The sequence below is a fragment of the Berghia stephanieae genome, chromosome 7 (assembly GCF_034508935.2).
Source record: "Berghia stephanieae isolate SIO BIC M18660-M18661 chromosome 7, UCSD_Bste_1.3, whole genome shotgun sequence".
NCBI lineage: Eukaryota > Metazoa > Mollusca > Gastropoda > Nudibranchia > Aeolidiidae > Berghia > Berghia stephanieae.
In genome coordinates this window covers 6,927,657-6,992,656 of record NC_088366.1, presented here as the reverse complement: position 1 = coordinate 6,992,656, position 65,000 = coordinate 6,927,657, and the positions used below count along the sequence as shown (strand labels likewise).

The 65,000-nt window shown below is 35.2% G+C and overlaps 1 protein-coding gene across 1 annotated transcript; it reads right to left on the bottom strand.

Moving 5' to 3' along the window:
• Positions 1-30,940: 30,940 nt before the first annotated feature.
• LOC144976434 (uncharacterized) lies at positions 30,941-57,881 on the bottom strand. The gene is made up of 4 exons (XM_078920724.1): positions 57,696-57,881; positions 46,164-46,211; positions 32,286-32,630; positions 30,941-30,949 (listed from the first exon to the last, which is right to left on the bottom strand). The coding sequence occupies exons 1-4, from the start codon at positions 57,831-57,833 to the stop codon at positions 30,941-30,943; spliced, it is 540 nt and encodes a 179-aa protein (XP_078776850.1). The 5' UTR covers positions 57,834-57,881.
• Between the last annotated feature and the right edge of the window lie 7,119 nt (positions 57,882-65,000).

The following is a 65,000-nucleotide window of genomic DNA, read 5'->3' as shown; positions in this document are numbered from 1 at the left end:
GCTTACCAAATTTTGATATTGTGAGCCGGAAGACATCATCCCAAATTTCTTTATTTTACAGGCCCTGTTTAAATTGTATTTAGGTCTTATGACAGTTCAGTTAATTTCTACGTTCTAAAACGAACCGATAACGGATAGCAAAAGTGGTTATGATGATAGCAAAAGTGATGAAATTGATGACAACAGTGATAATACTGGTATCAAAAATGGCAAGAGTATTGATATTGGTATTCATGGTGGAAACAGTATTGATATTGTTATTGTTGGGGCAACAGTGAGGTATTAGTATTAATCACGTAAACAGTGTTGGTAATGTTATTGATGATGGCAAGAGTGTTGATATCGGTATTTATGACGTTAACAGTGTTGATTTTGTTATTGAAGATGGCAAAAGTGATGATTTTGGTATTGATTAATGTAACAGTGTTGGTATTGATATTGGTATTGATGGTGTCAATAGCGGTGATGTTGGAATTGATGGTGGTAACAGTGTTAGTGTTGGTATTGATGGTGGCAACATGATAGTGGTATTGATGATGGCAATAGTCTTAATATTGTTTTCAATGAATACAAAATTATTGATATAGTTTTCTAAAAAACATAGCTTTTGATATTGAGTATTAAATTTTGGGGGAACTATAGATAGTAGTGTCGTTGATATTAAGCATAACATACATGAATGACTACAATTGAAGGATACTTACTCTCTGTAGTCATAGATCGACAGGAGAGAGAAACAAAAAAGAAAGATTAAACCTTTCAGTTAATATAGTTGCAATATTTTCTTTGTTTCAGTTGTATAGCAGTAACCGTTGAACTCACTTTACAAAGAGTCCCAAGTCATCCGCCTCACTTAACAAGTTGGACGAGACATGACGCCAGTTAGGGGATATCACAAAATACAGAAATCGCAGTTTGGTGAGAGATAGTGAGTAAATTTCCCAAGACCTCAACTATGCGCTGAACGGGATTCGAACCCAGGACCTTTCAACCCGAAAGCGAGTGGAATACCACAAGACCACATAGTAGCACAAATCGTATCAATTACATGTTTGTTTTAAAACTGTGTTTCTCATTCTATTCAATTAAATTTAACGTGTTCATCCCATATATTCATATATTCCTTAGGTATGTTCACTTATGGAATTTATATCAAAGATGACTCTACTCAGGATTCCCACACCCACATTCCTGACTCCGTTAGCGAAGTCCATTGAATTTAGCCGAGCAGTGTGTGTGTGTCGTGACCCAATAGGTTAAAGGTCACGATACGACACAGTGTAGGAATACTTTTAAAATAATCTTCAGGACATGGTAATAATTAAGCGTTAAAAGTGGTTATGATTAGTGTCAGATAATAATTTAACGTAAAATTATGTTTTAGATACAAGCATTTTATTCCTAAAACGTATAAAAATAACACATTATTTCGCCATAGTAAGCCAAACGTACCGAAAGTGACGGTGAGCGGGTTTGTTGTCATTTATGAATTTTGTTTTCACATTGATTTAACTGATTTTCCTCGAGGATTTTAAAATGATTTTACAATTTATGTTAGTACTGCTATTGTAAAATTTTATAGAGACTAATATATGGCGTTTAAAATGAATTATAAATAAATGCCTTGTTATCAAATGCAAGGGAAATTATGATGAATCCAACAAGTGTCGAGTATCTAGACTGCCTAAAGATGAGAGTTAGAGACAGAGATGGATAGTTGTTCTTCCTTCTCGTAAAGTTTTATAATTAATCCTTTGTTATTTTTTTGTATGCGAGAGGCATTACCCTAAAAATGCTTCCATGATAAATTTACCCAGAGGACATACAAAAACCGTAGATCCACCGTCTGTTTTTGATGTTCCTGTTTCTTGTTTGCTGACACTAAAGGCAAAACCACGTCAGCCAAAAGTAGAAGACAAACAATTAGACCATTTTTTAAAGCGAGACAAAATCACATCCTTTCCTGGCTTTTCACCATATAAAGAATTGCACAACAATATAAAAACATATTGATATCTCGTTCAGAGGACACCTTTGCATGCGTTTTCGTGACACACCAGTTCAAAAAGAGTTACATCACAATTACAGTGCATAAAATATTAACTTTGTGTTCTCCTTTGACTCTCATTCCTTACAAAAAATGGATTGAATATACCACCAGGAAAGATATTATACTCAAACAATGGTTTCGCGAATTATTCGCAACTCTTTGCTGCAGTAATGCTATATTTAATCATAATCACAATGTAGATTGTACTTCAAAAAGTTGTAAATACTCTTCAAACCCTTGTTGACGATGAAGCTGATTTAAATGGATTAAATCAAAGAGAGTAAAATTGGTGACCAGACAACTTGAACTTTAATTTCATAAGGCCTTTTCCATGTCGGATTACTGTTTCGCTATTGAATCATTTCCAAATTGTAAATATGAACAGCTTCTCTCTATCTTTCTCTCTATCTCTCTCTCTCTATCTATCTATCTATCTATCTATCAATCTATAAATCGATCAATCTATCTAAATATATTTCTATCTATCTATCGATTTATCTATCTATCTATATATCTATCTATCTATCCATCTATTCATCTCTTTTTCTCTTTGCTTACCAAATTTTAATATTGTAGGCCATGAGACATCATTCTAAAGTTCCTTTTTTACAAGCCATGTTTAACTCTCTCTCTCTCTCTCTCTCTCTCTCTCTTTCTTTCTTTCTTTCTTTCTCTCTCTCCCTCTCTCTCTCTCTGTTTCTCTGTCTATCATTCTATCTATCGATCTATGTATCGATCTATCTATCTATCTCTATCTCTCTTCGCTTAGTAAATTTTGATATTGTGAGCCATGAGACATCTATCTAAGGTTCATTTCTATTTAACAGGCCCTATTTAATTTGTCTTTTTTTTGTCTTTTTACAATTAACTTATCTCTCACCCTCTAAACCCATCCCGTAACGGATAACAAAATTGGTAATTATGACGACAAACGTGTTGATAATGCTGACAAAAGGGATTATATTGGTATTGATGACGGTAAAAGCCTTGATATTAAAGACAACATGGATGATATTGGTATTGAAGATGGCAACAGTATTGATATTGGTAGTGATGACGGTATTATTGATGATGTTGGCACTGATGATGGCAATAGTGTTGATATTGGTATCGATGACGGTTACAGTGTTGATATTGGCATTGATTGTGGAAAGTGTTAAAATTGGTTTTGATGGAAACAAGATATTTGATATAGACATCAATAAATGTAACAGTTTTACTATTGATATTGAGTATTGAATTTTGGGCCAAGTAGAGACAGTAGTATCGGGTGTTTTAAAGCGTAAAATAAATGAAACACTAAAAAAGATTGATACTTACTAACTGTTAGTCACAAATGGGTAGGAGAAAGAAACAAGTAAAGATTAGACATTTCAGTGAATATAGTTATAATATTTTTCTTTGGATCAATTGTATAAGAACACAACTTGATATTTTTTATCGCACAATATACACTAAACGTCCTCAAAGCGCTTTACAGGGTATCCCCAGTCATCAGGTTAACTGAAAAAGCAGGACGAGACATGGCGCCAGTTAGGGGATATTACAATAATTTCCAGATACTCGTTTTAAACCTGAGTTCGGTCAGAGAATGTGAGTAAAGATTCATTCCCAAGGACCCAACTGTGCGCTGATTGAAGGTCGATCCCAGGACCTTCCGACCTGAGAGCGAGTGCCATACCACAACATCATATAGCCGCACAAACGATATCATTTAGACGTTTAATTGTCATAAAACCAGTGTATTTCGCATTCTATTTAATTAAATTAACATGTTTATCTCATCTTCTCCTAAATTGCTTAGGTTTGTCCACTGACGGAAGTTGAGCCTCTCTCTCTCTCTCTCTCTCTCTCTCTCTATCTCTCGCTCTCTCCTTCTCTGTCTCTCTGTCCCTATTGATCTATCTATCTCTTTATATCTTTGCTTAGCAAATTTTGATATTGTAAGCCGTCGGACATCTAACCAAGGTTCCTTTCTATTTTACAAGCCCTATTTAATTAGTCTTCTTTGTCTTATGACATTTATCTTATCTCTTACCCTCTAAAACCAACCCGTACCGGATAGCAATATTGGTAATGATGACGACAAACGTGTTGATATTTCTGACAAAAGGGATTATATTGGTATTGATGACGGTAAAAGTGTTGATATTGAAGACAACAGGAATGATATTGGTATTGAAGATGGCAACAGTATTGATATTGTTATTGATAACGGTAATATTGATGATGTTGGCACTGATGATGCCAAGAGTGTTGATTTTGGTATGGATGACGGTAACAGTGTTGATATTGGTATTGATTTTGGAAAGTATTAAAATTGGTTTCGATGGAAACAGGATATTTGTTATAGACAACAATAAATGCAACAGCATTAATATTGATATTGAGTATTAATTTTGGGCCAATTGTAGATAGCAGTATGGGTGTTATTAAGCGGAAAGTAAATGAAACACTATAAAAGATTGATACTTACCCACTGTTAGTCACACATGGGTAGGAGAAAGAAGCAAACAAAGATTAGACATTTTAGTGAAATAGTTAAAATATTTTTCTATGGATCAATTGGATGAAAAAAAAAGAACTTGATCTTTTCTTTCGTTCAATATGCACTAAACGTGCTCAATGCCCTTTACATGGTATTCCCAGTCATCGGGTTAACTGAAGAAGCAGGACGAGCAATGGCGTCAGTTAGGGGATATACAATATTTTCAGACAGACAAATCTGTTAACGGCCAGATACTCATTTTAAACCTGAGTTCAATAACAGAATGTGGGTAAAGATTATTTCCCAAGGACTCAACTGTACTCTAATCCCAAGACATTCCTACTTGAAAGCGAGTGTCATACCACAGACCACATAGCCGCACAAATCATAAAACCGTTGAGATTCACATTCTATTAAATTAAATTAACATGTTCTTCCTATCTTCTCCTAGATTCCTTAGGTTTGCCCACTTACGGAATTTGAGCCACAGACTCTCTCTCTCTCTCTCTCTCTCTCTCTTTCTTTCTCTCTCTGTCTCTCTCTCACTCTCACTCTCTCTCTCTTTCTCTCTCTCTGTCTCTCTCACTCTCACTCTTTCTTTCTCTCTCTCTCTCTCTCTCTCTCTCTCTCTTTCTCTCTCAATTTATCTACTTATCTATATATCTATCCAGTTATCGATCTATCTATCTATCTATTCATATATCGCTTTGCTTACCAAGTTTTGATTTTGTGAGCAATCTAAGGTTCTTTTTTATTTTACAGTTCCTGTTAAATTTGTCTTTTTTGTCCTATGACAATTCAGTTATCTTTTACTCTACTAAACAAATAAAACCAGTAACGGAAAGCAATATTTGTAATGATGATGGCAGAAGTGTTGATATTGTTGACAACAGGGATGATATTGGTATTGATGATGGTTAGAGTCTCGATATTCGTAATGATGACTGTAACATTATTGATATTGGTATTGATGGAGACATCAATATTGTCATTGGTATTGATGGTGGCTACTGTGCTGATGTTGATATTGATTATGGCAAGTGTTAGTATTGATTTCGATGGAAATATAAATTGATATATGTAATAAAAAATACAACTGCATTGCTATTATTATTGAGTATTGAACTTTGGGGTAACGATAGATGGTAGTACCGGTGTTATTAAGCGATAAAAAATGAAACACTATAATTGATTAATACCTTTGTCTTATGACAATTCAGGTATCTTCTACGATCTAAAACCAACCCTTAACGTTAGCAAAATTGGTAATGATGATTGCAAAACTTATGAAATTGATGACAACATTGATACTATTGGAATTCAATATGGCAACAGTGTTGATTTTGGTTTGATGACGGTAGTTTAGATGATACTGGTATTGATGGTGGCAACAGTGTTGATATTGAATTTGATGGTGGCAACAGTGTTGCTATTGTTACTAATCAGGGTAATATTGATGGTACTGTTATTGATGATCGCAAGAGCGTTGATATTGGTATATATGACGGTAACACTGTTGATATTGTTATTGAAGATGACAAAAGTGATGATTTTGGTATTTGTAACTGTAATAATACTAATATTGGTATTGTTGGTGGCAGCAGTGTTGATATTGAATTTGATGGTGGCAACAGTGTTGATAGTGGTATTGATGATGCAATGGTGTTAATATTGTTTTCAAGGGAAACAATGCTATTGATATAGAAAATAATTTTTTTTAAAACCCCGTAAGCTATTGATATTAAGTCTTGAATGTTGGGGTAAATTTAAATAGTAGTGTCGGTGTTATTAAGAGTACAATAAATGAATCTCTATGATTGATTGATACTTCAAAACTATTAGTCACACATGGATAGGAGAAAGAAACAACAAAGATTTGACATTTCAGTAAATACAGTGAAAGTATTTTTATTTGTATCAATTTATATAAAAACACAAAAATTTGATCCTTTGATAGCGCAATATACACTAAATATGCTCAAAGCGCTTTACAAGGTGCCCCCAGTCGTCATCAGCTTTACTGAACAAGTAGGACGAGACATGGCGCCAGTGAGGGCATGTTATAATATTTTCAGGAACAGAAAAATCTTTTAACGGCCAAATAGTCATTTTCCACCTGAGTTTGGTGAGAGAATGTGAATAAACATTCTTTGCTAAGGACTTAACAATGCGCTGAAATAGGCTCGAACTCAGGAGATGAATGTTATACCACAAGACCATATAACTGGACAAATCGTATTAATCACACGTTTAATTGTGTTAAAACCGTTGTGTCTCTCATTCTATTAAATTAAATTAACATGTTAATCCCAGCTTCTCCTAAATTCCTTAGATGAGTTCACATACGGAAGTTAAGCCACATACTCTATCTATCCATCTATCTATCTATCTATCTAGCTATCTATCTATCTATCTATCTATCTATCTATCTATCTATCTATCTATCTATCTATCTATCTATCTATCTATCTATCTATCTATTGTTCTATCTATAAATCAATCAATCTCTCTATCTATCTATTTATCTATCTATCTCTCCATCTTTCTGTCTTTATTTCTCTGTGCTTACAAAATTTTGATATTGTGAGCCGGGAGACATCATCCCAAATTTCTTTATTTATTTTACAGGCCCTGTTTAAATTTTCTTTTGGTCTTATGACAGTTCAGGTATATTCTACGTTCTAAAACGAACCCGTAACTGATAGTAAAATTGGTAATGATGATAGCAAAAGTGATGAAATTGATGACAACAGTGATAATATTGGTATTAAAAATGGCAACAGTGTTGATATTGGTTTGATGACTGTAATGTTGATGATGTTAGTATCAATGATGGCAAGAGTATTGATATTGGTCTTCGTGGTGGAAACAGTATTGATATTGTTATTGTTGGGGCAACAGTGAGGTATTAGTATTAATCACGTAAACAGTGTTGGTAATGTTATTGATGATGGCAAGAGTATTGATATCGGTATTTATGACGTTAACAGTGTTGATTTTGTTATTGAAGATGGTAACAGTGATGATTTTGGTATTGATTAATGTAACAGTGTTGGTATTGATATTGGTATTGATGGTGTCAATAGCGGTGATGTTGGAATTGATGGTGGCAACAGTGTTGGTGTTGGAATTGATGGTGGCAACGATGTTGATGTTGGTATTGATGGTGACAACATGATAGTGGTATTGATGATGGCAATAGTCTTAATATTGTTTTCAATGAAAACAAAATTATTGATATAGAAAAGAATAAAAAACATAGCTTTTGATATTGAGTATTGAATTTTGGGGGAACTATAGATAGTAGTGTCGTTGATATTAGGCATAACATACATGAATTACTACAATTGAATGATACTTACTCTCTGTAGTCATAGATCGACAGGAGAGAGAAACAAAAAAGAAAGATTAAACCTTTCAGTAAATATAGTTGCAAGATTTTCTTTGTTTCAATTGTATAAAAATACAAAACTCGAACTTTTGTATAGCACTAACCGTTGAACTCACTTTACAAGGAGTTCCAAGTCCTCCGCCTCACTTAACAAGTTGGACGAGACATGACGCCAGTTAGGGGATATCACAAAATATAGAAAACGCTGTTCGGTGAGAGAAAGTGAGTAAATTTCCCAAGAACTCAACTATTCGCTGAACGGGGTTCGAACCCAGGACCTTTCGATCCGAAAGCGAGTGGCATACCACAAGACTACATAGCCGCGCAAATCGTATTAATTACATGTTTGTTCTAAAACTGTTGTGTTTCTCATTCTATTAAATTCCCAACTATTCATATATTCCTTAGGTATGTTCACTTATGGAATGTGACCGCCAACTCTCTCTCTCTCTCTCTCTATCTCTCTCTCTCTCTCTATCTCTATCTCTCTCTTATAACAAGGATGACTCTAGTCAGGATTCCCACACCCACATTCCTGACTCCGTTAGCGAAGTCCATTGAATTTAGCCGAGCAGTGTGTGTGTCGTGACCCAGTAGGTGAAAGGTCACGACACGACACAGTATAGGAATACTTTAAAATAATCTTCAGCACATGGTAATAATTAAGCGTTCTTAGTGTTTATGATTAGTTTCAGATAACAATTTAATGTAAAAGGATCTTTTAGATACAAACATTTTATTCCTAAAACGTATAAAAGTAACAAAATTATTTTGCCATAGTAAGCCGTAATTACCGGAAGTGACGGTGAGCGGGTTTGTTGTCATTTATGAATTTTGTTTTCACATTGATTTAACTGATTTTCCTCGAGGATTTTAAATTGATTTTACAATTTATGTGAGTACTGACAGAGATGGATAGTTGCTCTGCCTCCTCGTAAAGTTTTGTTATTAATCCTTCGTAATTTTTTGTATGCGAGAGGCAATGGCCTAAAAATGCTTCTATGATAAATTTACCCGGAGGACATACAAAAACCGTAGATCCACCGTCTATTTTTCATGTTCTTATTTCTTGTTTGCTGACACCAATGGCAAACTACTTCAACCGAAAGTAGAAGACAAATAATTAGACCATTTTTAAAGCGAGACAAAATCACATCCTTTCCTGGCTTTTCACCAGATAAAGAATGGCACAACAATATAAGAACATTTGATATCTCATTCAGAGGACACTTTTGTATGCGTTTTCATGACAGACCAGTTTAAAAAGAGTTACATCTCAATTACAGTGCACAACAAATCAAGTTTGTGTTCTCCTTTGACTCTCATTGCTTACAAAAAATGGATTGAATTTACCACAAGTAAAGATATCAAACTCAAACAATAGTTTAGCGAGTTATTCGCAATTCTTTGCTGCTGTTAATGCTATATTTAATCATAATCTCAACGTAGATTGTACTTCTAAAAATTGTAAATACTCTTCAAACCCTTGTTGACGGTGAAGCTGATTTCAAAGACGATAAATCAAAGAGATTAAAATTGGTGACCAGACAACTTCAACTTTAATTTCATAAGACCTTTTCCATGTCAGATTACTGTTTCGCTATTGAATCATTTCTGAATTGTAAATATGAACAGCTTCGTGATCTTTTGGTTCTTTTCAGTAAACGTAAAGTTCAATGTATCGTATCTGTAACTGGAGTGGAACAAGTTTTAGAGCAGACATTTCTGAAAGTAAATGATCAGCAATAGCATTAATTTTTTTTATTATTGATGAAGTAAAGATACGCCCCAATGTTGCTTATTCAAGTGGTTAACTCAATGGTTTTGCCAAAAATAATCCTGATCTTAAAGCAACCTCAATGCTTTGCATCATGTTGAAATGATTGCACTGTGGTCCCAGTTTTATGGTTTCTGCAACGCCTGTCGCAAAATTGACCGCATCATATCAATTTTCTCTTGTAAATAAAGTGGCTGCTCAGGTTGATAATGTAGTGGAATTGTTGTTGGGTCAATTACTGGTCAAGTACTACCACAAGATCAATCAACAATACTGCAAGCATTTCACAAGAATTTCTGACAGTAGAGCAGTTCATCTTTGGTTTTTGCTTTATGATACAGTCCATCTCTTGAAATTCATTTGAAATAATTGAATTACTGGAGCATGACAACAAATGTTTTAGAAATGTGACCTCGTTTTCAAATATCAAAAGTTTATAGTCATTAGAAAAAGAAAATATTCTAAAAATCACACCCATCACAACATTTCTCAATATGCCCATCCAAGCTATAATTATAAAATGTCAAACATGTTCTAAAGTATTTAAAGAGAAGGTTGATGGTGGTCTGAACCAGCAAGGTCATGATGGAACGGTAACTTTTATTCAACAAATGTTGAATTGACGGAATGTCATAGATGTTTGCATGAAAGGAGAGGATATTTGATTCATAGATCCAAATCGTGCAGGTCAACTACCGAGCTCAAATAATTTGGAAGCATTCCTGGAGATGTTCAAAGCTGCAAAGTCTGGTCATGAGGAGAGACTTAATTGATTACACATTATACGAAACGAGCCCTGTTACAAACCACGGAAGGCATGATAGCAGTATGTCAAGAATTGTTTTCTGCTTGATTTGAGTACGTCTTACTGAGAGAATTGCAAAGCAATAGGATTGAGGGAGAATTTTCAGTATACCAATAGTCAACTGGGGCGAATGCTTTCATGGCGATTAATGATGTGTACATTTCATTCAAAAAGCGGGGTATGCTGCATCATTTCTTCAATCAATAGAAACATCCACAGATGACTCACATGCTTCTCTCTTTTGTCAAGGGAATGTAAACGCAGAGGATGCCATTTCAGTAGAAAATTATTTACTTTATATCTCTCTTACAAATACTGAAGAGAGTGCTGTTGCGTATGTGGCCGTAGGTTAGAAAAGAAATGTCAGGATGAATTGATTTTTGCAGATGATGATGTATTTTGATGGTAGAGGCAAAGAATTTTATAGAAGTCTCCAGGGGATATCTGGCTGTTCCCGACACTTCCATGTACAAACTTCATAGGGCAGGTCTTTGTTTTATTAAAACGATTAGAGATGAAATATGTTGTCGTAGAAAATTTGTTAAAATCTTATCTATTGTGGATGATTATTGTGATCTCGCTTAGCATCAGTAAATCTCTGGAGATGATTGGCTAACGTACTACTACGTGGAATTCTCTACTTGGAAAAGGACCAGGAAAAGAATGCAGTATTATACCAGACATTATTGAAAATACCACGACTTTTTTAGAAGGTTTGTAGCAACATTTTTCTGGTATTAATAAATTTAATGTCATATTTTTTTTTCTCACACCACCCCAGATATTTTCTAGATTAATAATGTATAATCTATTCCTGGTAAATTCGAGATACATACTGTTTATTTCTATTAATTATCTAGAATAATAATATTATACCCCCCCCCCTTTCCACACACACACACACACACACACACACACACACACACACATAGATTTAGATAAGTACCTAATGTGTAATGTTCTTGCACCAACCTATATGCACATGTTCAATAAGCGTCAAAGGGACACATAAATGGAAAAAAATCATTTAAATTAGTAGAATTCAATCGACCAATAGCTGAGCCTGAACTCTAAGTATGCGCATCCTCAGTAGAGTTTTCCTTGATATATGTATATATATATATATATATATATATATATATATATATATATATATATATATATATATATATTTATATGTTTATATATATATATATATATATATATATATATATATATATATATATATATATATATATATACGGTTACTTTTTATTCTACAGCCCTATTTGTCTTTTTTGCCTTATGACAGTGCAGTTATCTTGTACCGTCTAAAACTAACCATGATAATGACAACAGTTTTCATATTGGTTTCGTGAAAACAAAATATTTGATATAGACAATAATAAATACAACAGTATTGCTATTGATAGTGAGTATTGAAATTCAGGGTAACTGTAGTTAGTCGTGTCGGTGCCATTCAGCGGAAAGTAAATGAAAGACTAAATTTGATTTCTACTTACTTTCTGTTAGTCACACATGGAAGTGAGAAAGATACAAACAAGAAAAAAAGATTAAGCCTTGTCATTAAATACAGTTAAAGTATTTTTCTTTGCATCAACTGTAAAAAAGAAACTTGATCTTTTGTACAACGCAATATGCATTAAACATGCTCAAAGCGCTTTACAACTGTCCCCTTTTATCAGCTTCACCTGACAAGTAGAACAAGACATGACGCAAGTTAGGGTACATTACAATATATTCAGGCACTGTTCACGCATGTAACGGCCAGGTACTCATTTTATATCCGAGTTCTGTGAGAGAATTGAGTAAAGATGCTTTCGCACGGACTCAACTATGCACTGAACGAGGCTCGAACCTAAGACCTTCCGATCCGAAAGCGAGTGACATACCACAAAACCACATAGCCGCACAGATCGTAGAAATTACACGTTTAATAGTTTTAAAACCGTTTTGTTTCTCATTATATTAAATTAAATTCACATGTTCATCCCGTCTACTCCTGTATTCCTTAGTTGTGTTCACTCACAGTAGTTGAGCTACCTACTCTCTCTCTCTCTCTCTCTCTCTCTCTCTATATATATATATATATATATATATATATATATATATATATATATATATATATATATATATTATATATAAAGAACCAGGCCTTTTATGGGGTGCAATCCAGCACCATGTGAGGCTGGTCAAAAGCACGGATAAATGGGGAGTGTTTGCTCAGGAAGGGCATCCTGGCAGTAACACTCATGCCACGACCAATGAATGAATGAACAGAAATATCATACCGGATTGGCCGAGGACGGGATAAAAACGACCGCCTCTGTCATTATTGGCCAGCAGGATGGCAGTGGAAATTCAGTGACTGCTGGTCACCCACAAAAGGAGGAAAGACGTAAAAGATGGTCGACGAAACAGATGGGAGTGGAGATCAAGCTTGGAAGTTTGAACGTTAGAAGTATGAGAGACAGATCAAGGGTAGTCGTTGATACTATGGAAAGAAGAAATATTAACGTTCTGTGTGTGCAAGAAGCAAAGTTGAAAGGTGAATCAGCAAGTGAGATTGGTGGAGGATTTAAAATATTTTATAAAGGAAATGAGGCCACAAGAAACGGAGTGGGCATAATTCTGGATAAAGAACTTGCACAAAATGTTGTTAGAGTCCAAAGAGTGTCCGACAGACTATTGTGGATTAAGATCGAAGTCAACATGGAGAAAATCAGTGTCGTGAGCACATACGCACCCGAGACAGACTGTACGCAAGACAAGAAGGAATCATTTTGGAAGGAGGTTGATGAACAAATGGAAATGTTCGACAAATCAGAAAGAGTTTTCACCAGTGTAGACTTGAATGGGCACGTTGGAGAAAGCAATAGCAATAGAGGAGATGGTTGGCAAGGTATGGGTATGGCAGCAGAAATGAAGAAGGCGAAGATATTGTAAGATTTGGAACAAGGATGAACCTGGCAATATATATTTTAGAAAGAACGATTAGTACAGAGTGACGTGAGAAAGACACAACCTGTTGTGCTGGAGGAGAAATATTTGAAAGGAGTATCAGATTGTGACAGTTTGCCGGGAGAGAGAGAGTGGCAGCGCAACATTAGATTGTTATTGCAAAAGTGGCATTTGGAAAGAGGAAGATAAAAGAGAATCAAAATGAGGGGAAAACACGATGGTGGAAACTAAAAGAGGAAGATCAAAGAGAAATATTTGCTACAACGGTGAAGGAAAGACTAGGAATTGATTTCCCAAAGGAATGGAAAATAACTGCTGATGCAATCCGTGAAGTGACCAAAGAAGTGTTAGGGGTCAGCTCGGGAAGAGGAAACGCTGGAAAAGAAACATGGCGGTGGAATGAAGAGGTTTAAGAAGCAATAAAGAAAAAGAGGGAAGCAAGGAAGAACATGGAGACAAACAGGGATACTATGAAAGTAGAAGAATATAGGCACGTAAAGAAAGAAGCAAAAAGAGCCGTTTCAAAAGAAAAGTCTGAGACATTCAAAGATGAGCAATTAGAAAGTAAAGAAGGCCAGAAAAATATTTTCAGAATAGCAAAACAGAGGGACAAGAATAGGAGAGATATACAACATATTAAGATGATCAAAGACCAGAATGGGGGGATATTGGGCAAAGATGAAGAGATTCGTGCAAAATGGAAAACACACTACTAACACCTCATAAATGAAGAGAATGATAGGGAGAGGAGAAGCGAAGTTATACAACCTAAAGAGAGGATAGTAGATGAGATAAGCAAGAACGGAGTGTGGGATGAAAAGGGGGAAAGCAGTTGTACCAGACGAGATACCAGCAGAAGGATTAGAAAAGATGAAGACATAAGTAAAGAACATTTTGATTTGTCGCTGGTAAAAGTACAACTGATGTTGTATTTGCTCTAAAAGTGACCGCAGAGAAGTATAGAAAAAGCAAAGTGAAGTACATTGTTTATTCATCGACCTGGAGAAAGCATATGATGGGTACCAAGAGAAGAAATGTGGTACTGTCTAAGAGCAAAGGGGGTAACAGAGAAATATATCAGTTATCCAAGATATGTACAAAGGAAACAAAACTGTGGTAAGGACAGCCGTTGGTTCAACTGATCCATTTAATGTAAGATTTGGATTACCCTAGGGATTTGCTCTCAGGCCACTGCTGTTTGCAACAGTAACGGGTTGTCATAACAGAACTCATTCGGTGAGAGGCAACATGGAACATGATGTATGCAGATGATGTAGTACTTTTGAATGATACAAAAGCTGAGGCGGCAAAGGAACTGGAGGGTAGGAGACGGGTGTTAGAAAGGAGAGGATTAAAGGTAAGCAGACCGAAGACCGAGTATTTTGAATGAACATTGAATGAATTTTGAATTTGGAATGAACTACCACGTGGTCTGAGGGAGTGCAAGTCTTTACCTACCTTTAAAAAGAATCTCAAGACACGTTTTTACTGTATTTGTTTTTATTGACTCTATGAATCCTTGATTTGGCTATGAATTATCATTATTACTTTATTTTTTTTCACTTAAAATTGATATTTATATTGTAAAGTGCCCAGAGCTTGTGTTTTACACGAGAATGAGCGCTATATAAATGTGTATTTTATTATTATTATTTATTATTATTATTATTATTATTATTATTATTATTATTATTATTATTATTATTATTATTATTATTATTATTATTATTATTATTTATTATTATTATTATTATTATTATTATTATTATTATTATTATTATTATTATTATTATTATTATTATTATTATTATTATTATTATTATTATTATTATTATTATTATTATTATTATTTGTGCGTCGGACAACAGAGATCAGAACCACCAATAAAGATAGGAGGATGTGTCAGAGACAAACGAATTCAAATACTAAGGAACAACTGTTCAAGGAGAAGGCGACAATGAGATGGAGTTAAGAAGAGGATACAGGGAGGCTGGAATAGTTGGAGGAAGGTAACTGGAGTTATGTGTGACAAACAAGTTTCCGCAAAGCTGGAGGGGAAATATATATACAACATTTGTAAGACCAGCAATGTTATATGGTCTAGAGACAGCAGCTACAACAAGGAAACAAGAGAAAGAAGTTGAGGTGGAAGAAATGAGGATATTGAGATGGTCACTTGGTTGGACAAGAAAAGATAAAGTGAGAAATGAACGAATTCGAAGGTTGACTGAAGTAAAGAATGTATCAATAAAGATGAGAGAAGATAGATTGAAATGGTTCGGACATGTAAACAGACGAGAGAGGGAGTGCGTGGGAAGAAAAGTATTGGACTTACAAATAGCGAGAAAGAGGAGAAAGAGGGACGCTCAAAGACAAGATGGTGGGATAAGGTAATGGATGAGATGAAAGAACTGGGCCTGGAGGAAGATGATACGTTGAACCGAGATGCATGGAGATGTGGCATTCATTATGGCAACCCTGCAAACTGGGGGATAAGCTGAAAGATATATATATATATATATATATATATATATATATATATATATATATATATATATATATATATATACATCTTTGCTTGGCACATTTCGATAATGTGGGCATATCTAATGATCTTTTTTTTACAGGCCTTAACTGTCTTTTTTGCCTTATGTCAATGCAGTTATCTTGTACCATCTAAACCAGCTGGTATCGGATATCAATATTGGTAATGATGGTGGCAAAATTGTTGATATTGATGGCAACTGTGATTATATTGGTATTGACGACGGCAACAGTGTTGATATTGGTATTGACGACGGCAACAGTGTTGATATTAGTAGTGAAAATGGCAACGTGCTCAAAGAGCTTTACGCCTGTTAGGGGATATTACAATATTTTCAAAAACACATAAGGCTCTTAACGTCCAGTTACTCATTTTACACCGGTGAGAGAATGTGAGTACAGATTCTTTCCCAAGGACTGAACTATACGCTGAACGAGGCTCGAACCCAGGAGCTTCCGATCCGAAATCGAGTGTAATACCTAAAGTATTACTTTCTTTATCACTTGTATAATCACAAAAAGACTTGAACTTTTGTAAAACGTAATTTACACTAAACGTGCTCAAAGCGCTTTACAAGTTGTCTCCTGTCATCAGCTTCACATAAGAATTAGAACACGACATGACGGGTTAGGGGATATTACAATACAAATAACGCTGTTAACGGCCAGGTGCTCATTTTACACCTGAGATTGGTGAGAGAATGTGACTAATGATACATTGCCAAGGACTCAACTATGCGCTGAACGAGGCTCGAACCCAGGGCCTTCCTCTCTGAAAACGAGTGTTATACCTCAAGTCCACATAGCCGCATAAGTCATATTAGTTACAAGTTTAATTGTTATAGACCGTTGTGTTTCTCATTCTATTTAATTAAATTAACATTTTCATCCCATGTACTACTTATTTCCTTATGTGTGTTCACTTACAGAAGTTGAGCCATCAAATCTCTTTTTCTCTCTCTCTCTCTCTCTCTCTCTCTCTCTCTCTCTCTCTCTCTCTCTTTCTTTCTTTCTCTTTCTCTCTTTCTTTCTCTCTCTCTCTTTATCTATCTAAAGTACCTTTTACATTTCAGGCCCTATTCGCCTTTTTGTCTTATGACAATGCAATTATCTTGTACCCTCTAAAACTAATCGGTAACGGATAACAATATTGGTAATGATGATGGCAATAGTGTTGATATTGATATTGGTGATGGCAAAAGTGTTGATATTCGTACTGATGACAGTAACAGTGTTGATATCGGTATTGATAATGGCAAGAGTGTTCATCTTGGTATTGGTGATGACACAGTGTTGATATTGGTTCTGATGGTGACAACAGTGTATTTATTGATAATTATATTCTTTTAGTCGCACATATATAGCAGAAAGAAACAAAAAAAATCTGTAAATCTGTCAGTAAATATAGGTAAAGCATTTTTCTTTGTATCAATTGCATGAATACACAAAAACGTGATTTTTTAAATAGAGCAATATATACTAAACGTGCTTAAATCGCTTTACAAGGTGTCCCCTGTCATCAGTTTAATTTACAAGTAGGATGAGACATGTTGATGGTGGCAAAACATTATTGATAGTGATATTGATGATGGCAATAGTGTTTAAAATTTCTACGATAGAAACAAAGTCATTTATACAGATCTTTTTAACATGAGTATAAATATTGATATTGTGAATTGAATTTTTGGGTATCTATAAGGAATGAGATTAGCGGAAGAGTAGCGTTCATTGATTGGACGTCACTGGGGGAGAAGTTATTTGTAAGCAAACCAACTACAAGCCAAGCGCTCCAAATACAAAATTTATTATTCATATTTCTGTACAAAAATGCATATCATAATCAACGTTATGCATTTTTGTACAAAAATATGAATAATAAATTTTGTATTTGAGCGCTTGGCTTGTAGTTGGTTTGTTTACAAATAACTTCTCCACCGGTGACGTCCAATCAAGGGACGCTACTTTTCCGCTAATCTCATTCCCTATAGGTAGTAGTGGCGATGCTATTAAGCGTAACATAAACAAAAGACTATAATTGATTGATACTTACCTCCTGTTAGTCAAACATGGATAGGAGAAAGAAAAAAAATTAGACCTTTCAGTAAATATAGTTAAAGTATTTTTCTTTGTATCAGTTGTATAAGAGCACATAACTTGGATCTTTTATGTAGGGCAATATACACTAAACTCGCTCAAAGCGCTTTACAAGGCGTTCCCAGGTAGGGTATATAAGAATTTCGGACACAGACAAATCTGTTAACGGCCTGATACTCTATCTATCTATTTATCTATCTATCTATCTATCTATCTTTCTATCCATCTATCTATCTATCTATCTATCTATCTATCTATCTATTTATCTATTTATCTATCTATCAATGTATCTATCTATCTATTCAAATAAAACGGAACCTTAGATTTGTTTCTCATGGTCGACAATGTCAAAATTTGATAAGCAACGAGAGATAGAGATAGATAGATATATGGATAGATAGATAGATAGATATATAGATAGATTAGGTGGATGGACGGATGGATAGATGGATGGATGGATGGATATATAAATATATAAATACATATATATTTTGAGAGATAGATAGATAGAAAAATTTATATATATATAATATATATATATATATATATATATATATATATATCAATCAATGTACTCTTTTTACTCTGAGTTCGGTGAAAGAATGTGAGTAAACATTGTTTCTTAATCTATCAACTATGCGCTGACCGATATTTATAACCTGGACCTTCCTATCCGAAAGCGAGACCACAAAGCCGCACAAATCGTATTAATTACACATTTAGTTGTGTATCTCATTCTATTAAATCAAATTAATATGTTCATCCCATCTACTCCTATATTTCTTAGGTATAATCACATACGGAAGTTGAGCCATCCTCTCTCTCTCTCTCTCACTCTCTCTCTCTCCTTCTCTCTCTCAATCTATCTATCTATCTATATATCTATCTATCTATCTATCTATCTATCTATCTATCTATCTATCTATCTATCTATCTATCTATCTACCTATCTATCTATCTATCTATCTATCTATCTATCTATCTATCTATCTATCTATCTATCTATCTATCTATATCTCCCTTCGCTTACCACGTTTTTATATTGTGAGCTGTGAGACATCTATCTATGGTTCCTTTTTTATTTTTCAGACTCTATCTGTCTTGTTTGTCTTATGACAATGCAGTTATCTTATACCCACTAAAACAAACCCATAACGGATAGCAATTATGGAAATGATTATAGCAAAAGTGTTGATATTGATGACAACAATGAATTTATTGGCATTGATGATGTCAATAGTGATAATATTGGTATTGGTAGCAACAGTTTTGATTTTGGTATTGATGGTGGCAACAGTGATTATGATGGTATTAATGATTGAAATAGTGTTAATATTGGGGTAGATGGCAACGAAATATTTGATAGAGAAAATAATAAATACAACAATATTGATATTGATATTGAGTATCGAAATCTGGGGTAACTATAGATAGTAGTGTCGGTGCCATTAAGCATAAGATTAATGAAAGACTATAATTGATTGATACTTACTCTCTGTTAGTCACACATGGGTAGAAGAAATAAACAAAATAATAGTAAAACTTTCAGTAGATAAAGTTAAAGTATTTTTCTTTACATAAATTTTATAAAAGCACAAAAACTTTATATTTTGTATAAAGTAATATACACTATACTTGCTTAAATAGCGTCACAAGGTGTTCCCAGACATCAGCTTTACGTAACAAGTAGTACGAGACATAACGCCGGTTTAGGGGATATTACAACATTTTCAGACACAGACTACACTTTTAACGGTCAAGTATTCACTTTCCACCTGAGTTCGATGAGGGAATGTGAGTAATGATGTACTCCCAAGGAATTAAAAATCAAAAACAAAAAACAAGAACAAAACATTATAAAAATAAATAAATAAAATATGTTGATGGTTTTAAAATATAAATAGCTTATTTCGACGTTCACAGCGTATTTTTCCATATTGTGTCGATATTGATTTGAAACATCGAAATAATGTTTGATTCAACATCACAATCAATGTCTCTGAAAAAGAAACACAACATTCTAATTAGTAATTGATGGAATTTTGCATTGAACAAAAATATACTCTCAGTTCAAAACTCATTGATGTGGCTTATACAATGGTTTTGCACAGATAAATAGAAAAGTTTGTTGGTATTAGGAATGTAAATGTAAGTGTTATGTAAATAATGAATTTATACAGAGCCTAAACATCCACGTTAATCGTGCTCTGCGGCGCTTTACATAATAATAATAAAAATGTTTAAAAACAACAAAATTAAAAATCACAACTCTACATGATGCATAATAAGCATGCATACAGAAACAAAATCTACGCAACATCCATTTCATGAAAAATAAGCTTCATGGAACACCTCAGTCTTCAGACCTTTCCTGAAAGGTGATACATTTTCAAAGGACTTTGTCGGAGGACTAAGTGCGTTCTATTGGCGTGTAGCTATGAATAATAATGCTTTTTCATCGAAAGTGGATTTTCAGGTGGTCACGTTTAGAAGTTGGGACTGAGATGATCTTAAAGTTCGAGTGTGTTCATATTTTTAATCAGTTCCTCCAAATATTCAGGCGCTAATACATCCATACATCTAACAGCATAGCAGAATATCTTAAATTCAATCCTATACTTTACATGAAGCCAGTGCAATTCCTTTTTTTGTTAATTTTCTATGTCTAGCCGCTTTATTTTGATTTTTTTTGTAGTTGATGAATTAATCTGCTAGTAATAAAAGAATTAACAAGCATCTTTGTAATATCTTCATCAATATAATGTCTGATTCTTCCAATGTTTCTAATGTGATAGTTACAACATTGGCATATTTTAAAAACATGATCTTCCGTGGATAACCCTTGATCTAAATACACCCCAAGATTTCTCACACAAGAACTAGGTTTAATAGCATTTTCACCCACTATTGACAAAACCTGTAAAACGATCGCCCCAAAAACTGAGAATATAGGGAGATTTAACAAACTTGTCCTAACCTCCGCAAAGAAGAACATGCCCAGGGGTTTTAGAAAACAATACATCCCATACTGGAATGAACGAAGCAAAGACTTGCTGAAAAAATATGAGGAGACACACGATGAACAGGTTGGAGAAGAACTACTAAACACACGACATAAAAGCCGAAAAGAGAGATGGGTAGAAACTGTTAAAACTTTGACCTCAGTCATTCCAGCCGCCATGCATGGTAAACCCTCAAAAAGCTAAACCCTGAAGCTTGTCAAACAAATTCAGTACCCCAGATTGCAGCTGACGAAATTGCCAAAAAAATTAAACAACGGGGACAACACATCCCAAATCATCAATTTGAAATTGAAATAAGAAAAGAATATCAAAAGACCATGAAAACTTTGCCTGAACATAGCAATTTTTTAAGTGTCCCAATAACGATTAAGGAAATGCAAGGAGCTATAAAGAAAATAAAAAAAATGGCAAAGCTCCTGGCATTGATGGAATATACCCCGACATGATTACTAACTTTGGATCAGAAACAATAGACTAGCTGGCAAATACTATGACAGACATCATGGGAAAGGGCACATATCCGCAAATTTGGAAACATGCCAACGTAATCGCCATATGAAAACCAATGACTGAACCATCCAGCTATAGACCAATATCTCTACTTTGTTGCTTATACAAGCTCCTGGAAAGAATCATATCTAAATCCCTGCATACCATCAGAACAATCGGGCTTTAGACCACAAAGAAGCACAAGTGAACAGGTCCTTGCACTGACCTCATATATTGAAGCAGGCTTTGAGAACAAAAAGAAGACTGGTGAAGTCCTGATAGACTTATCTGCAGCCTACGATACTGTTTGGACAGGCGGACTAATGTTAAAGCTCTCAAAAATGATTCCTTGTAGTAAGACACTCAAACTGCTGTCTACCATGACTGGCACAAGACAATTCTATGTCATATTGCGAGTAAGCAAAAGCAAAACACGCAAAATTAAAAATGGGGTACCACAAGGTTCAGTTTTGGCACCAACTTTCTTTAATGTTTATATCTCCGACATGCCAAACTGCGAAGCACTCAAACTTGGATACGCTGATGACTGGGCCTTAGCCTATCAATCGAAAAACTGGAAAGAGATTGAAGAGGTTCTAAGCAAAGACATCACCCGCCTGAAACAATATTTTTATAGATGGTACCTAAAAATGAATACCACCAAATCAGTATCGACAAATATCCACTTGAATAATCAAGACGCAACAAGAGAACTGAAGATCACAGCCGGTAACTCAATACTACACCCACATGCCAATTCTAAATACCTTGGCGTAACATTGGACAGACAACTGAACTATCGCAAACACATTGAAGAAGCCGCAATTAAAATCGCAAAAAGAAACAGCCTGGTGAGAAAACTCGCAACTATCACCTGGGGAGCCTCACCACAAGTGCTGAGAACGTCTGCTTTGGCACTGTGCTATAGTGTGGGAGAATACTGTGCCCCTGCTTCGATGAGGAGCCCACATGTAAATGGCATTGACATCCGATTAAGAGAATGGCTGTAACATTGTTGATATTTGCATTTATGGTGGTAACAGAGTTGATATTGGTGTTGATGATGGCAACAGTGTTAATATTAGTTACGATGCGAAAAACATCGATATAGACAATAATAAATACAACATTATTGATATTGATATTAATTATTGCATTTTGGACTAACTATAGATGGTACGCTCTGTGCCATTAAACGTAAAATAATTGAATGATTATAGTTTATTGATACTTACAATCTGTTAGTCACACATTGATGCAGAAAAATACAAAATAAAAAGAAACATTTCAGTAAAATTGTTAACGTGTTTATCATTGTATCACTTTTATAGAAACACAAAACTTGATGTTAACAACCAGGTACTCATTTTCACATGTTTTCGCTTAGAGAATGTGAGTAAAGATTTGTCCCCAAGGACTAAACTATGCACTAAAGGAGGCTAGAAACTAGGACCCTCCGATCTGAATGCGAGTGGTATACACCAAGACCAAAAGTGCCGAACATATTTTCTTGATTACATTGTTAATTTTTTTAAAAGCTTTGTGTTTCTCAATCTGTTTAATTAAATAAACATGTTTTTCCCCATCTACTTCTATTATCCTTTTCCTTAAGTTTGTTTAATTACAGAATTTTGGCCTCTCTCTCTCTCTCTCTCTCTCTCTCTCTCTCTCTCTCTCTCTCTTTCTCTTTCTTTCAGTCTCTCTCTCTACAGGTCCTGTTTTATCTTATGTTTGTCTTATAACAGTGCAGTTATCTTGTACCGTCTAAAACAAAACCTTAACGGATAGCAATATTGGTGGCAAAATGTTGATATTGAAGACAACAGTGATGATATTGGTATTGATGAAGACAACTGCGTGATATTGGTATTGAGGGTGGCAACAGTGTTGATATTGATATTGATGATGGCAATTGCGTGATATTGGTATTGATGGTGTTGAAATTGGTGTTTTAGATGGCATCAATCATAATATTGGTTTCGAGGATACAAAATAATCGATATAAATAATAATAAATACAACAATACTGTTATTGATATTGAGTATTGTATTTTCGGGTAACTTTTGAAACTAGTGTTGGAGCCATTAAGCGTAAACGATAAAGGACTATAATTGATTGATGATCAGTCTTTTAGTCACTCACGGATAGAGAAAGAGAAAAAAAATGAGTTAACATTTCAGTAAATATTTTAAAAGCATTTTTCTTTGTTTCAAATCTATAAAAATATTTTAAAAACCTGATCTTTTGTATAGCGCAATATATAATAAACGTGCTAAAATTTGTTTACAAGGTATCATCAGTCATCTCCTTCACTTAACAAATATGACGAGACTTGCCGATAGATAGGGGATATTACAAAACTTTCAAACAGAGATAACGCTCTTAAATGCCATGTATTCTTTTTAGACCTGACTTCGGTGAGAGAATGTGAGTAAACATTGTTTCTTAATGTATCAACTATGCGCTGAACGATGTTTGTACCCTGGACCTTCCTATCCGAAAGCGAGTGTCATTCCCCAAGACCACATAGCCGCACAGATCGTATTAATTACACATTTAGTTGTGTATCTCATTCTATTAACTCAAATTAACATTATCATCCCACATTTACTCCTATATTCCTTAGGTATATTCACATACGGAAGTTGAGCCATCCTCTCTCTCTCTCTCTCTGTACCTCATTCTTTATCCTTTTCTCTCTCTCAATCTATCTATCTATCTATCTAATCTATCTATCTATCTATCTATCTATCTACCTATCTATCTATCTATCTATCTATCTACCTATCTATCTATCTATCTATCTATCTATCTATCTATCTATCTATCTATCTATCTATCTATCTATATCTATCTCCCTTCGTCAACCACGATTTGATATTGTGAGCTGTGAGACATCTATCTATGGTTCCTTTTTATTTTTCAGACTCTATCTGTCTTGTTTGTCTTATGACAATGCAGTTATCTTATAACCACTAAAACAAACTCATAACGGATAGCAATTATGGAAATGATAATGACAAAAGTGTTGATATTGATGGCACCATTTAATTTATTGGCATTGATATGTCAATAGTGATGATATTGGTATTGGTAGCAACAGTTTTGATATTGGTATTGATGGTGGCAACAATGTTGATATTGGTATTGATGGTGGCAACAGTGTTGATATTGGTATTGATGGTGGCAACAGTGATGATGTTGTTATTGATAATTGAAATAGTGTTAATATTGGGGTAAGTGGCAACAAAATAATTGATATAGACAATAATAAATACAACAATGTTGATATTGATATTGAGTATCAAAATCTGGGGTAACTATAGATAGTAGTGTCAGTGCCGTTAAGCATAAGATTAATGAAAGACTATAATTGATTGATACTTACTTTCTGTTAGTCACACATGGGTAGAAGAAAGAAACAAAATAATAGTAAAACTTTCAGTAGATATAGTTAGTGTATTTTTCTTTATTTAAATTTTATAAAAGCACAAAAACTTTATATTTTGTATAAAGTAATATACACTATGCTTGCTTAAATAGCGTTTAAGGTGTTCCCAGACATCAGCTTTGCGTAACAAGTAGGACGAGACATAACGCCGGTTTAGGGGATATTACAACATTTTCAGACACAGACTACACTTTTAACGATCAAGAATTCACTTTCCACCTGAGTTTGATGAGGGAATGTGAGTAATGGTGTACTCCCAAGGAATTAAAAATAAAAAACAAAAAAACAAGAACAAAACATTATAAAAATAAATAAATAAAATATGTTGATGGTTTTAAAATATAAATAGCTTATTTCGATGTTCACAGCGTATTTTTCCATATTGTGTCAATAATGATTTGAAACATCGAAATAATGTTTGATTCAACATCACAATCAATGTCTCTGAAAAAGAAACACAACATTCTAATTAGTAATTGATGGAATTTTGCATTGAACAAAAATATACTCTCTGTTCAAAACTCATTGATGTGGCTTATACAAGGGTTTTGCACAGATAAATAGAAAAGTTTGTTGGTATTAGGAATGTAAATATTGGATTTATATAGCGCCTAAACATCCACGTTAATCGTGCTCTGCGGCGCTTTACATAATAAAAATAAAAAATGTTTAAAAACAACAAAATTAAAAATCACAACTCTACATGATGCATAATAAGCATGCATACAAAAACAAAATCTACGCAACATCCATTTCATGAAAAATAAGCTTCATGGAACACCTCAGTCTTCAGACCTTTCCTGAAAGATGATACATTTTCACAGGACTTTGTCAGAGGACTAAGTGCGTTCTATTGACGTGTAACTATGAATAATAACGCTTTTTCATCGAAAGTGGATTTTCAGGTGGTCACGTTTAAAAGTTGGGACTGAGATGATCTTAAAGTTCGAGTGTGTTCATATTTTTAATCAGTTACTCCAAATATTCAGGCGCTAATACATCCATACATCTAACAGCATAGCACAATATCTTAAATTCAATCCTATACTTTACATGAAGCCAGTGCAATTCCTTTTTTCGTTAATTTTCTATGTCTAGCCGCTTTATTTTGATTTTTTTTTTTGTAATTGATGAATTATTCTACTTTGACAGAAAATGAGAAGGGCATTGCAATAATATAAGCTGCTCGTAATAAAAGAATTAACAAGCATCTTTGTAATATCTTCATCAATATAATGTCTGATTCTTCCAATGTTTCTAATGTGATAATTACAACATTGGCATATTTTAAAAACATGATCTTCCATGGATAACCCTTGATCTAAATACACCCCAATATTTCTCACACAAGAACTAGGTTTGATAGCATTTTCACCCACTATTGACAAAACCTGTAAAACGATCGCCCCAAAAACTGAGAATATAGGGAGATTTAACAAACTTGTCCTAACCTCCGCAAAGAAGAACATGCCCAGGGGTTTTAGAAAACAATACATCCCATACTGGAATGAACGAAGCAAAGAATTGCTTAAAAAATATGAGGAGACACACGATGAACAGGTTGGAGAAGAACTACTAAACACACGACATAAAAGCCGAAAAGAGAGATGGGTAGAAACTGTTAAAACTTTGACACCAGTCATTCCAGCCGCCATGCATGGTAAACCCTCAAAAAGCTAAACCCTGAAGCTTGTCAAACAAATTCAGTACCCCAGATTGCAGCTGACGAAATTGCCAAAAAAATTAAACAACGGGGACAACACATCCCAAATCATCAATTTGAAATTGAAATAAGAAAAGAATATCAAAAGACCCTGAAAACTTTGCCTGAACATAGCAATTTTTAAGTGTCCCAATAACGATTAATGAAATGCAAGGAGCTATAAAGAAAATAAAAAAAATGGCAAAGCTCCTGGCATTGATGGAATATACCCCGACATGATTACTAACTTTGGATCAGAAACAATAGACTGGCTGGCAAATACTATGACAGACATCATGGGAAAGGGCACATATCCGCAAATTTGGAAACATGCCAACGTAATCACCATATGAAAACCAATGACTGAACCATCCAGCTATAGACCAATATCTCTACTTTGTTGCTTATACAAGCTCCTGGAAAGAATCATATGTAAATCCCTGCATACCATCAGAACAATCGGGCTTTAGACCACAAAGAAGCACAAGTGAACAGGTCCTTGCACTGACCTCATACAATGAAGCAGGCTTTGAGAACAAAAAGAAGACTGGTGCAGTCCTAATAGACTTATCTGCAGCCTACGATACTGTTTGGACAGGCGGACTGATGTTAAAGCTCTCAAAAATGATTCTTTGTAGTAAGACACTCAAACTACTGTCTACCATGATGGCACAAGACAATTCTATGTCATATTGGGAGAAAATAAAAGCAAAACACGCAAAGTTAAAAATGGGGTACCACAAAGTTCAGTTTTGGCACCAACTTTCTTCAATGTTTATATCTCCGACATGCCAAACTGCGAAGCACTCAAACTTGGATACGCTGATGACTGGGCCTTAGCCTATCAATCGAAAAACTGGAAAGAGATTGAAGAGGTTCTAAGCAAAGACATCACCCGCCTGAAACAATATTTTGATAGATGGTACCTAAAAATAAATACCACCAAATCAGTATCGACAAATATCTACTTGAATAATCGAGAGGCAACAAGAGAACTGAAGATCACAGCCGGTAACTCAATACTACACCCACATGCCAATTCTAAATACCTTGGCGTAACATTGGACAGACAACTGAACTATGGCAAACACATTGAAGGAGCCGCAAATAAAATCGGAAAAAGAAACAGCCTGGTGGGAAACTCGCAACTACCACCTCGGGAGACTCACCACAAGTGCTGAGAACGTCTGCTTTGGCACTGTGCTATAGTGTGGGAAAATACTGTGCCCCTGCTTGGATGAGGAGCCCACATCTAAATCGCATTGACATCCGATTAAGAGAATGACTGTAACATTGTTGATATTGGTATTCATGATTGCAACAGTGTTAATATTTGTTACAATGGGAAAAACATCGATATAGACAATAATAAATACAACATTATTGATATTAATTATTGCATTTTGGACTAACTATAGATGGTACCTTTCTGTGCCATTAAACGTAAAATAATTGAATGATTATAGTTTATTGATACTTACAGTCTGTTAGTCACACATTAAAGGAGAAAATAACAAAATAAGAAGAAACATTTCAGTAAAATTGTTAACGTGTTTATCATTGTATCACTTGTATAAAAACATAAAACTTGATGTTAACAACCAGGTACTCATTTTCACATGTGTTGACTAAGAGAATGTGAGTAAAGATTTGTCCCCAAGGACTAAACTATGCACTAAAGGAGGCTCGAAACTAGGACCTTCCGTTCCGAATGCGAGTGGTATACACCAAGACCAAAAGTGCCGCAGAGATTTTATTGATTACATTGTTAATTATTTAAAAACCTTTGAGTTTCTCAATATGTTAAAATAAATAAACATGTTTTTCCCCATCTACTTCTCTTTTCCTTTTCCTTAATTTTGTTTACTTACGGAATTTTGGCCACCAATCAACCCCTTCTCTCCCCCTCTCTCTCTCTCTCTCTCTCTCTCTCTCTCTCTCTCTCTCTCTCTCTCTCTCTCTCTCTTTCTTTCTTTCTTTCAGTCTCTCTCTGTACAGGTCATATTTGGTCTTATGTTTGTCTTATCATAGTGCAGTTATCTTGAACCGTCTAAAACAAAATCTTAACGGATAGAATATTGGTGCCAAAATGTTGATATTGAAGACAACAGTGATGATATTGGTATTGATGAATGCAACTGCGTGATATTGGTATTGAGGGTGGCAACAGTGTTGATATTGGTATTGATGATGGAAACTGCGTGATATTGGTATTGATGGTGTTGAAATTGGTGTTTTGTATTGGCATCAGTCATAATGTTGGTTTTGGTGGATACAAAATAATTGATATAAATAAAAATAAATACAACAATATTGTTATTGATATTGAGTATTGAATTTTCGGGTAACTTTTGAAACTAGTGTCGGAGCCATTAAGCGTAAACAATAAAGGACTATAATTGATTGATGTTCAGTATTTTAGTCAAACATGGATAGAGAAAGAGAAAAAAAATGAGTTAACATTTCAGTAAATATTTTCAAAGCATTTTTCTTTGTTTCAAATCTATAAAAACAAAAAAAACCTGATCTTTTGTATAGCACAATATATAATAAACGTGCTAAAATTTGTTTTCAAAGTGTCATCAGTCATTTGCTTCACTTAACAAATAGGACGAGACATGACGATAGATAAGGGATATTCAAAACTTTCAAACACAGATAACGCTCTTAAAGGCCATGTACTCTTTTAACACCTGACTTCGGTGAGAGAATGTGAGTAAACATAGTTTTGTAATGTATCAGCTATGCGCTGAACGATGTTTGTACCCTGGACCTTTCTATCCGAAAGCGAGTGTCATACCCCTAGACCACATAGCCGCACAGATTGTATTAATTACATATTTAGTTGTGTATCTCATTCTATTAACTCAAATTAACTTGTTCATCCCATCTTTACTCCTATATTCCTTAGGTATATTCACATACGGAAGTTGAGTCATCCTCTCTCTCTCTATCTATCTCTCTATCTATCTCTCTCTCTATCCTTCTCTCTCTCTCAATCTATCTATCTATCTATCTACTTATCTATCTATCTATCTATCTATCTATCTATCTATCTATCTATCTTTCTATCTATCTATCTATCTATCTATCTATATCGATCTCCCTTCGTCTACCACGATTTGATATTGTGAGCTGTGAGACATCTATCTATGGTTCCTTTTCATTTTCAGACTCTATCTGTCTTGTTTGTCTTATGACAATGCAGTTATCTTATACACACTAAAACAAACCCATAACGGATAGCAATTATGGAAATGATTATGGCAAAAGTGTTGATATTGATGACAACAATGAATTTATTGGCATTGATGATGTCAATAGTGATGATATTGGTATTGGTAGCAACAGTTTTGATTTTGGTATTGATGGTGGCAACAGTGTTGATATTGGTATCGATGGTGGCAACAGTGTTGATATTGGTATTGAGGGTGGCAACAGTGATGATATTGGTATTGATGGTGGCAACAGTGATGATGTTGGTATTGATGATTGAAATAGTATTAATATTGGGGTAGATGGCAACAAAATAATTGATAGAGACAATAATAAAAACAACAATATTGATATTGATATTGAGTATCGAAATCTGGGGTAACTATAGATAGTAGTGTCGGTGCCATTAAGCATAAGATTAATGAAAGACTATAATTGATTGATACTTACTCTCTGTTAGTCACACATGGGTAGAAGAAAGAAACAAAATAATAGTAAAACTTTCAGTAGTTACAGTTAATTTTTTTTTCTTTATATAAATTGTATAAAAGCACAAAAACTTTATATTTTGTATAAAGTAATATACACTATACTTGCTTAAATAGCGTCACAAGGTGTTCCCAGACATCAGCTTTACGTAACAAGTAGTACGAGACATAACGCCGGTTTAGGGGATATTACAACATTTTCAGACACAGACTACACTTTTAACGGTCAAGTATTCACTTTCCACCTGAGTTTGATGAGGGAATGTGAGTAATGATGTACTCACAAGGAATTAAAAATCAAAAACAAAAAAAAAGAACAAAACATTATAAAAATAAATAAATAAATTATGTTGATGGTTTTAAAATATAAATAGCTTATTTCGACGTTCACAGCGTATTTTTCCATATTGTGTCGATAATGATTTGAAACATCGAAATAATGTTTTATTCAACATCACAATCAATGTCTCTGAAAAAGAAACACAACATTCTAATTAGTAATTGATGGAATTTTGCATTGAACAAAAATATACTCTCAGTTCAAAACTCATTGATGTGGCTTATACAAACGTTTTGCACAGATAAATAGAAAAGTTTGTTGGTATTAGGAATGTAAATGTAAATGTAATGTAAATATTGAATTTATATAGCGCCTAAACATCCACGTTAATCGTGCTCTGCGGCTCTTTACATAATAAAAATAAAAATGGTGAGAAAACTCGCAAGTACCACATGGGGAGCCTCACCACAAGTGCTGAGAACGTCTGCTTTGGCACTGTGCTATAGTGTGGGAGAATACTCTGCCCCTGTTTGGATGAGGAGCCCACATGTAAATCGCATTGACATCCGACTAAGAGAATCAATGAGAATTATAACAGGATGTCTCAAGTCAACTCCAACTCAGTGGCTCCCAACACTGAGCGGCATTGCACAACTAAGTTTTAGACGACAAGATGCTAACCAAAGGATGCATGCAAGAATTGACGAAGCCACAGACAACACTCCCATATAATCAATCGTAAAGGGGGCACCTTCAACAACTAGACTTATATCGAGAAGACCTTTCCACCTAACAAAAATGGTAGACTTCAATGTGGAGGAAAACTGGAGAGAAATGTGGAACAGGGAAACACCAAAAGGAGGAAACATCATTAAAGATCCAACCGAAAGAGTGCCTGCATTCATTAACGCCAGGAAATACTGGATTTCCTCAAACCGCCTCTTAACTGGACATGGCAGAACTGCATCAAATGTGTGCAGATGGAAACTTGGAAACAGTGATACCTGCCAGAAATGTCAGGCAGCCTCAGAGACCAGCGATCACATCGTCCTCCACTGTCCAGTCACTAAACTTAAAGGTCGCTACGAAACCATCCTTAGGGTGGAGAAAGACTTTAGAAGCTGGGTTGACGAAATACATTTGGAAGTGTAGCCATACGCTACTACTACTACCCACTAGTATCTCATTTGTAGATATTTTTCAGAGTTGATACCTATTTCAATAATAATCATTTCCGTCTTGTCATCATTAAATTGAAGTTTGTTTAGTTTCATCACACGTTAGCAATGCAATTTTCCATAACTGATACTGATGACAGCTCTGAATCATTATTGAGTTTTATATACAGCTGAGTGTCATGAGCATAAAAATAAAACGACTTTTTCGATTGATATTGAAATGAAATTTAAATTTGACACAGGTCGTTGCAGTCAAGATTTGCTTTTTTCTTCAGAGGTCTAGACAAGGCATGTTTCAGCATATTTGGAAAATCGGGCAACGATAGACTTTCATTTACAATATTTACAATTGCTGGAGCAAGATAATTTGAACATGATTTTTGGAGCCAAGTTGGTGTTTTATCTTGCGGGCATGATTTATTAGGCATATCTGACAAAATATATTTAACCTCCTCCATTGTTACAGGTTCAATTGACGTTAATATTTTATAACGGGTGTTCGTAGATTTAGTTGGTCGTGTCGTGCAGGTAAGTGTTGTGTCTTCCTGACGTGTCTCTTCAGTTGATGTTGCTCTTTCAGGCGATGTCACGTGCCTTGTCATTGTTGTGTCCATTGGTGAAGTCATGCTTGTTGTTTCAACTCCTGATGTCGTGCTGGGATGTAGATTTGTGGGGCTGTCGTTGTCTAGTTCCTGTCGGATGTTGGAAATTTTCTCAATGAAAAAGGTGTTGAATTTGCCACAGAGTTCTTTTGGAGATGTATTTGTAGGTAGACTGTTTGTATTTGATGGAGTGATCATGTCTTTGACAGTATTATAACGCTTTTTCGGGTCAAGTTTGCTTTTAATAAGCGTGTCCTTCACATATTGCCTCTTGGTACTGACTATTAGTTGATTGGTATACTTTTCGACTTTTTTATATATTTGCTTTTGAATTTCAAGTCCAAACCTATGCCAAATACGTTCCTTATGACGTCTGTCATGTTTGACCTTTCGGATTTCAGCAGTGAACTATTTGGAATTGGGTCTTAGGACGATCGTTCTGGATTGGAGGGGCGCATGATTTTCCAGACAATTATTGAGTGATGTGTAGAGGAGATCTAATTTTTCTGTGACACCGTGTGTATTCATAACGTTATTATTTATGTCCAACTCACGAATTAGGTCTAGTAATTTGGTGTGATTTATGTCTTTCGTTTTTCTATAGCGGACTATACGCCGATTCGAAATTGGGACAGGGACATTGATCTTAAAAAATACTGGGTGGTGGTCTGAAATGTCTGGGCTTCCGATCCTGATCTCACTAGTGGAAGTATCGACAGACCGTGTTATAGTGTGGATTATGGGAGGGGGGGGGTTTGTAGATTTAATCGAACAACGTCAAAAGGTATATAATCCTTTTGGCTCTCTCTGCTTTCCTCATTGTTGACTTTGAACGCCGTCTTTGCAGATCTAACTATAATAGTAAACTCCAGAGAGAGGAGGGGACATGGTGTGTATCATAAGAGATTGCCATTGCAAGTTTGTCATCTTTTTAAAAAAAACCTTTCTATGGTCAATCGACCTTATCCTTTACTTATCGTAATTATAGTTTTCCATCCTTGCCCGCGAAGAAGTTCATGAATTTATCTGGCAATATTTCCTTCATAGAAAATGGAGTTTTATTTTTCTGGTTTAGCGAAAGACTGCTCAGGGGAGTAAAATGTTATCCATTTGAATCCGTTAAATCTTTTGGATGGAATTATCTGAGTTACGCCATCTTCCAAATATCCATTCTCTGTTTTACTGGTGCTCGAGATCGTATTCAGGGTAAACCGTAGCAACATTGTTTTTTATTGTTCAGTCCGACACCCTTTTTTGAATTCAAGTTAATTTCTGTTTTGCTATTTTGTTCACTTAGGTGAGTATAATTTTACAAAAATGAGGCATTATAAATCTTGATATTTCAGATTGAATCATGTCGATGTGTTCATTCCTAAACTTTCATAAGATCAAAGCAAACGACAATGGATTTCATAAATCTTTCTGTTTTACCATTTGCTACGGGTGTGATTATTCAATGATGTACTCTCATGTGTTTTAAAATATTCACTGAATTCGTAGCCGTTGAAAGAAGGTTGTTGTCCGTTCCCAGTGTGTTTGAAGATGTGTGTTTCATTATCGTTACCACTACATATCTGGAATATTCATCCATGATCACCAGAATCTTTTCACCAATTGTTAGCTGTCCAAAATCTGCACTGAGGTCTTACCATGGTTTATCCAGCAGTATTGACATTCTTAGAGGCTCTCTTGTATTTGATGGTGTAGCCACTTGACGTGCAAACATGTAAATGTTGCTATTTGAAGCTCGAAGAAATAAATAATAATGTGAAATTGACCACGAAAAGAGATAAAATGGATGTTTTGGGTTTCCCCTTTATCAACGTTTGCAGATTATAGCGTAAATTAGATTACGATCCATGCAGGTAAATGCGTATCAGATTCCCCCCACCCAGTAGTAGTGGTCGTAGTAGAAGTAGTAGTAGTAGTAGTAGTAGTAGTAGTAGTAGTAGTAGTAGTAGTAGTAGTAGTAGTAGTAGTAGTAGTAGTAGTAATAGTAGCCGTAGTCGTAGTAGTAGTAGTAGTAGTAGTAGTAGTAGTAGTAGTAGTAGTAGTAGTAGTAGTAGTATAGTATTGTAGTAGTAGTAGTAGTAGTAGTAGTAGTAGTAGTAGTAGTAGTAGTAGTAGTAGTAGTAGTAGTAGTATGTAGTAGTAGTAGTAGTAGTAGTAGTAGTAGCAATAGTAGTAGTAGTAGTAGTAGTAGTAGTAGTAGTAGTAGTAGTAGTAGTAGTAGTAGTAGTAGTAGTAGTAGTAGTAGTAGTAGTAGTAGTAGTAGTAGTAGTAATGGTCTTAGTATTAATTATACTGGTATATAATTAAAGGAAATGACGATGGATTGCCGGGCGTCGAGGAGGGGGGGGGGGCAAGAGATAAAAGTAGTATAATATTTAAATGTGGTCCAGTCTCGAGTTCATACCGTGAGGTGAGAGGATGTGCAGTTTAAGTATCGGTTCTGCCTCCCCGTATTTCCTATGTTGTTTATTGATGTGACAGAACTGAAGGACGGCAATTTGGATGTCGTGCAATCCTCGATGACTGGTCCCATTGAAATGGTGAGCGACAGGTTTGTCCTCGTCATTTTCAATAGACGGCAGATGTTGTCCAAACCTGTCGCTTAATCTCTTTCCACTTTCTCCCACGTATGTCTTGTGGCAACGTTTGCAGATGAGAGTGTAAATTAGATTACGAATCGTTCAGGTGAATGCGTGTCGGATGTCCCACACAACAGTAACAGCAAAACAGATAGACCTATCCTAGTCAACACAAATCATCCACACAACAATGATGTCATCAAAATTTTAAAAACTAACTAACGTCAGATTCTTCAGGAGTATGTAGAAACGAGGGATATATTCAACAAACGTCTCTAATCGCCTACAGGCGGGACCACAATTTCAGGGAAAATTTAGTTAGGAGCCGCTTCACGATGGATATGGCCGGAAATCAACGTAAGACGGAGCCTTGTGGACGTTGCAGATGCAGGACATGCCCACACTTATTCGTGGAAAATTCCACCAAATCCCTGATAAAGTGTGTCTGTGTGTGGGGGGGGGGGGGGGGAGGGGTTAATCTCATGGACACAAAGATATTCAGATAACATCTGATAGATTACCCCCTCCGTGAGTAACAACAATATACGGTCCTGTACCGTAAAAAGGTCTGGGTGATAGGGATGGCGCCTATGTCTCATTGCGGTTACGACTTGCGTGACTTCATTGACACCTTTTCAAAACAGGAAATTTATACAATAAAACAGGAAGTTTATACAATCAAAACAGGAAGTTTCTGCTCACACTAAAGTCATTTCGCTACAATATTCAATTTTACATTGTTATTTATTTCTTGCCATGCAAAACAATTCTTTAAAACTTCATCATCTGCTTTTTTCATTACGTAAAACCATGTTTTATCTATCATTAAATGAGGTTTTAGTTTGTCCTTGATGACCTGAATGCAAGAGATCTATCGAGTAATCGTACAATCTGCGCACAACTCGTGACATATTGGGTCAAATCCCGATCTGCAGACATGACTGAATAAGAATGACAGTAGGCGGGAGTTCCATAGAGAAGGGAAACACATTTTCATCGGTTCGCAAACCTGTCACTCAAACCTATAACTCTACACTTGAACATACGTTGTTTGATATTTTTTATCTAGATCCACTTGAATGACTCTTAGTTAGATAATTTATCAAATGAAGTATTTAAAAATGCACACACAGACACACATACACACACACACACACACACACACACACACGCACATACATACCAGAAATTTGCAAGAAAAATAGTATCTGTGATTATATTTCATTATACGACGCATTTCAAACTCACCACACACAATGCTGACATGATTGTATCCTTACGACCGATGTGTTGTTCGTTTAGTGGTGATTAGTGTCGATGTGTAGTGACATTGTTGTAGTGTGCTCTCATTGTTTATGTGTGTGTGTGTATTTAAATGTGTGTGTGCGTGTGTTGTGTATGGTGTATACGCCACAGCGTCAAAACAGCGATATTTTAGTTCACGGTCATGTGTTTCCGGATGGCAGTGGTAGTAAGAGACTCAGTAAAGCATGAAGGTTTTTGCTCTGGGTTTCTCATATTTATTTTGTCTTATTTGTAATTAAATATTATACAATTGATGAGTAAAGTACAGAATTGCTTTTTTAACAGATGTATACAAAAAAGTCTGACATTTTCACATGTAAAATATTGCGTCAAAGGCTCCAGTAGTTTAATTACAAAACATCTTAAGAAGTGGTGTACTTTAGGGTATTAAAAAAAGTAATTATTTCAAAAATTGATTGTTCAATTTATGTCCGACAGGTGTTTTTGAAATTTGTAGGATTAAAAGATATGATAATCACCAAGGCTCATATCTTTAACATTTAATGATTTTTCACAACATTGAATTTTCCTTGTTGGTGTCAAAAATAAAGTGTTGTTCATCACATCATGGACATGTAACAAACATTCATAATTTGCCAATTTTCATTTTTCATGAACAGGAAAAGTAACAAATGTGTTATTGGTCCATAAAATGATATTTGAATCACCACAGGATTTGAATAAATTAAGTCATGTTGATTTGGATTGTCTGCGTAAAACTGGTGACACTTGTATGAGGTGACTATTTAAAATAAAGTGAAGTTTTTCAATCTCATTTGCAATGCCATGCGCCCTTAACTGAAGTTGCGCTATAGATTGGTGACTGCTTTCAGTGCCTTGCTCTCCTAATACTCCAAGGCCAAAGTTATAGCGTTGTATAAATGGTAGGCTATTGTGTTGTAGTATGTGTTGCTTTGGAATGGTTGTCCTGGGAAACTGTCGTCTGTATTCTGTCATGTATGTGTTTATTCTTGCCTGGATAGATGGAATAGTGTTTTGGTCAATGTGTTTAGCAGGTGAGATAGCACTGTGTAACTGACTAAAAGACTCATTGACGAGATTGAAAGAAAGCTCTATTGTGTGAGCGTGGCCAATAAGTATGGGATCATATGTGCAGGATTTTGGTACTTTTTATGACTAATTGTGTACGTTCTTTGTAAACTTTGGAGTTAAAATATTTGTGGCAGTGATTTCCTATAAATGATCTGCTGTGATAAGCTTGTGGTGTAATTCTATGGTGTTTAAGGACTGGATCTAAACTAGTGGCGACAGGGCCTGAACTAATTGTAAGATATTGGTATGGGATCAAAGAAAGCGTATGTTTTGTGTTTTTTATCATTTCTCTAAATCTGATTGCATCTCCTTCTTTTTCACTGAGAGCTAAGCAGGTTTGTTCAAATTCCAACTTTTATTTTAATTGTTGCCCACGTTGCCAATTTCTCTCATACTTCTTTACCATCACCTCAAGCTGTGTTGCTGTGTCTTTATTCTGAGATTGAATCTTCATGTCTATATTATCTGAAGCTACCTCCAACAATCTGTGATTTTTTTAAAACAATACCTAGTAAAATTTGGAGGTATGGAGGAGCAATGTTTTCTAATTCTACTTTTATCAAAGGCGTATGGAGTTCATTGTTATATTTGGAAACTTCTTTCTAATCCCCCTCCCCATCTTGAATAAAATATGTGTGGTCTGAGTGTAACATAGCCAGAGATCTTGGGTGGCTGATGGCCGCACCAGCCTTCAATATATGTCTGGGGATCAGGCACCACAATCACGGGTATGAACCTTGAGGACCAGAGAGGCCATAGAGTTTACAGAGAAACTCCTAGTCTCCATAAAAAAGCCTTATAAAAAGCCTCAATGCTTTGTCTCTCCATGTGTGTGTGTTTGAAGGGAACAATATCATGACCCAATTCACCCTCCAGAAATCAGACCATGTTTTCATGTGTGTCTCTAACTGCAGCTATTGTAATCACTATTGTGTTTTGTTTGGCATTTAGGTTGTCAATGTTTACAACTTGTAGTGTAAATTTGATGGAGTGTTTCCCATGGTCACCCCCAATTTTTACCCAAATTTCATCAGATGGAATGACGTCGTCATGCCAGGTTAGCACTTGTGTTCCTGCATATTGGTCTAACATATAATCTACAAATTTTGGAACTTCTTTAATTTTACAATAAGGAACTAGGATTTCATTGTCATCTTGAATAAATGTTTTATTTTCAACTGTAATAAAATCTTGTGTTATCTCTCTAGAATAATTCCCAAGTGATACTTCGTTTGCCAGTTATATACCTATATCTTTCAATAATTTGGAATATTTTCTACCCTGTCACCAGCTGAGTCCTAACGTCTCTTTCATCACTAACGTCTGCTCTTGAGAAATTTTTATTTTCTGTTTCAAACATGCTTTTCTATAAATAGTCTGTTTTCGTTTATGAGGAATTTTTTTCAACTCGGAAGCTAATTGAGTGTCCTGTGATTGTGTTGATGTTTTAGTTATGTGTGACCTTGTTTCTTGTAACATTTTACTACGTCTTCTCTTTGTTGGTGTTTTTACTAATGACGAAACTTTTCTTGGTACCACTATTTTTTGAAAAGTTAATGGCTGGCCTTTTGTCTTGCATTTTAATATTGTTTTCTTTGTACTTGTCTCTAGTTTTCTTTTGGTTAAACGTTTGTGGCGTTTTTCTTCTCTCTGTGTGAGTGATTGGTCATATGCCTTACTAAGTGAACAGCTAAAGGACGAATCAAGTTTTGTGATAGTTGCAATTGGTGATGTTGAGATGTCAACGGTTTGTGATTTTTGTGATTTTTTAGGTGTTGATGAGGCTACAGGTGTAGGACTATATGTAATATTTAATGATGGAATGGTGTCAATGTCATTTTGTGGAATTGTTGGTAGTGAATCATGTGAAATGTCATCTAGTATATATTCCGGTATTTCACTTTGTATAATTGAAAAGATTTGTTTTATACACCCACCACTTAAACTGAGTTTGTGTGCACAACTTGAACACTCTTTTGATTTCACGGATTTATCATAGTGACACCAAATTTCCTGTGCCTTTAAAAATGTTTCTTTTGCCGATTTGAGAGGTCCAGAGCTCTTTCTGCATTTTATTGATCTAATTGCAGCTGAACATTTCAGACAAATAAATTGCGAATGCTTGTCCTCTTCATCAGTGTTAATATCCAGTCCATATATCAGCAAAACATCCCCAGAAAAAATGTACATTGGTATGGCTTATGGTAACGTTTTGATTGTTTCTTTGAAATATTTATCTTGCCACAAAGGCGGCACAAATTGTTTAATAATGTTTTATGGGATCCAAATGTATGATCCATCACACTGTAAGAATAAAGATAACACAATTACACTTAAGTATCTAAGAGTTACACATCACACAAAAATTTTAAAGATATAATTCATTCAAAAATAAAAAGTATAACACTTCCTTGTATTAACTATGTAAATTATAATATAATTAATCGGACCGTTTTAAAAAAAAGATTTTTTTTTAAAAGCATAGTTTCATAATAAACTTATACTATTTGTTTAGAAAGAACCAATACAAAACTGAACAACATCTCACGAATGAAACTACAAAGAAACATCAGAATTTCTACAATATACAAGAGATGTGTCAAAGTTGTAGCTAGTAACAAAAACTAAAATCTCATATTAATGAAAATACTGTTTTAAAAAAAAAATTGTGATAATCCCCTATCATCCATACTTAAAAGACGGGTATATCACTATAGCCACGCTCCAGTGAACACGACCATGACAATGCGGATACGGCTGAGTGCCTGAGTCCATTCAACCTGACCAAGTTATCACTGAGATTAAAAAACATGACGCAATTTTTTCACGAGTACAGTCAGTTTCAATGCCAGCATATTAACTTTTGCCTAAATACGTGCCCCTCTTTTATTTTCAAAATGGTACTCCACGCCTGTCCAAGTACTGCGAGGAATGACAATGTCTTTAATAATTTAGTTGATAAGGAATTACATAATATTCAGTTTGGATTTGACGAGTAATCTATACTTATTTTATAATTGATGCCATTTGATATATAACATGTTTTTGCATATCAATGATGTATTGACAGGGCACCAAAGGTAGTATAGTCGCCGCCTAGGACAAAAAAACTCGTCGCGTTTCACTTTCGTGTAAAAATTTAGTTTTCTTCACAGTTGGTAAGCTTAATATCTTAGAAAAAATTTTGGTCGATTGGAATTTTGATTCGACCGCTTGAAGGTCATCCAGAGGTCAGTAAAGTTTTAAGTGAAGTCGTGCACATTTAATTACTTGTAAACTATTGATAATTTAAAACATCGCTAAGAACAAAAATACTTTCATTTGTAATAAACAATCTTCATACCTAGTTTTGGAAAAATCCCTCTAAACATGTACGAGTAATTGCCCTTGATTTGAATTTTTGATGAATAAATAGATTCATCTTTAAAAGTAACTTGTTACACACGCTTTATTGTATACAACTCAAAGAATAAAATTTGCTTATTAGGATGTTAGTGACAAGAATGTAAAATTACAAATAAATCGAACAGTGTTTATTGAGTTATTGCCTTTTCTTTAAAAAGGGGTTATGTCCTTCTGGACGAAAAAACAGAAATTTTTTTTTTTTTGCATGATTGCTAAGTTAATATATTTGAAAAATAATTCGTCGATTGGAATTTCATTTTGGCCGATTGAAGGTCATCCAGAGGTCACTTAAGTTCAAATTGCTGTGAACTACATTAAACAAGTAATTAATTGTAAACTATTTATATTTCAAAACATCTTAAAGAACAGAAAAACGATCATTTGTGTTCAACAATTTAATACAACGTTTTGTAAAGATTCCTCTCAATTTTCACGAGTTACGGCCCTTTATTTGATTATATATGACAAAATATATCTTTATAAAAAAACTCGTGAATCACGCTTTATTGTATAATACTTGAAGAATAGAGTTTGCTTTTAGGATATTAATGAAAAGCGTGTAAATATTTTAGCATGTAAAACAATATGTGATTGAGTTATTCCCCCCCCCCCTTTATAATGGAGTCATGTTCTTGTAAAAATATCTCTCCAGTTGGTAATCATTCGTGCAAAAGTTTATTTTTCTGTATAATTGCAAGGTTTAATGTCTTTGAGAGCATTTTGGTGAATTAGAATTGTTATTCCACAAAATGAAGGTCATCCAGAGGTCAGGAACGTTCAAATTAAGGTCTTCTACATTTACTGAACAGAAAAAAAAACACTTTTATTTGTGTAAGAATGTCCATACACCGTTTTGGCAAAAATTCTCAAAATGTGTACGATATCCAGGCTATTAGTGTCAACTCTTTGGCAGCAGCAACATCATTTCTCAAAGCGGCAAATGTGATGAGAACAAGAAATGTACACCAAGTCACTAATACCGTCCTGGAACACATTAAGGAAACAAGCATATGCTGAAAATGGAACATCGATGGAAATGAGAGAATGGATTTAAACAGTGTCGAAGAAATATCTCACATTTAAATTCTGGTCACTGGTTCTGAAGTACCAGAGATACATATTTCTGTTCATTCGGGCTAACCGTGAGCGAAAGTTCAATGTAATGATAAGTGCTCTTAAAGAGTTAGTGCATTTGACTTTTGTGTTGGATCATCAAGATTACGCAAGATGGCTTCCAGTATTCATTCGAGATTTGGAAAACCTACCAAAAGCAGTAAGGGAAGAAGTCCAAATTGGGCGATTTGTTATTAACAGAAGCAGTCACCGTTTTTCTTCAATACCTATAGATCACGCATATGAGCAGATGAAGAAAAAATCAAAGGTGTTGGTGGTGTCATTAGCTTTACGGAAAATCTTCAAATGTTGGAAAGGTGGATGGTGGCTGGCCCAGTAATTTGTAGAGCTGTTGAAGTGTTTGAAGGAATGCATTGAGGTCTTGAAGAAATGCCACGTCATGAAGAGGGTGGTACGTCTCGGCGAAGATTCCTTTGTCATGTAAGGGATTTGATCGATGCTGTCCTTATGAATAACAATCCATTTGAAGAGCAACTGAACGAACTTGTATCCCTAGACAATAAAGTGTTTGAATCCCCTCAGTCAGCAAAATCAGTATATCTCATTGAATCGCTGGGGCAGATACAATTCAATACTTACCAAAAATGTGTCCTAGACTCGAGGGAGACAGCATTATCAACACCAATCAAAAAAAACAATCTACAATTTTCCAAGAAAACAAGGGTTAAGAAAAAAACAACAATGAAACTGAAATTAGAACATTTCAAGTAACACGCAGAGCTTTTTGGGAAAACATTTCTAATTTTGGACAGCCGGGGTGGAGATCTAAAAGAATTTTTAAAATATGAATTATCAAGCTTTCCATCCGCTTTATCATCTGAAGGAATGCTACAATCATTACCAAGTTGGATCTCTTGAGATGTCTGATGGATTCAACGATAACAACGTTTGATGTTGAGCCAATATATCCAAGAATTTACGACTTTATCGTATAGGACGGCAGATATCTAATTCATACGTTGTCAAGAAAAACAACCAAAGGAGAAACATTTGAAAAAATATTTTGAAAAAGTCTTTTTACCACGAATTTTACATGAATTGGATCGGGCATCAAGAGTCGGTGTTGTTTGGGATCGTTATTTTCCAATGTCCAAAAAAGAAATCCCTCGAGAAAAACGCGGTTATTTCAGTCGGCAACGTGTGACAAGTTTAGCCAAAGTTCTAGGAGACTCGCATCAATTTTTGATGAACGCGGACAACAAAAAAGAGCTCTTCAATTATCTGTCCAGCAGGCTTGCAATGGAGAATTTCAAAGAAGGGAAAGAACTGTACATCACAGAGGATAATTTTGTAAAGCATTTAGGTAGTGGGATTCCGATAGGGCAATGCAATCAATAAGAAGCAGGTACCCGCTTCTTGGTCCATATTGTACACGCCCTCAAACAAAATCACTCGGCCTTATACAGAACGGAGACATCGATAATTTAGTCATCCTCTTGGCCAATCATCACCATATAATCGCAGCAAATCTAGCAGCTGATATTTGGATTTATTCTTATTCAGAAAAATCAAGGAAAGTAATAAATCTGAACAGCATGCCGCAAGTCTTGACCAAGAGACTTGCAAATCCCTTGCATTCTTCCATGCAATGACTGTTTGTGACAGTACATCTGCTTTCAAATCTAAAGGGAAGCTTTCATGTTGGAATATTCTTACTAAAAACCCCAAGGTCTCCTGTTATTCGTGAATTTTCAAAGATTGTGGATGCTCCTTTTCACATACCCCCTAGTCTCTGTGAGGCCGTTGTAAATTGTGTATGCCAACTTTACAAAGGTGATGCCAATGATCACGACATTGATATCCTCAGGATGAATATTTTCAGGCACAAAACGAGAAACTTTGACAGAATCCCTCGAACAAGTGATGCTCTACATCAACATCTAAAAAGGAGTGTCTTTCAGGCAAGCATTTGGGCTACACCCAATGAGGCATTGATGCCTAATGAAAATCCAAACAATTACAGATGGACGGAAAGTAATGATAGATTGATTCCTGTTTCGACCACATTGCCTGAGGCCAAAGATGTATATGGACATAAAATGTTCATGAAAACAAAAATCTTCCCATTTACGATGCAAATGCATGAAGGCAACTTTGAATTGCAGCCTGCTTTGTAAATGTCAATGTACTAATTTGAGATTTTCGGTTTGTTTGTTTTTTGGTCAAGATTTGAAATCTTAGGCTATGGTGATGACGAGAAAACGAGACCTAAAGGTTGTTATACAAGTTAACGGAAATAGACTAGAGTAAGTTTATCGTGCACATTATGAGGTCGTAGCCAGAATAAAAATAACAGCAAAACGTTTTTTAGAACTAACAACCATCCTTACTTCCGCCAACAAGGATCAGAATGCTGAAATGTTATGTACATTTTGCACCCGTGTGCGGCTCAAAAATATGGATGCTAAATAAAAACCTGGACAGGTTATTGCCTGAAATTGAAATGTGGAGTTTTCGACGCTTTAGTAGAAAAATCTGGAAATAAAATAAGACCAATGAGGCAGTCTGAAATATTCTAAACCTATGCCCGGAATTCTGTATATCAATAAAGACCAGGAAATGGAAATACTTTGGCCACACTATACGGTATAACACCATCTGTATAACCATCGAGGAAAGAAAAGTAGTAGACAAGAGACCAAGAGACCGCCCTCCAAGTTCATAGCTAGACAATATCAAAGGATGGACTGGGATTACATGTGAAAAATGCAACAGACTGGTACAAGACTGGGAGGAATGGCAACTAGTATTATTTTCAGTAATAAGCTTTAATAATTGGCGATAAATCATTGAATACCTTCTATTATTGTTGTAATCTACAAATGAGTTTAACTTATTCAGTAGCTTATATCTTTGTATGTCTTTAAAAGTATTGTTTTATCAAAAAAATTTCCAAATGTTTCACAAATATACACTTGATTTTTTTGTTCAATGTGAACAAATGGCAATAACTCATTTGATTTTTGACATAGAGCTAATATTTGTTGTATACAAACTATAAACATATTGCTAAAGATTGTTGGTCTTAGAGTGTTATAGATTTCCTATTACCATTCGAGTTCTATTTTAGTAACAAAATTCAATGCGCGATAACTCCGTTAACCGTGATCGGATTTATGTGCAATTCGTAAATAATGTTGTTTTTTGTGTGCGCTTTTATTTGTTGTTTTTACAAGTTATAGTTTTATTCACAGTTTTTGTGATATTCCGAATAAATATACTTTTTTAAAGAAAAAACGACGTAGATAAAGGGCAATAACGCTTTGAATTACAGTATGAATGTAATTTTTTTTTCATGTGATATATTTAAACCCGTTTTCGTTTTTTTTTTTTTTTTTGGTTATTTGCGAGTGATCAAATTATTAATATTATGGGAGTTATAAAGTTAATGAATGAATTGACTATAATTTCACCCTGTTTGACCTCTGTGTGACCCCCGAAAGGTCAGATTCAAGTTCCAATCGGACAAAATGTTATTTTGTGTCTGCTTATCTGGCTTATGAAGAAAGTTAAACTTTTACACGAATTCGAAACGCGAAGGGCCTCGGGGACCCTACTAAGGCCTTGCTATTGGCCTTGTTTAGCTCTTATTTAGTATAGTATTTCATTAAAAAGTAAAATCTATGAAAGAACATATCAAAGTGCTGGTTCACACATCTCTCTATCTATCTCTCTCTCTCTCTCTCTCTCTCTCTCTCTCTCTCTCTCTCTCTCTCTCACACACACACACACACACACATATATATATATATACACACACTCTCGCTCTAATATATATATATATATATATATATATATATATATATATATATATATATATACATACATACATACATACATATTCGGCTATCTATCTCTGTCTCTCAAAAAAACTAAACAAAAGAAAAAAGTCACCGAAAACAAACAATTCTGGCGAATAAATTATACCTTTGACTGCCTCTCCAGCATAAAACCTCCACCACGACTTTGAAAAAAACCGAACAGGCTCAATCGAGAACAAAGAGAGAGAGTACAACTTGGAATGGGATAATAGATATAAGGGGGATTATGACATAGCAAAAGTGATCTCTCTGCCCTTGATGAGAGGTCAGAAGACCTCATCCAGAAAGTGTTATTTTAGGTATGAGCTACTTACTTCATTATTCGTGGCCGTATCAGTGATAGCAACTGTCATAGCGAGGAGCTGTTTCGTGGAGGAAAAAGAAAAAAAGTTTTTTTTATATATATATATATATATATATATATATATATATATATATATTATATATATAGTAGTGTGTGTGTGGGGTGTGGTGGGTGTGTGGTTGTGTGTGTGTGATTTTGAGTGAGTATGTGTGTCGCATGTTCAATTACTTTGAGGCAACCAAAATACTGTTCACTGCAATATGCTAACAGTGGACATTTATTTCATGGATGGTGGTGGTTGGGAAGGGTGGTATCCGGAATATTTTCTCCAATTGAACAACATGACACCCTTGTCTAATTCAAATTCTATTAGAGCCCATGGAGCTGGAATGTCAATTGTTTGTTACCCTTTGGATCGGGATGTTGTCAGTCGCAAAGCACTTTACATCAGATATATAAGACCCGGTGTAATCCGTGGTTCAAGGCAGGGATTAAATTGTATTTTTTTTTTAAATAGTCATAATGCTCCGACCACTTGGATGTTTTACAAAGACAGTTACCATCTACACCCGAAGAATCGCCCTTTAATTTAGTTTAATATAATAGAGGCTTGTAAATCTTAAGATTCTCCAGTTACATGATAAATTATAATAAACAGCGTTAAGTAATGGGTCTTATAGCTGTCTAAGAATATAACCTTCAAAATAAAATTATAAGCAATGAACAAGAAAAAAACCCCAAGTTCCAGTGCACTACTCATAAATATGGCGGACTAAAAGCAATAACACAGACGCCGTGCCGTTGATGTGTGTTCTAAGGAGGGAGTATTCAAAGCCATTGGCCTGTTATTTACAGACGTTCTGTGTTGTGTGTATCTGATGTGGTCTATGGAGCGTCCGCCTTTCAACCATAAACGAATCTCTATCTACAGGAATTGAATCACATTCTTTTTAAGCATGCATTTATGACCCCTTTGCTAAAAAGAAAAGGAAATTATATCCCCCGAAGATTTGAACAAATTTCGTCTCGTTTCCAATTTACTCTTTCTCTCGAATATCCCTGAAAAAGAGGTTGCGAGGCAACTTAAAAGACATTTACTCAGATTTGATCTTTAAGAACCTCATCAATCTGCCTACAGACAGTACCACAATACCGAAACTACCCTTATTAAGATTAATAATGATCTTCTTTGTGCTGGCCAAATTTCCATCTTAGCGCTGTTAGATCTAAACGCAGCCTTTGGCACCATAGATCACTCCATATTAATTACACGTTTGTCAAAGACATTTGGAGAATCAGATATTGCCTTAGTTATAGACTAGAAACAACTGGCCTAGACAACAAATGGTCCTCCGTCCTTCGGGAAATTCCACCCATAAATAAATAAAATAACAACCTGTGAGACCATATTCATTTTTATAAAACCATTTTTCAGTACATTTTGAAAGGTAACAGTTATGATTCAATTCCTGCCCCCCTCTCCTCCCCCCCCCCTTCCCATATAATTATTTGCTCTGTTTCGGAACATTTTTGTTCATTTAATTGGGGGGGGGGGGGGGGGGGGGCGTCTTATGATATATTCTATGTTCGAAAGAGAATTTCTGTTATGTTCCTCTTGATATTATGTTTTGTTGTGAATATCATGAGAAAGAGTAGGGTTTTTGGCTTTGATTAAGTGTTCTATTTTTGGGCGACATTCTTATGGACTTAAACGACATATAATAATCTATACCATAATCATATCAGTTTTTTCCCCTATACCATAACAGTTCTCGCTCTCTCTCTTCGTTGTTTGGCTTTGTTTATTTTCTGTCCTGTTCCTGAACATTATTGTTAAATGAATTTATTACATCATTCATTCGCTTTTTTCTGTGTTTCTAAGCGATATTTTTAAAAATCATATGACGATAGGGAAATGGGGTATTACTATATGCAGCATTTCATAGAAATAAAATAATAGAAAATATTTTACAATTTCACTATTCTAAGGGAAGGGATAAAATGGCGCCTACGGGAATCGATCACAAATCGTCGACTAAGTCAATCCTTCAGTCATCTAACCAATTTGGCCAAGCAAACCTTTTGAATGATGACATATCGATGGCCCGTTGATCAAACCTCTGAAGTAGCGTTTTTGCCAATCCGCTGATCGAACCTCTGATGTCAACTTCAGAGATAAGCGCGCCCTCTTACTCTTTTGTTTCAAGATGATCAAATCTCTGATGTTAGTTAAGAGCTTTAATCATCTGGTTTTTATTTCAAGGTAGACGGAGAAGTATTGCGCTATCCTCTGTAAAGTGTTCAAAATACGTCTTGTAAATAATGTGCAACGGGTTTTCGTGGGTTAATACAATTGTGACCCATCGTCTCCAAGTGGTATTATGTCGGTATGAAGGTAGATGTTGACTTTATAGCCACACATATAAAACTTGGGGTTCGTTTCTTTTCATTATAGTGGGGAACAAATACTATTTCTTGAATTGCAAAAATATTCTAAGTTCTTTTGTCTCATTCTTTTATTTCTAAAATTTAATTTCGAGATCACGTTCATCTGGACATAATACCGTTTTGAGACGGAGGGTAACATTCGTGTTTACAATTGTAATTTGCATACTTTGTTTTACAATGTATAGTGTTGTATTGACATCTAGCATGTTAAAATATTATAATCATTTTGAGCAGCAATAAAAACCACAGCTACTAACTGAATAATCAATTTCTAAAGACACTTTGCTAACGGGAATCAAACCCATTATTTCCCGGATGCCTCATTTGTAATCGCAATAACAATGTACGGAAAAAGAGATTGAATTTTAAAATACCCCGACCACCCGTTCTCCCCCATCACGATTTAAAAAAAAAAATTAAACTTTCCCCGCCGCCGAGAATATGGAACGATTCTGTCCTTGAAATTTATTAGACAACAGGTAGGTGGTGTATGACATGATCATGACAATAAGCCAATGATAATATCACGTCATCATTATGACACGTCGGTGTTATCCTGATATGGTGCCACCTTTAAACCCCTACTCCTTCCTACCACACAAAAACATGGTACGATTTGTATTAGCGCTACCCGCATCACGTCATTTATCTTACTACTTTTATTATTGATGCAATGAAGGTATATTAATGACACTACATCTACAAGCGTTTACATAGGCATAGCTATAGCTCTGATTCAAATTCCAAGAATCCAAGAAAAAAAGGATAGAATCAAACACGTTTCGTCTTCAAAGAGGAAGAATGATGGCGGACATGACAAAACAAAAAGCTTCGCCAGATAGCCTTTCTCCTGCATTAAAGAGATTAATGATTGGAACCTCCAACTCAGTCATGCTAGAGACCGATCTTGATTTATATTCAATACCGGCTACACCATATTACAGGTGAGGCGGACAGTACTATTAGAGGTATAAAACATTTTTCAATCAATCCTTATTTTAAAAAAAAAAAAAAAAAAAAAAAAAAAAACACTAGTTAAATGGTTTCTGTGCAGTGAGAATATCGTTGGCAAATATATGTACGTATCTAAAATGTATAATCTCAATTGCTAATCACGAACGATTTATAGTAACATTGTTATACAAATAAATGATTCAGTTCTGAATTAAAAAGTCAAATATAACACAGTTCGTTAGTGAAACAGTTCCGAATATTCATTTATCAAATGCCTACCTATTTTAATTTTCTGATTATCTAATTCATGCCTTTGGTAAATTATGACTATGATAAGAATCGGTTCGATAGCATACCGATTTTATTGGATAGAATGCTTGTTTTCTTGTTCCTCAACCAGACTTCGAAATACAAGCTCAAACTGACCAGAATGATCGACCTCAACAAACTTTCCTCAACACAATAAATGAACAACCATCGGACAGCATTGAGCCAAACACTTCACATAAAACTGTTGATCAAGGATTTGACAATTTGTTTCCATAAATAATAGAAGACTTATAGTCTTTCAGTTTTATCCTTTTTTTTTGGTTTGTTTTTTTTTTTTTTGTTTGTTTTTATGGTTGTAAGACAAATTGATCTAGCTATTTCAAGTATTTTAATCTTAACTGCGCACGTCTTTTTCCTTCCTGGTAACTGGTTTTAGTAATGTGATTATAAGTCTTTGCGTAATGCATAAAAAGTGCCTAAAGAATACAAGCAGAAATGCATACGGGTGCTAGATGATAAATATGTACTAAACTGATTATAATCATCATTCCAAAGGCTTTATATTGTCAATGTTACTTATTTATTTCTCAGATCAAACAATCCAAGACGACTCAGAAATGATTGAAGACAGAGAACGACGCCACTCCTTCAAATAGGCCTAACAATGAAGAAGTTGTGGAGACACTACGGACATTTCAAACACGAATCACTTGGATACGACAGATGACCAAATAGTAAACATAACTGATCGGCTAATTAAATGTAACAAAACTGATGACAAACAAAAAGACAAGCCGGAAAATGTTATGTTGGAAGAAAATACAATTCATCAATGAAATGCATATATATTGAAAAGGAAGCGAATATATTGGAAGACAGATGTTATTGCAAGGGAATAGGAACGAAGTGTATCGAAGTAACAGAGGAAGACAGTCAGCGTATTTTTCATTTCTTTTGAATTAAATTACAGACTTGGGAAGAAAGGCACATCTTTATCAAGACACTTGTCGATATCCGCTGTTCGGAAAATTCTGCTAAGAGAAGATCGGTTTTAAAATATTTTTTTCAAACTAAATGGAGTAAGGAAATCAGTATGTAACAAAATGTTTTTGAACACACTCTCACTAACTGACAGGACTGGTCGGAGCTGGTGCCTGAAAGATGCAACGCAAAAGCCACAAAAAGAAGCGATCCCAACACTATGATACAGAAAACACATTGTGTTTATCAGTTTTTGAAAAAAAAATCAACACTATGCCCCCCACTGTTGCCGGAAATCGAAAACAAATTGTACGTGGAACGCATATACAGGACTTATACAGACATTTACAAAGCGTATAAGATAAATGCTCCGAGGATGGCGTCACATCTATTGGTTGACCTTTTTACGCAGCTTTTTGAAAAAAATAACGTGGCTTTGTTTAAGGCAAGAAAAGATAAATACAATGAATGCGTCAAACACGAAAGTGGAAATTTGATGAAATGGCATGGAATTCTCATCGCTAAAAATGGGAGACAGCTCGGAGTAAAAAGGAAAAGGATAAAGCTCAACGAGCAACAGATACGTTATTGATCTCAATGGACCTACATGCTGTTTTATGATCTCCATAGATTCAAGCCTCTGCACTTTACTAAAGGAGTAAGTTGACAGTTCACAATTTCACGATATTTGATATGGGAAGTTCTGAAGTGGATTGCTATGTTTGGCATGAAGTAGCGGGAGGTCTGACCGCTAACGAGTTTTGTAGTTGTCTCTACAACTACTTATGCGCAAAATTAATAGCTGGTATTTACAACAATTTAATAATCTACAGCGATAGATGCACCTATCAAAATAGGAACAAGACGATGTAAAAAATGTTGAGCTTTTTTGCAAGGAAGTATGGCGTCACAAAAGTATTTAGAGAACGGACATACTCAAATGGAGTGTGACTCCATCATTGCAGCGATTGAAAGACAGTTGACGAATAATGGCAGACCTTGTGACATTTTCACACCATCTGACAAAATTACAATTATACAAATCTCTCGCAAGAATGAAGACACGACTCCATACAAGGTACATTACTGTACTGTCCAAACTCAAAGATTGTTCTTGGAATCTAAGGCGTCGGCCTTATAACGATAAAACTAAAATGTCCACGTCTTTGGCCGGATATGAACAATATACATATATGGGTATAATATCGATGGCATCGGCCAAGGATAAGGCTATTAAAATGTTCTGGCTTTGGCCACAAACCAAAAGAAGAAAGGTCTTACATCCAAAATTCAACAGGGTTAGAGTTAATTCATATACTAGTTTCTTTGGCTTTGGCCCCAAATCAACAGGCCCACTAGAATGGGAAAGAAAACAATATTTAATTAACCATAGAAAATAAAAGCAAATAATACTTAAACTAGATCACCTTTACACATATCACGACACTATAAACTTCTCAACACACGTGGTCACTGCCCAACGTGCATGGCACAAACTATAGAAATAGAAAGTCACTTGTATTAATACAATCATAATATAAGCAGAAAGATTGAATCAAATGAATAATTCCACCAACCACAAGGCCTGTAACAATTAAAATCACAATTTGATTTTAATAAAATTAAGTACAACTCTTGCAAAACAGCATCGGCTGAACTTTGCATAGAGAATAAAATACGTCCGAATCGTCGGACGGCCAACTGGTGAATGGGAAGGATGAAAGTTTTACAAAAATCAAGAAACAGAATTTTAAAAGAAAAGAAATACTTAAAGAAATGGTCTCTCTTTGTGTGCCAGGAAATGACTCAACGGGAAAATCCATGACCTATGACATTTCCGAACATAAATTAAAACAACTTAAGGGGTCCTGCGCAATACCAAGAGCAGTCCCTATTTCTATTACAGAGAACTCAACAACAAAAAGACGTATACGACACGATCATCACATCGGGACATTAAGTTAGACATTACGAACTAAGAATAACATTAGGTCTAGCGTATACAATACACCTAAGTAAACATTCATAATAACATTTCGTGACAATCATTGTATTTGATTTGTAACTTACCTGGTAAATATAATGAAATATATCTATTGTGTTCATAGTTAATTTTGCATTTATTGGATAACGAAGATTGAATTGAACCAGTAAATTTAAAAATTTATAAAGAATAATGAATAAAGCATGAATTGAAATGAAAGATTAAAAAAAAATATTAACCAATAGGTAAGTGAAAAGAAAATAAATTGATTCCAAGCAAAAAACATTTTGTTCTTATGGTAAAAAAGACCGATGATGTACATTATTCAATTTTGCTGAAACTTTGTCTGAGATCAAAACTTATGATTGCAATAATGTTCAACATTTACAAGTTGTTCTCAATCTACAATATTTGTTAAAATTTTTAAAATAATAATAATAATAATAATAATAATAATAATAATAATAATAAATAATAATAATAATAATAATAATAGATAATAATAGTAATAATAAATAATAATAATAATAATAATAATAATAATAATAATAATAATAATAATAATAATAATAATAATAATAATAATACAATAATAATATAATAATAATAATAATAATAATAATAATAATAATATAATAATAATAATAATAATAATAATAATAATAATAATAATAATATAATAATAATAATATAATAATAATATAATATCATCATCATCATCATCATCATCATCTATTTATCATCATCATCATCATCATCATCATCATAATAATAATAATAATAATAATAATAATAATAATAATAATAATAATAATAATAATAATAATAATAATAATAATGACACTGACAACTTGTAATACAATGCATAACAAAGTATTAAGAAAAGTATTTAGATCAGAGGATAGCCAATAAGTACCCCCTCGTGGATCTTTACCTTGCAGTTGGTGAGGGGGCTTGAGGCACACGGGAGGGCAAAGGTGTAAATCCCGGTCGACCGTCACGAGACCATCCCGGGTATCGAGCCAACGAGCCACATGAGCTGCTCGCCCCGGTGTGTGACTAAATTTGATCCAAACCCGGTGCCCGAATAGCAGCCCTATCCCGGGCGCCACACTATTGTCCTTATGTCGAGTCCCAATCAGTCCCGTCAATGGCGAAGCGGTCTGCCGCCTAGCCAAATAATACCGCGTTCGTGTCGCCAGGGTCGTCGGCACGTCCGAGAAAAAAGCAAACGTCCCATGCATCAATCGATTCGCGGCCTGCCGATCGGAAAATGCGACGGCGGGGATGGCGAGCTGACGCGTATATTGTCCCTGAACGTCGAGAGCCAGAGTATGGCAAAAAATGAGCTTTTATCAAAGCTATTGGCCGTTCATTGCGTAGATATCCTCCTTTTACAGGAGACCCACCTTTATTCAGGCGCGCAATCTTCCCGATTCCAGATCCCAGGCTATACGGTGGTCCAACGCGAGGACACTTCGAGGCTCAAAGGAGGGGTTAGCGTTTACGCTAAAGAGCCATCGAAGGTAAGGGTCATTGAGAGCGTAACGGACAGCAATGGGGTGAACCGAATTTCCGTGGAAGTAGGTGGACTGTGTTTGCATAATATTTACAAACCACCTAGAGCGACTTGGACTACACCACCGGTACCGGTGGTCAGCCATCCTTCCATCTGTCTGGGAGACTTTAATAGCCACCATCACGAATGGGGCTACCGAGACTGCAACGAGGCAGGAAGACAACTCCGCTCATGGATGGACTGTAATGATCTACACCTAGTGTACGATCCTACAGCCAAGGGTACCTTCCGGGGTACCCGCCATAAGAAGGAGTACACTCCAGACCTCACCCTCGTAACGAAAAGCGCGAACGGTGAACCGCTGCAGGTGAAGCGGACAGTCCTCGGGGACTTTCTGCATAGCCAGCACAGGCCGGTTCTTGTCACAGCTGGGGTGACAATACCGAGGGTGCAGTCTCTCCCACTTTGCAGATGGAATTTCAGGAAGGCTGACTGGGAGGAATTCAGTTCCTATATCGAGCAGGTCTGCCCTGCCATTCCTCCCAAGTCCAAGAATATAACCAGATTTAGTAGGCTACTGGTTAAGAGCGCTCAACGCTCTATTCCACGGGGCAAGCGGAAATTCTACACCCCTTGCTGGACAGCAGAGTCGGAAGAGCTGTACCGAGATACCAGCAGACCCAGTCCCAGGACACAGCCGATAGACTACTTCAGTCTCTGGCAGAGGGAAGGAAGCAACGGTGGCAGGAGACCGTGGAAAGTCTCGACTTTACACACTCCAGCCGCCACGCTTGGCGTTTGATAAAGAAATTGGACCCAGATCGGAATTTCGCGAAGGCTGCACCGGAATGCGAGGCAGACACAATTGCCAAGAATATTAAGAACCGTAGTAAGCGGGTCCCTAATCAGGCTTTTGAGCGCGGTGTCCGCAAGGCGTACCGTACGATTTTGGACTCGCTACCTGCGGAGGAGTCGGACTGGACGGCCCCGTTCAGTCCCCGAGAAGTGGGTGCAGCCATTAGCGAAGTAAAGAACGGCAAAGCAGCAGGGATAGATGGTGTATATCCCGATATGGTGACGCATCTGGGCCCCAGGGCACGGGCCTGGCTAGCAGAGGCAATGTCTGACGTCCTTGCAAAAGGAAAGCTTCCACAAGTGTGGAAGCACGCGAAGATAGTTGCCATCCTGAAGCCAGGGAAGCCGGCGAAGGAGGCAGACAGTTACAGACCCATATCGCTGCTGAGCTGTCTTTACAAATTGTTGGAGCTTGTTCTATTAAACCGATGGGGGCCGGTCCTAGACGCTGCCCTGCCACCTGAGCAGGCAGGCTTCAGGGAAGGGAGGTGCACCACGGAGCAGGTCATTGCCCTTACAGAGCATATTGAGCACGGGTTCGAGAGAAAACAGCAAACAGGTGCTGTGTTTATAGACCTATCAGCGGCGTACGATACGGTCTGGTGCGATGGGTTAATGCTCAAACTTGCAAAAATCATAAGGTGCAAAAAGACCTTGAAGTTGTTCTCTTCGATCTTAGGGGAAAGGCAATTCTACGTCGCGCTGGGAGACGTCACGAGCAAAGTTAGGAAATTGAAGAATGGGGTCCCTCAGGGGTCGGTACTTGCGCCAATGTTGTTTAACGTTTACATTAGCGATATGCCGAACACTTCCTCCCTGAGGCTGGGATACGCAGACGACTGGGCACTCGTTACTCAGAGTAAAGTGTGGACCCGTCTCGAGAGCGTACTCAGCGAGGACGTCACCAGACTCAAATCCTACTTTGACAAGTGGTACCTGAAGATGAACACTTCAAAAACCGTGGCCACTGCATTTCACTTATGCAGTGGTTGGCACACCCGTAAACTGAATGTCCTAGTCGGGGACCAGCCACTCCCATATGAGCCGCGTCCAAAATATTTAGGGGTGACGTTGGATCGCAGTCTTACCTATCGGGTTCATCTCGAAAGGGTTGCCCGGAAGATAGAGAAGCGGAATAGTCTTCTGAGGAAGCTGGCGGGATCGACTTGGGGCGCTAGCCAAGCGCTCCTGAGAACATCCGCCCTGGCACTATGCTATTCCACCGCGGAGTATTGCGCTCCAGTGTGGGGTAGAAGCAGAAACGTTGAGAAGGTGGATGTAAAACTTCGCAAGTCGATGCACATAGTGTCGGGAACGCTAGCAACAACCCCTAGAGAATGGGGCCCGGTAATGGCAGCGATCCAGCCCCCCGATGTCCGGAGGGAGACCATTACGGGAAACTGGCTGAGTAAGATCAAAGAGAGAGGGAATGGGGATACCCCTCTCATGCGCATAATGAACGGTGCCCCCGTTTCGAGCCGAAATAAGTCCCGGCAACCCTTGTACGCAGAATCCCTGACTACGGACAGAGCTGCACATACGAGATGGAAGTCGGTTTGGACGAATTCAATCCCTCGTGGGGCAGGGACCTACACTCCTCTAAGCTTGGTGAGAAGTTGCCAGGCTTTGATACCAGTAAGAGGAGACACTGGGTAGCTGCGAATCGGCTTCGGTCGAGGAGCTGCCTAACGGCCGGTGCGTTACATCAGTGGGGTCTAACTTCCTGTCCTTTATGTCCACGCTGTGGACAAGAACCCGAAACGGCAGAGCATCTAGTCGAAAGGTGTGTTGTGACGATGCTACCAGGCGGGTTCGCGACGGTGCACGAATGCGGACCGGACTTTGCTGATTGGGTCGATCGTCATAACATAATAGTGTGAACCATAAGAAGCTGCTGCCAATAAGTAGCAGCTCTCCTTTATCTCAAAACCTGTTGATCAAACCTCGCAATTGACATCGGATGACAGATCGTCGTGAATACGCCGGGCGCGAAACTCTGATGTCGACATCAGAGCTTTGATCAACGGATTCGCGAAAACGCTACTTCAGAGGTTTGATCATCGGGCCGTCGATATGTAATACATACACAGCAGGCCACCGCTCGACTAACTAGTTGTCTAAGTAATTATTTTTAAAATCTTACATTTATATTTTAACATAATTTTTTTACATCTGTCTATGTACATTATAAAATTATTCCGTGTATCGAAAATGTATGAAAGTAAATCAGAGCGAACTTTTTTTATGTTTTAAAATAATTACAAACTATTATTTACAGACAGATTGTATAAAATTCGGCTCAGCGAAACACATTCTCATTCAAAGACTAACAAGCAAATTAATTATGAATGTATCTATAAACCTTCACAACATTATTATTATTATTATTATTATTATTATTATTATTATTATTATTATTTTATGTTATTATTATTATTATTATTATTATTATTATTATTATTATTATTATTATTATTATTAAACATTAACCAAAAATTGAGAAACATCAAATAAAATAAAGAAACTCTTACCAGAATTAGAACGTTGAAAATGTTCATTTTGATGAATAGAAATAGCACGATTGAATTCACAGCTGCAATGGTCGTCCGTTGAACACAAATGAATTCAAACATGAGATGGCCGTTCTTATCGGTGTAAATGTAACACATTCAATCCCACGTGTTTCTACAAACAAGGCCAAAGTATTAAAAAAACAAACAAACTAAAAACACATTCAATCCCACGTGTTTCTACAAACAAGGCCAAAGTATTAAAAAAAAAACAAAACTAAAATACAGTCGTACCTCCATAACCCGGATTCATATAATCCTCTTCCTAATATTGAAAGTTGCTGTTGGCTGGGCACCCCTTGTAAAGTACTTTGAACACGTTTAGAGAATATTGTGCTATATAAATGCTCATGTTGTATTCTTTTGGTATTCGTAGTCCTAGTAGTGGTAATAGTTGTAGTTGTGGTTGTTTCACATTATCTGTCAATTCCAGGTACCAATTAACATCTGAGTTGAGTAGGCATATAAAGTTATGCAATGATTAAATACACTTTTCTTATGAATAATGATCCATCTAAACACAGACCTTATACGTACAATCACTGTGAATGATGATGATGATGATGATGATGAGGAGGAGGAGGAGGAAGAGGAGGAGGAGGAGGTTGAGGAGGATGATGATGATGCTTATCCATTTTGTGAATTATTTACCTGGTAAATAGTTATATAACAAACAAGTAGCCACAGGTGTTTTTCCTTTGAAACGTCCGTCTATCTGATACAATATTATTCTCTCTCTCTCTCTCTCTCTCTCTCTCTCTCTCTCTCTCTCTCTCTCTCTCTCTCTCTCTCTCTCTAAACCCCTTTTAAAAAATCTGAATTGACAATAGAAGGACGCGTTAGCTCTTTTCGGCAAATCGTCATAGTAGACAAAACTATGAAAAACGTAATGAAAAAAGACCAATAAATCGTAGGTAGACTCAATTCAAACAAGGAAAGCTTTTCTTAGTTTTTTTTTCTTTCACTGTAACAATTGTTGTTCATCTTTATTTATCCCTTTATAAAAACCAAAAGGTGGCGTTATAAACCAAATGCTTATGACTAGATAACACATTCTGGAACAGTGTCACAATTTTAAAACAGTGGTTTAAGTTTGACGTCATTCAGCTCTCGTTATTGTTTTCAATTAACCGTTTTTATGAGTAGTCATCACTAAATTGGTTTAATAAAATATATTCGTTTTTAGGTTACACGCAGTTCTGATTGTCGCTACCTTATGCCTGGCTGTCGACATGTTTTGTGTGTTTTGGATAAACGAATAACATCAATATATTCTAATGTCATCAAGTGTGTTGTCCTTTGATAATTTCAATATCACTGGCTGATGGCCTTTTGTAACATATGCCCATTATACACAGGAAAGCGCAAACAAGATAACAATGTTTGTCTAAATGTTTTTCGCTTCACCAACACAAATTTGCATAATTTATAAACCGCTGTACATCATACATTGGCATATCGTCTTTCTTTTAACAAATATTTTTCCCATAGTTTTCTAAAACTTCAACAATGGAATAATTAAAATTGTCCAAATCATCAAATACGTGAGTTTTCACAAATCTTTCACTTAATCACAATTTGGCAATTAGGGACTCATCTAAACTCATGTTAATTCGATGTTTAAAAATTCGGGCAAAAATGAAATGAAAGACTTTTGTCAGTGTCGGGCAGATTGGCCTGAAATGAGAATATTCCGATTTGCATTCAAATATCGTGACAATTGAAATTTTAAGCTTGATTCAACTAAACTAAATGAGCTTTTCTGGTATTGTTTTTGTTTTGGCTAGCTCAATGCACACTAATTGTGCTTAAAGATCTTTATATTGGCCCAAGCCAACGACAACGTTTAACATGTAGAACAAGACCTGTGAGGCGCAATTAATTTTTTTTTTTTTTTGGACAGAGATACATTGCTGTAACAGGCCAGGTCTTACGCCTGAGTGAGGTGAGGGAAATGCTGTCCAAGTATTCACATTGTTGCCACTCAGAGAGAAAATTCGGAAGAAGAATCGTAAAAAAAAGAATTCTTGCGTTATTATAAAGCAATATCCACTTAACGTGTTCAAGGCACTATACAAGAGCTCCCGAGCCAACAACAACACTTAAAATGGAGCAAAAAACTGTTAGGCGATATTACATTCTTCCCCGACGGAGACAACGCTGGTAACGGCCAAGTACTCATTTGATACCTGTTTATGGTTGGAAAATCTATGTAAAGGGCATTTTTTCAAGGACTAGATCGTAACATTGCACACAAATATCATAGCAAATGATTACTGATTTGACGAGACATTGGATGAAAGTGACAACCAAGATCCGAAGAGCAGGATGTGTTCAGCAGATCTATTCGATGCAAATGGTCGAAATGCACAGAACCCGTCATTTATCACAACCCTAAGAATAGAGCTCGGTGGCAGGTGACGGGCAACTGGTGCTATTCTTTCAGATGAAGAGCCATAAATGCGGGGGGAGGGGGGTGTAATCGTTTATTACTATGACGCAAATGTCATATCATAGATCAATTAAACACAAAGCATAATGTACTGGATAGCCTGCGGCACAATGGCAATCCTCGATGGGTTTTTTATGATTGCATCAAGAAAGTGTTTACTTTCAGTCTCGATCGCTTAATGGGGTGGGGGGGTGGGGGTACCCTTTCCCAAATCTGTAACATAAATTTTAAAGAGAAACCCACCGCACCGTCTGGGACGGGACAAAACAGTCATAGCGTGTCCCGAGCCGTTGTGAGGCTTCTTCTGCACTAGGACAGGACTGTCCCAGTACGAATTCGTCCTGTTCCACTGAAGAAAACTTCTATTCAAAAGGGGTACCGCACAAGGACAGGACTGTCCCAAGACACACCTCGCGTATCATGTGCGCAAATGCATAATCAAAATGGATGAAATGGAGGTTGTATGTTTCTGTGCTTTACTACGTAGAAAAAAAGACAAATGGAAAGAGAAAATAATATTGGGTGCATCCTTTAATGACCCAAAGATTGCTCATGGGTCAAATCCATAGACTATGGTGATCTCCGAGCTTATCCTAAAATGTTTTTCTTGGAATCACCTCACTTTACCCAGTTGCAAATGAGTACCAGTTCGCTGATGAAAGTAATCTTTGACAGACTAGCGTCCTTTCAAGAGGATAGACTGTGCTGTGTGACCTTGAGCATGTCACCTCACCCTAGCTTAATTTGCGGCGCTGCACTGCGGCTGACGCCTGGGTAATTCCAGTCTTCCTTAGAATAGACCCTCGAGAAAATTTTCCTCTATGGGATGAATAAAGGGAATTTTTTTTTCAATTTTAAACTGTTATCTGTCTGCTCAACCATAAAGAAACATGGATAAGTTTCGGGTCTATACGCTTAGGAGGCAGGATGGCCGAGTGGTTGGCGCTGTGTACTCTGGACATAGTGGTTCTGTGTTCAATTCCGACCGAAGCCAATTTTCACTTTCCTGGAGCAAGAAAATTTACTCCAATCACTCACTCCATTCAGGTGTAAAAGGGTACTTGTCAAGCTGGGATAGTAATCTGCGATAGAATATCAATCAAATACATACGTTTATTGTCCGCTTCACGCTATTGAAATCGGGATAACTCCTGCACCATTGGCTACAACGCTCCTAAGAACTTAATTTGTCTGACAATGAGCTCAGGTGGCTCAGAAGGACTTACTTAAGGACAGAATATTTTCACTGAGAATTCCCGAAATAAATAACGATAAAGATAATTGATCCCACACGTTACCGAATAGATGTGCGACCGGTATTAGACACGTTACTGATGTGTCACAATGTGTGACACTTCTTAAATTATTTTTATAAACATACGTCATTTAAATTGCCGAAAATCTTATATTGCTATGCATTCTTTAGAAACGTGGTTTCATCACATAGAATTATATTTTGAATTGTACTTGATTTTTTATACTCAGAATTGAAATAAATAAATAAATAAATAAATAAATAAATAAATAAATAAATAAATAAATAAATAAATAAATAAATAAATAAATAAGTAAATAAAAAAATAAAGTGTGGACTATTGTTGGAAAATAAATACAATTGAATTGGAAATAAATACAAAATATAAGGGATGTAGGTATTAGTATACTCATCAGTGGCAGTAGTAGCAGCAGAAGCAACAGTAGAAATTGTAGTACTAGTTGTAATAGCAGTAGTAGCAGTCGTCGTCGTCCTAGTAATATTAGTAATAATAATAGTAATAATAATATAATAATAATAATAATAATAATAATAATAATAATAATAATATATAATAATATAATAATAATAATAATAATAATAATAATAATAATAATAATAATAATAATAATAATAATTAATAATAATAATAATAATAATATAATAATAAAGCTGAAAAATTATATAGCCCTATAACTCCGAGTCACCAGTCTTCAAGCTCTTCGTAGTAGTAGTAGTAGTATTAGTAGTAGTAGTATTAGTAGTAGTAGTAGTAGTAGTAGTAGTAGTAGTAGTAGTAGTAGTAGTAGTAGTAGTAGTAATAGTATTAGTAGTATTAGTAGTAGTAGTAGAATAGTAGTAGTAGTAGTAGTAGTAGTAGTAGTAGTAGTAGTAGTAGTATTTAGTAGTAGTAGTAGTAGTAGTAGTAGTCGTAGTATTAGTAAACATTTCTAAAGATTAAAGTTTTATATAGCGCAATATCCACTTAACGTGCTCAAAACGCTTTACAAAGGTGTCCCTGGACAACAGCAACATTTAACATGTATGACTTGACATGGCTTCTGTTAGACGATATTACAAAATTTTTTTCGGACAGAGACAACGTTGTTAACAGCCAGGTACTCATTTTACACCTGAGTACGGTGAGAAAATGTCAGTAAAAAGCATTTTCCAAAGACTCAACAATGCGCCGAGCGAGGCTCGAACCCAAGGGCCTTCCATTCCGATAGCGATTGTCATATCATTGGACTACAAACCGCACAAGTAGTACTTGTAGTAATAGTAGTAGTAGTAGTAGTAGTAGTAGTAGTAGTAGTAGTAGTAGTAGTAGTAGTAGTAGTAGTAGTAGTAGTAGTAGTAGTAGTAGTAGTAGAATAGTAGTAGTAGTAGTAGTAGTAGTAGTAGTAGTAGTAGTAGTAGTAGTAGTAGTAGTAAGTAGTAGTATAGTAGTAGTAGTAGTAAGTAGTAGTAGTAGTAGTAGTAGTAGTAGTAGTAGTAGTAGTAGTAGTAGTAGTAGTAGTAGTAGTATAGTAGTAGTAGTAGTATATAGTATAGTAGTAGTAGTAGTAGTAGTAGTAGTAGTAGTAGTAGTAGTAGTAGTAGTAGTAGTAGTAGTAGTAGTAGTAGTAGTAGTAGTAGTAGTATTTGTAGTTGTTTCAGATTATCCGTCACTTCATATTATTTATTTTTTTTGCTCAAATGCACTTTTTTATGAATAATAATCCCTCTATTCATATGCCTTATCCGTACATACACCGACCAACGAATATGAGAATCATAATCGAATCGTCCTCCAGGTCGGGGGTTGACAAAGGGTTAACAACCCTTTCCATTAAACTCAAACCGTTACAGAAACGCAGACAGACAAACCAAATCCTTTTTTAGCTTGGGCGACAGAAGAGTTTCTGGAATTACAGAAGCTGATATACAGAGAAGTGGTAAGACCTGGAATGAGATTTAAAAAAAAAAGTAAGCTCGGGATAGAGAAGGATGGAAACTGTTTGTCTGTGGCCTATACCCTGACCCAGGGTGAATAAGGCAATGATGATGATGAATCGAATCGGAGAGACGGATAATCATCGAATAATCTAATAATAGTATTATAGTAATGGACTGCTCATTCGGATATGATAACAACAACAACAACAATAAAAATAATAATAAATAATAATAATAATAATAATAATAATAATAATAATAATAATAATAATAATAATAATAATAATATATAATAATAATAATAATATAACTATATAATAATAATAATAATAATAATAATAATAATAATAATAATAATAATAATAATAAATAATAAAATAACAATAATAATAATAATAATAATAGACTATAATAATAATATAATAATAATAATAATAATATAATAATAATAATAATAATAATAATAATAATAATAATAATAATAATAATAATAATATATAATAATAATAATAATAATAATAATAATAATAATAATAATAATAATAATAATAATAATAATAATAATAATAATAATAATAATAATAATAATAATAATAATAATAATAATAATAATAATATAATAATAATAATAATAATAATAATAATTAATAATAATAATATAATAAATAATAATAATAATAATAATAATATAATAATAATAATAATAATAATAATAATAATAATAATAATAATAATAATAATAATAATAATAATAATAATATAATAATAATAATAATATAATAATAATAATAATAATAATAATAACTAATAATAAATAATAATAATAATATATAAATAATAATAATAATAATAATAATAATAATAATAATAATAATAATAATAAATAATAATAATAATATAATAATAATATATATAATAATAATAATAATAATAATAATAATAATAATAATAATAATAATAAAATAATATAATAATAATAATAATAATAATATAGTAATAATAATAATAATAATATTAATAATAATAATAATAATAATAATAATATAATAATAATAATAATAATAATAAATAATAATAATAATATAATAATATAAATAATAATAAATAATAATAAATAATAATAATAATAATAATAATAATAATAATAATAATATAATAATAATAATAATAATAATAATAATGATAATAATATAACAACAACAATGTAATAACAATATAATAATTACAAAGATACACCACGAACACAACACACACACAACTCACACACAAACACATCACACACAAACAAACATACACACACACACACAACACAAACACACAACACACACACACACACACACACAAACAGACGCACACAACACACGCACACAAACACACACATACATACACACACACACACTTAACTGTTGTTTGTTTTTTTAACGGCCTGAAATTTATTCCTTCAATAATAATTAGACTATAATAGCCCTCACCTTTACTCGATTTCTAATCTTTAACCACATAATAACCATTTTTTATCTAAATTTATTGCAAGTTAAATATTTTAATGATCTTCGGTCGTTTACGTTCGCTATCTTATATAAAAATATTTTCGCTGTCAGTAAACACCACATTAGAATGT

What these genes read in the sequence shown, in the direction of transcription:
- LOC144976434 (XM_078920724.1), bottom strand. Translation starts at nt 57,833, where the DNA reads ATGTGTTACATTTACACCGATAAGAACGGCCATCTCATGTTTGAATTC. An exon ending in TTTTCAACGTTCTAATTCTG is followed by an intron (nt 46,212 to 57,695) that starts GTAAGAGTTTCT and finishes TCCACGAAACAG; the next exon opens with CTCCTCGCTATGACAGTTGC. An exon ending in ATACGGCCACGAATAATGAA is followed by an intron (nt 32,631 to 46,163) that starts GTAAGTAGCTCA and finishes AACATCCGACAG; the next exon opens with GAACTAGACAACGACAGCCC.